General features: G+C 36.7%; 1 protein-coding gene and 2 long non-coding RNA genes across 3 annotated transcripts; 2 read left to right on the top strand and 1 right to left on the bottom strand.

Moving 5' to 3' along the window:
- Nucleotides 1-21,055: 21,055 nt before the first annotated feature.
- Nucleotides 21,056-25,912, top strand: LOC143862961 (uncharacterized). The gene is made up of 5 exons (XR_013240592.1): nt 21,056-21,203; nt 21,391-21,480; nt 22,331-22,374; nt 23,812-23,939; nt 25,594-25,912. It is a non-coding gene; the product is annotated as an uncharacterized LOC143862961 (long non-coding RNA).
- Nucleotides 25,913-30,702: 4,790 nt separating this feature from the next.
- On the bottom strand, nt 30,703-31,601 carry LOC143869878 (receptor kinase-like protein Xa21). The gene is made up of 2 exons (XM_077376436.1): nt 31,292-31,601; nt 30,703-31,205 (listed from the first exon to the last, which is right to left on the bottom strand). The coding sequence occupies exons 1-2, from the start codon at nt 31,599-31,601 to the stop codon at nt 30,703-30,705; spliced, it is 813 nt and encodes a 270-aa protein (XP_077232551.1).
- An 11,116-nt stretch (nt 31,602-42,717) lies between these two features.
- LOC143862955 (uncharacterized) lies at nt 42,718-51,549 on the top strand. Its single transcript, XR_013240588.1, has 3 exons — nt 42,718-43,011; nt 50,448-50,870; nt 50,981-51,549. It is a non-coding gene; the product is annotated as an uncharacterized LOC143862955 (long non-coding RNA).
- The last annotated feature ends 19,038 nt before the right edge of the window (nt 51,550-70,587 follow it).

Here is a 70,587-nt window from a genome sequence, read left to right as displayed (position 1 = left end):
TGCTAAAATGTCAAGGGTTGATCGCAATGAAGAAACAATTATGAATACAACCCTCATCTAAAATGACGTAGATTAGCTAGTTATGAAGGAACATAATGATTTTTAAGGTTTCTATTCAAATGACTTCGGGATTACATGCATTCTGAAAAGTTATGATATTCTGAAATGTTTCGCGATTTTTAAAATTAAAGTGAATTTTTAATGATTTTAACAAAATCAGACTAGATTAATACTGTTACAAAACAACATATAGTAAACATGCTCCAAATCATTCCAAATTATCACTATAATATGCTCACAGTAATATCAAACCACAATAGAAATTTCACACATTATCTCAGAAATTTACTATTTTAAATATAATTATTTATGTTCTGTCCGATTCAAAAATAAATCATAAAAAATATTAAAACATGCACAACAAATCCGAACAAATCATAATATGATTTTTTCTGGGCCAATTTATCTTACTACAAAATTTCAGCTTCCGCGGAGTTCATTTAATGGTATCTCCTTCATACATGTGAAAACAAGTAATTTTCATTAAAGAATTCTAGTAAATATAATAAATAAACTCAAAATCTTTTGAAAATTTTTGTATGATATTTAAATATTAAAAGACAACTAAAAATAAAATTTTGTCCAATTTTGAAGTGTTTTGATACATGAACGAATTTTTATTCGTCAAATTTTCTTTTTCTAGGTCTTTTTTGGACGAATTTTAGAGTCATCAAAATAAATAAATTCTATTGGAACTTTTGGACGAATATTATCCCAATTGAAACTCAGAAAATATAACTTTGCGAAAAATCCTTGGTTTTGAAACACTTGCTTTGTAAATCGACTTAAAAACTACTTGAAACCCTAATCGGTTGATCGAATTTTAAGGCCATCAATATAACTGAATTCTATTGGAACTTTCAGATTTATAGTGTTTTTTAAATTCAATTGAAACTTAGAAAATATAACTTTGCGAAAAATTCTTAGATTTGAAACACTTGCCTTGTAAATCGATTCAAATACTGCTTAAAACCCTAATTGGTTAAACATCCAATTTTCCACATGTAACATGGTTCTTCTTCCACCAAAATCAGTAATAAAGTAAATTGACCCATCAAAAATCATATTAGATCATGCAAGACAACCTCTCATGAAATTCTCTATAAAAACCCATGAAGAAAACAAAGAAAAGACACCTCTAACATGTTACTAGTTCTAGATTACATAGAATATGATACTAACCGTTGATCGCTTTCCTTGTCTCTAAGGTCTGTAAATCCAAGATATACGCTTTGTCACACCTTGTATACGCAAAAAAGATCGCCCAATATAATCCGGTTTTGACATTTGTTGAAGAAGAGACGAAGAAATCCAAGTGTGCTTTGAAAAAAAACAAGTAATAGAAGATGATCAAGAACACCACAATGGGGGAAGGAATTTTCTAGAGGGGGAAGGTGGGATGTTTTCCCAAGAGAAGAAAAGCCTTTAGTGGGTTTGCTTTTATAGGTACAAGGCTAGGTTTGAGTGAATTTGGAAGCTTCCAATGTGAGCTCTCTCCTTTTGATTTGTTTTCAATTTTTGCTTTGACTTTCTCATTCTTTGATTTTTATATTGAACTTATTTCTAAACCTTGTTTCTTGCAAGCTAAGCAATGCTAAATTACACAATGGAGATCCTTCAAGATCAATCTAGAAGCCTATTTAGATGCTGATTCAGGAAAAGTTGTAAACTAGAAAGTTGTAGAACTTTTCTAGACGTTTGAAACAAATATAATTGCAAATTTTTTGGACGAGAATGTAAAGAGTTATGGTCATTTTACTAACGTGACCTTACTAGCCCTTTCTAATTATAGCTCTTCATTTCTTTATTATTTTTTCAAAACAAATATGATGTCACCAACCACCTCATCCCATGTTGGACGTTTTTGCATGTGGCCTCCCCATGTGGGCTTTAGCCCGATGAGCCTTATGACATGTATTTTGGATTTTTTTCAATGAAAATTCAATAAAATCCTTTAAATTTAAAATTTTTATTGATGAACCCAACCAATATGGCATTTATGGTGCACCCTCGACATATGGTTGAACCATCTCTTTTAGAAGAAATAATTTTTTGGACCAAAATGCCCCTGTTTGATCATTACGCACCCAAAGGAGACTAAAATGACCTTAAATTGGATTGCCCCCAGAGGGAAAAGTTAAAAATAGAAAGTCTTCATGGTCAAACCTAAAAAATAGAAAGTTTTTAAGTTTGCTTCTTTTGGTGGATGATATCAAACAGAATCACTTGGAATCCCCTGAAAATGCCCAAAATGCCCTCGACACACAATTTTCAAATCAAGCGAAACCCCTGAGAAATTCCAAATTTAGCAGGTTTTCCAAAATTCACAAAATGACTCGTAACTCCTTAGACACTCTAGAGATCAAATGAAACACATTGGAAATGACCAAATTACTCCCGAGGGGCAAAAATAGGCAAAAATGAGGGAACCCTGAGAAACCCAAAAATAACAGTTTTTCCTACTTGATTGGAAACTTGATTATTCATCTTCCGGAGGCCAATGGAACCCCCTAGAGACTTTCAGGATTGTGAATCAACTTCAAAACTCCTAAAATGAGGTAAAATTCACCCTAAAATGCAAGAATACCTAATCTAATATGGAAGACCGACTCAAGACTCGATGAAACTATCGAATCTTTTATTTTTTAAAGAATCTTTTATTTTTTAAAGCGTAGCAAAATGGCGGTGTCTACAGATGCCCCTCTTTGGTAGAGATGATGTAGTCATCGAATACCAAAGCAAAAGTGACAGAGCCATTTTGAGTAGCTTTAATCAATAAAAGATTCACTATTGCAATGCAAACATATACTAAATGCTTCCTAATGTAAGACCCTAGACGAAGTCCTAAAATATTAAGAAATTGGATTATCTTGATGAAATTTTCTGTCATAAAGGCACCAAGCTTTTTCTCTAGGGCAGAAGAAATAATCTTTTTGGTTTAGAGGCTCTTGCGCTTTTTCTCTAAAAAAAAGGGAGAAGAATATTTCGATTCAGAGGCACCTTCGCTTTTTCTCTGAAAAGAAAAGGAATATGAATTTATATCCAGAGGCACTTTCGTTTTTTCTCTGAAAGGAAATGAAAGATGAATTTCAATCTAGATGCACTTTTGCTTTTTCTCTGAAAAGAAAGAAATTTTCAATCCAAAGGCACTTTCGTTTTTTCTCTGAAAAGAAAGGAAAAAGAACTTTCAATCTAGAGGCATTTTCACTTTTTTCTCTGAAAAGAAAGGAAATGAATTTTCGATCGAGAGGCACTTTAGCTTTTTCTCTGAAAAGAAAGAAATTTTCAATCCAGAGGCACTTTCATTTTTTCTCTGAAAAGAAAGTAATTTTCAATCCAGAGGCACTTTTGTTTTTTCTCTGAAAAGAAAAGAAAAAGAATTTTCAATGCAAAGGCACTTCGTTTTTAATCTGAAAAGAAAGGAAAAGAAATTTTCGATCCAGAAGCACTTTCACTTTTTCTCTGAAAAGAAAATGGAAAATGAATTTCAATCCAGAGGCACTTTCGCTTTTTTCTGAAAAGAAAAGGAAGATGAATTTAATCTGAACTTGATTTGATGACTTGAAATGAACGTGAATTTGAAAATTTGAAATGGACTTGAGTTTATGATTTGAAATGAACTTGAATTTGGAAATTTGAAATGGACTTGGGTTGATGATTTGAAATGAACTTGAACTTAAAGATTTGAGCATGAACTTGAATTTGATAAATTTGAAAATTGATGAACTTTAGATGTGTGAAATTGAATTCGATGACAAATAGATATTGTGGAAGACCAAAATTCAAACGAATGACGAGACAACGCATATCAGGAACGAAATGCAACGGCTATTGACATTTATCCCTAGAGAAGAAATGATGAAGCATGACTTATGAGAATTGCTAAAAATACTTTCATGAACTTTTAAAAAGACGTGCCTAAAGACCATTGGTCTTCATTACTGGAGATTATTGGTATTCATAATTGAAACCCTGATCTAAATACCTGAACTGATAATCTAGAACAATGGCTCTCTTGGATACTGAAATTGGAAGGTGGGATTTTTTTTCTGGCAGGTATTTTGACAAATGTTTCTCGACAGTAATGGTATGCAATACACTGGAAAGAAATTCTGAATTTTAATGTTTCATCTTGCTGAGGAATCGGTCCAACCATCGTCACGTATGAGACTCTCAAGCCTATGGTGTCTTTCTAGGACATGGTCTTCTTATGAAAATTGTGCCTTCTGACGTTCTGCTTCTAAATTCTTTCTGAAGTGGCTTGCTTAACCCGAATCTTTCATATGACGACTCATGAAGTTCTTCCATCAAGATTTGTAAGGCTCAAGTGCAGTTGCAGATAAGCTGACGCCTTACCTCTTTCACCAAGACAGTTGCGACATTTGGACTCAAAGATAATGACCGACTCTATTTAAAGGGAAAATCTGGTAAAAGACACTATTTGAATAATCGATGATTTCTGAAAGAATAGAAATGGATGGACTAACTAGACCAACTCAAAGTGATGCTTCTGACTTAGTTAACATTTTGTTCAGTAGGTCTGGCCTTTCAAATTGTAATTTTACAATTGATAAACACTGGACTTCTCCTTTTAAAATAGTAATACTCCAAGGATTTGATTAATACTCCTTGGATTGCTTGGTTTCATGCCCCTAGTTTCGAGGATGCAAAGTGTGCCTGCTTGAACTTCTTGAATCCTCGATCTTGATGCTGGATATAGCTTTTTTGGATATTTTCTCCTACCATGACCAAGTCGCCCTTTTCAGGTTTTCAACTTGACGGACCATTTGACCTTAACTATTGCCTGAATCGTTCGTTTGGGTTTTTAACTCAGCAGGCTATTCCCTTAGCTTTTGCCTAAGCTGCCCTTTCGGGTTTTCAACTTAGCAAGGGAATGATCTTAAATTTTGCCTAGACCGCCCTTTCAGGTTTTCAATCTAGAAGATCTTCAAACTCTTTTCTTTTCTTTTTTCTTTCTTTCCTTTTTTGCATTGGGACCTAAATCCTTGATTCTGAACACCGGAAGGACTTTATAGGTAGGATGAGCTTTTTCAAAGAAAACGCTTATGGCTTTGCAAAAATTTCGACCGAACCTGTAAATAGGTTGCCTACGTATCCCAGTGTAGGAATCAGGTCACGCGTAGTTCAGAACAGATACCCCTAGTTTGAAGGTAAACTGATTTTTCTTTTCTTTTCTCTTCTTTTTTTTCTTGATTGACTCTATTTCTTTTTCGATTGACTTCTTTCTTTTGATTGACTATATTTTCTTCTTTTTGGAACTATTGATTTTTTTCTTTACCCAAGTGTAGGGATCAGGTCTCGCGTAGTTCGGAGCTGATGCCCCTAGTATAATAGGTTTTTAAAGAAAATATTATTCATGCTCAAAAGGGTTTGCAAAAAGGGTATTCTTTTTCACACTGGGTCATGAACTTGGGATTTGTTCGGCCAAAGGAGGCCTTCCAATGTTCAGTTTTGGAATTGATCTAGGTTGATAAATTTTCTTTATTATTTTTTTTTCATAGAGTTTGATGGCATTTCCAGGTAAAAGATAATGGGTCTTCTTCTTTCAAGATTCTTATATGCACTTTTGACTTTGATGGAGCGAAACTTGTTCTTTAACATCATCCATTCATGAATCGGTAACTCTTGATATTTGACAATCGCTTTTCAATACTTGCTCTTGAACTCTTATCTTGAATTTGTTGGTTTCATATTATGAATTTGAGAACTAAGGTCATTGACTAGAGATATGAAAGTTGTTTCAAATCTATGCCCCTTGTATAGTATATATCTCACTTTCTTCATTCTCTTTAGCTTTCTGTCTATGTCTTGCCCCTGGTATCGGTTATAGAGCTTCTAGATAGTCCTCGTATCCTCGAAATGAGTTTATTTCGCGCTCTTTTGGATGGTAATGCATTTTCAATTGACATTTACTAGATTAAAATTTACGTGCCAATGTTTATCATTTCAATTTCCTCTTTGAGAGGTTGGGCCCGGCGCTCTTCCTCTTGTTTGAACATATTCTGCCAATCAAGGGGAGTTTCATCGATATCTTTTTTCTCATTTGATGAGGGAGTCTTATTTTTATTTATTAAGATCAGAAGTAATCACTAAAACAATATTGGGAAGCAAATTTCATTTAATAGAAAGACACTACAAATGATGACATATCCTAAACATGCTCAGGATTCACAATTTTTGGACTTGAAAAAAAATGCAGAAAAAGACTCACCCGGAGTAGGGGTTGACTCTATAACCTTGTAAGACTAGACTCAATTTCTGAACTAACATATTGACCGACTCAACACAAAATAGAAAATGACTAAAACTTTAACTTTAAACGCTGCAAAGGTCTGACTTTGGAGGCTCGGCAAAGGCTGGTTCATGACTAGTATTTTCAACCCCCTTCTTCACTGCAACTGGACATGTGCTTCTTTGAACCCTGGGTTGTCTTAAGCATTGGCCGGTGACAGTACTGCATGGGTCGGCATAGGATTATTGACGACGTTCGGCCTTTATTGAAATGCTAATTTTTTCTCATCAATCAGCTTTTGGATCACATACTTCAAGGCTATGAATCGATCAGTGATGTGGCACGGGCCCTGGTGGTACTCGCAGTGCTCATGTGCTCTCCAACTTCGGGGTAAAGGATTGCGAGGTGATCTAATGGGAGGTAAGATGATGCGACCTAAGGCTAAACATTCTTGTAGCATTTTAGAAGGTAAAACAAGTAGATGATCAAAATCCTTCCTTGGTTCCTGCTGGGGTGCGACCATGGGTTGATCATAATCCATGACTATAGGGTTCTGAGGTCTTGGCGGTTGAGGATTGGCACGAGACATTGCCAACCTCTTTGACTTGTGCGGGTCCAGGCTTCTTAAAATCTCAGGTATTAGGATTGCTTCGGTTATACACCCCTTGTGACATTGCTTCTTCAATTTGTGTGCTAGCATTAATGAGGTGCTCGAAGTCAGGAAAGTACTAGAGAGACAAGTGATAATAGAGCTGAGGGGACAGGTTTTTTAGTATCATTTGAACTTGCTTTCTCAGTGGGACGGTCAATCATCTGTGCTGTCAACCCCCTCTATCTTTTCACAAATGTCAAGAAAGACTCCATTGAATCTTGTTTGGGCTTTTCCAAGTCTTTCTTAGTGATCTCTGCCCCGTCATCATACTTGAATTGCTTAACAAAAATGTTCAGCAATGTCTTTCATTGTCCTATAGCGGGTCTTGTCCAATCCCAAAAATCACCTTCTGGCAACCTTAGTTAAAGAGACTGGAAAAAGCTGAGCCAATTGTTCAGGAGATAAGTTCTGAGGTTGGCACATGATAGTGAACATCTGGATATGGGAAGTAGGGCATCCCGTGCCATCACACTTATCAAAGTCTGGCATCTGAAAATTCTTAGGGAGACGAATTTCTGGGAAGAGTGAGATCATTTAAGCTAAATGCCCCTTGCTCTTGAATCTGTATGTTGTCAACCTTCTTAGTTAGCTGCTCTAATTTTTTCAAGACTGACTTGTCAACTGGCATTGAGCCTGGGTTGTAGTTCTCTTCACCATATTGTTCTTCATCAGTAACATCAAATGGGCCTTGAGGAATGGGAATCACCATAAGCTTAGGAGAAAACTCTGGCATGACAGGGTGATGGGTTCTTTGCCCTTTGAAGGTGAAGGAAATGATGAACCAAACTTCTCGGCGAATTGGGCTTTAAGAAACTAATTATCTTCTTTGATTTCTTTCATTTGCTCGAGAAGTGCAGCCATTATAACTTCAAGGTTATTGGTCTGAGGGTTCTCAACGTGTTCCGCCATGGGTGTAGAAGGAGGTGACGGAGAAGCTTCCAAAGGAGGTGGGGGAGGTGACTTCCTTACCAGACGAGAGCTTACTCGAACCCAAGTTCCTTGAAGGTGATAAATGGTGAATACTCCTGACATGGAAACAATGAGCACAAGATAGAAGATTGAGATTCGGCATGTATTTCTTCTCAATGATTAGAGATGATTGTGGCCTTGCAAACAATGGGATGACAGAATGAATCTTGAAATGAGCAAGGTGTGACAATGGCAACATGATGAGTAAAGGGGAATGCCCCTAGTCCAAGGCTACGGAAATGAACACTTGGGTAAAAAGAGAAGATTTGATTAATGCCCCTAGTGCAAAGGAACATAATCCTAGACTAGGAATGCAATGAGCTCAAACTCGGGTGTCATCGAACGGACTTGACTAGAATGGATCTAATGAGTTTTTTGAATGCAGCCTTAGGTATGAGAGATGAATGGACACAGACAATTGAGAGGTAATGACAACCGTGACAATGATCCGAACAAAGGCTGACGAGGATGAGGCTAGATAATGATGATCTGGAGGCTAATGGACCTATGAAATGGACTTTTTAAACCTCAAGATGATGAAGATTAAGCAAGGGACATTTAGAAGATGAAGCCAATGAAAGCTACGGTATCAGATTTAATGGGACCATGAATATGAAGATAAAATCACCGCTCTTGATAGATGGATTATAGATGAAGAATGATATAATCAAGAAGAGATCATACATAAGGGATAATCTAAGAAGATAACCTATGAGATCTTGGAAAAATATGAGATTTATATCCTGATCTCGAAGGGGAAGTTTTTTAATCTTTTATATTTTATGCAATCGTACCTGAAAGCATCAATCCTAAGCCTAATCTAGCGGAGTGGAGAGAAGATCTCGACTCATGACTTGTTTGTGTACCTAAAACTGATTGCAGCCATTGCAACATGGACTACGGCCTAATCTAGACACAAATGGGTAGGATATCCTAATATAGGCTAACACACGTGATGCACGCGTATTTGTACTATATGCATGTATGAGGTAATCTAGGGGTAAGGCCAAGAGTTCCCTTAGCGCGAATCCGTGCTCAACATACTGTACCAGTTTCAAACGTATTAGTACGTGAACAAGAGATCCGTTTACGCACCATAAAGGTACTAGGCTAAGAGTGAAATTCTTCTCTAGCACAGAGGCACCAGGTGATGAAATCACAGTCAACCATGCTAGATAACACTCCGAGTTCTCAAAATAGGACGTGTGTGCATGTGAGATGCAAGAGTTTAGATGCAAGTGATGTAAGTGTAAAATAAGTTTGCGCAATCTATGATGCCTTCAGGTTTTGTTAGATTAAATTTAAGTATGATGTGATGAGAAAATAAAACATACAAACTAATCTATCAAGCATATAAGATATAAGATAGAGTTTTCATGAGCCAATTAAAATTAATTCAAATCAGTTATCCTTTGAAATTTTAATGAAGTTAGGTAGTCCCCGGCAGAGTCGCCAGTCTGCGGGACCCGATCCCGCAAGAGGGGCGCAGCGTGTGACCCGCCTCTCTCTCTTGGTCTCATGTACCCACGCGAATGGCGTGTGCCGTTTTTTTTATTATTATTATTGATTTAATTCATCTTTTCCGTAAACTTGGGATCACTAAAGCAATCTGAATTTCACGCAAAAAAGAATGACGGAGTCACCACCTAGATAAAAAATTTATGACCCATAATTGACCAGAAATCTAGATTCGTTACCTTATTACGAAAATGGAAGGTATGGGGAGTTACCACCACATGCATCATTCTTGCCCGATAATCCGGTCTTCAATTCCAAAAATTAACTCTCTTGAATTTCTTTTAAATGGCTCATTTAACTCTATATTAATGTGCGAACTATATGACATGCATCATAAGATCTAATTTCAATGTATTTCAATGTTTGCAACTTTAAACGTGGAAACCATGTTCTAGAATGCCTAACTAAGGGAAACCTTAAGTTTGGAAAGTCTAAACTATGAAAAACGTCCAACAGTCTCCCGCTTGGCTTGCATGGGTTTTTATATCTTTCTTATCAACAACATTGCATTCCGTTCAATAAGTTGTATTAACAACGGATCATGTAATCATTGGACTTTTAAACTATCCAATGAGTTCTCCATGGTCACAATGGAAGCAAACTTACCAACATGAATAAAACATGGTCGTCCACTTTATGCCATTACCGACATTCTGCTCCTTTAAAATATCCATTCAATGTGCACAATACAAATAATGGAATAGCAGATAACTTTATTTATCAGGATCAGAATCTCAAAAGTGATCACAATACAATGTCTATAAACTGTAGGCAGACTCCCACCAATCAACGTATTCGGCCTTACCCATCAACCTTATGCGCGCTTTAAGGTCACTAACGACCTCAAGTGGTAAGTCTCACGTTATTGGATCTGCTAACATAAGTGATGTACTTAAGTACTCAATTGACATTAATTGATCCCGAATTATCTTCCTCACAACATGTCAACAGATTGACTCCTTGCTTTATTTGTCGTTCTTGAAAAAGTAAAACTGCAACGAAATTATCATAAAACATTCTCAGTATCTTGTTGATTGTCAACAAGGTAACACCCTTAGATAAAATTCTGCAACTACAAGGCATAGCTTAAGGCATTGTATTGTAATACAACAGAAACTCCAAACCCAAGGTGGAAGCAACTAATGGTGTATATCTTACGTTCTTCCACGATTCAAGAATTTCTGCCAAAATACCCTCAAGCAGAATTCTAGGTGTCCGAAAATTACAAAGACAGAATAAGATCAATCAATTTCCTTAGGGTCATTTGATATACTGTATGTAAGCCTTCACTCCCTTACACACTACCTTCTTGGCTTCTTCCCAAAGATCTATTCATAAGACCACATTGGTACCTTCTAAGCTTGCCCACCATATAGGTTATGCTGAAATAGGTGCAAACTCAAGCATATATGAGATTCTCAATTGCAGAACAATAGGGGATTCCCTTTATATGCTCATGTTCGATCATGGGACCTACAAACTTAACTGAATATATCATTACCAACCATAAGAGGAACCACTAGTGGGGCACTTATCCATGTTGATAATTCAAGTACCTTTGTCATTGTAGGATTTCTGAGATATTATCAGTAATCTTTAAGTCTTAAATAGGTGAGCATGGACTAAAATATTCCACCTAGATCTTTTATACCAAGTTTCATTCTAAGACACAGTCAACATGTCACTAGAGTAATTCATCACCTTTGGGCAGAAGAATTACCCAGGCCAAGAGCCTGCGCTTGCTTGGTCTCAATCAACATAGAGAAAATAATACTACTAGAGAGTAATACACCATTAACTCACAAATACTAAAGTGATAGTATCACTCTAACTGTCCCCAAGATGTATTCATTGATTCATGGCATCTTTATTGAACCCAAATCCTATTATTAATGTGTGAACACTTTAAGTACCACTACCGAGACATCTGGTGCGACTCTAAAACAAAAGGAGCCACCAAAGACATGCCTTTCCATAGAGTCTTTCTTTGAAATTAGAGAGAGTCTCTTCGTAGTCTATTCCCCTCCTCGGTGTAGCCTTTTACAATTAGTCTTACTTTATGCATCTCAATATCATCCTTGGAGTCAAACAATGGTTTTAAAGATCCCCTATAGCCAACTGTCTTGACTCCATTTGGCAACTCACTGACTTTCCAAATTTAGCTCATTTCTATTGAGAGCAGCTCTTCATTCATGGCGTCAAGCCACTGAGCCGACTGATCACTCATCATGGCTGGATGGGAAGAGATGGGATCATGGCACTCCCACTAAGGTCGTCATTATTCAAAGCTCGGCATATCTAGTCTCTAAGATACATGTATTATTTCTAGGACAAGAAAACAAAAAACCCTTTAATATCTTACGATAACCACTTAAATGTCAACTACTTATCTTAGGGTCCAACTTTCCCTTGTTAGGTGATTGTATACTTTAACCTCGGCTAATAAATCCTCATATCCACAAATATTTTAACCTCGGCTCCCTACCGATATAAGGGGTCTTAGGTGTAACTTTAATAAGAATCCAAGTTAAGATTTGCACCATCGTTTTTAAGGCATCTACCCATAGGAACTCAAACAAAGATGATTTGCACAACATGCTGATCATCATGTCCATAAAAGTACGGTCTCGCTTTTTCAGCAATACTGTTTTGTTACAGATATAAGGCGGACTATAATTTTCGACCTTCATTTAAAGAGATAAACATCAACAACTGAAAAATTAAACTCTAAGGGTTAGAGATCAATAATCTCTTTCACTAACCTTTAGAGTCAGAAAAGGTCTATTGATCTTATCATAAATGATCTTTAGTGGACCGATACTCTATGTGACACCCTTAGACCCTTGTCTTTATATGTTTCCCTTTAATGTGCTTCATACAAACACTGGAATCAGTAAGATTAAATGAATTTAGAACTTTCCTTTCAACCAATCTATCAAACAGATATACGGCTCAATGTTGAGCTACTGATTGGATAAGCTCTTATTCACTTGGTTTGCTTCTTTCAAACATTACAGACTATCTTATTCTCATGTAAGCCGATTCAAGTATGATAATAAGAAGAAACCAATCCAATCTTTATGGATTGCCTTTGAAAAAGAACCAATTACATACTAAATGGGAATGAAAAATTAGAAAAAACCCACCATGCTTCCGAACTTTGATTCATAGGTAAAAGAACCAGGTTTCCTGAAATAAAGTTTCTAAAGTTAACGCAACTCATATTCAAAAGTTAACAAAAAACAATGACGGCCTAAATTTGTACTTTATTCTCATTCCCTAATGTATTGATCCAATTTTCCTCTACTTAAAACCTACTAATAAGAATCCTCACATGAAGCTTCAATATGGATAGTAAAATCCGAATCTATCCATGAATTTGTTTATAGGAGAGAAAAATAGGGTCCCATCACATTTTTCAGCAATCACTAACTTAAGGTATTGTTACTTGATGTTTCATCCCTCCACCACAAGGGCGACACTAAATACCAAGTCTTAATCTCTAACCAATTGACCCTGTCGGGTCACTATATCTGTCGGACTCAATATGTTGCCTTTGAAATTACCTTAGAGTGAGCATTGTCAAGGGTGTAAATTTCAAGAGTTAAAAAATATGTTCATAAAGACCTCTTTGGTCAACTCACTTTACGATTATCTAATCTTATATTAAGGGTACTCACAAGTTTCTTGAACGACCATATGAAAAGTCCAACGGCTACATTCACAACCTCCTTTGCATTCTGAGTTAGGACAAGTATCTCAGATTGCACACAAAATGAAGTTCTTAGACTAACACTATTAGTGCACTCCCACTATTCACAAGTTTCCTCCATTTGTGAATTTGGTGGGTATCTTCCAGTAAGTATAGTCTATCCATGTAGCCTAAAGCTTGTATAGTCTATCCGTTCTATCGCTCGAGTTTTATCATACGAATATACTTTAATACAATTAGGTATCCAAATCAGACACCTTTAGGGTTCAATGTCATGGACTTAAATTTCCTAACAAGCTCACTTTCAATACCTATTATTCAGAGTTTGATCAAATTATCTAACTTTGTTAGATTCTTATCCTCAAGTGACCTTGCCGAAACACCCGACGTGTCCTCATGGACCTTCCGTTGGTCCGAACCATGACACACGGTGTGTTCTCGTCACGAGACAAGTGAAAATAAACAACCTAGCACTCGGAGTTCTATCATCGTTGGGCAGAATAGAATTCAAATCCCGATTATTCATTTTCAACATCCTCATAGCACCAAAACAACAATTTAAGGAGATTACATAATTAAAGTTGGCCATAAAAGACAGATCCAACAAAGTATTTATCTTAGAAAATACATCTCAATCACAGCATAGAGGCTACAATTATAAAATTTTGCAATCACATACACAAAATTACATAAGAGCAATGACCTTCCGTTGGGCCGATCAAAGCCCTAACGCAATTTCCAAGATTGCAAACTCTCGTAGTATGCAACATATTAAGCCAATTTGTGCCTCATGACCAATAGAGATTCTTTGGAAACTTTGTTGCGTAAATCCAAATAATCCTTTATATATAGGCACAAAAAATCGATGGCATGTATAAATCGTAGTTGAGTGCACATGGGAAACTAAATAAATACAAGTGCATCAATAGTGCTTATCCATGACCAACCAATAATGCAACTCACAAGATATTAATCCCTTAGTGTGTGTTCACATATATTAGGCTCTTAATTTGTACTTCAAGGTTAGTAGAAATCCTTTGGAAACTTTGTTGCATGAATCCAAAGGTCTTTCGCAAAACATGCACAAATATTTCTTAAGTTATTTAACTAAGTCCAAACATAAAAGTACACATAAGATATAGTCGGATGTATAAAAAAAAGCCTAATAGCACATCTTCAGATTAAATTCGTGTCTAACAATAAAATTAAGATGCACCCAAATAATGGTATTTCCTCATAACATCAAGATCAAGGAATCAAAATGGTTAAGAGATCAACTAAGGGCATACACAACATTCATAATGTGTATTTGTGTGCATAAAAAGAAAATAAACCAGACATGCATATCACAAAAAGATATTTTGTGCCAACTAATGCATCTAAGTAAGACCAAACAAGCATCAGTTGTGAGAGAAACTGAAAATTGCAATTCTAAAGGGTCCAAAACCTACTCACAAAGGGAGACCCACAAGCACATTTACACATGACTAATAAGATCCAATCCTCATATGGCTTCGAAACCTTTGCCAATGGATCCGGAACGCCGGAAAACATTAGGAAACAATCCTATCTTGTAAAATTTTTCCCAAAAATGGCTTCAAAAATCTTGTACTAGGGGAACCCAAATATACCAAAAAGTTTAGATTTCGTAGAAAATGAAGGGCTATGGCCCTAAAATTTTTACCGAAGATAGATGAGACCTAGAGGGTACCGGACCCGATCTCAGTTCGCCATGAATCGGACAGAAAATGGTCAAATCGGCTGGTGAAAGGTCCGAACTGGGTGGGCCCAAAACAGGTTTTGTGTATTATTATTTTATTATTATTATTATTATTATTATTATTATATATATATATATATATATATATATATATGTGTGTGTATACTAGTGAGAAACCCGTGCGATGCACGGGGCGAATAAAATGAAAATACAGAGGACACAAAGACAGATGAGGGATGGGTGAAACACCTCCACGAAAAAAGATCTTAAAGAAACAATGAGAAGTTTTCAAGCATAAAACCCATCACAAAATAATGGCAAAAATAGAAGCAACAACATAGTTATGTTCATGGGAAAGTAGCCTTCTTATTTTATACTATAAACTATAGGACATTCAAAATCTATTCTACTGAATTCGTTTGATTCTTGTTTTTTGAAAACTGAAATGTAAATATTGATAGCTGAGGTTTTTTTTTTTTTAAAGTAAAAAAAAAAAAAGCAAAGAAAAACTGCCAACATTGTGTCCCGTCCGATGGGCAAGCTGAAATCATAGAGAACAGCCATAATGGTATGACCCAAAAAAGCTCGATTTAGATAAATGTCGTCAAATTATCAAATATAAATACAGGGCTATGATACTACATATTTATTGTAAGGTTTATTATCCCCTTTTAGTTAACTTCTGATATAAAGGAATTATATTAACCATACCCAATGACATGAGTACTGCTGTATATTTATCGCATGACATGCTAAAAGAGTCAGGCTCCCCAAAGACGCCTCTATTTTCGGCCTCCTCCAACACAACAGGTCATGATACTTCAATGCATTTAATTAATGTTCATGGAAAACAAAACCAAAATTATTTAGGAAACAAATACGTACAGCATACTTGCACATTTTAGTGATACATATGCCAAATGTGTGATTGTTTATGACTCAACATTGATATGCAATCATGCTAAGAATGTAAATCCAGGGAGAAGGATGCTGAAGGAAATCATTGACACTGCAATTTAAAAGGCTTTTTAAGAGTAATCTCACCAATATCCTCAAACATCAATCACATATTTATAACTTCCCCACTGAGATACGGGGATTGTATGATGAAATCCTGCTATAAATGAAACCAGAAATAAAAAAAATGGGGCACAAACCACATGTAACAGAAAAGAATTATCAATTATGTCATTAGAAAAGGAATGTCATTTAGGGATTTGCTAGGGACCATCGCAGAAAGCATTTTGGGGACGGGCTATTGCATTAGAAAGTAGCCACATAGGCTCAGATTTTGTCCCATTCATTTAATTCATCTGAGGTGGCTGCTCCCTCATGCAATAGCATGTGTGCAACATGCCTCATGCGATGGTTCCTAACAAATCCCTATCATTTATAACAATGTAAAATAGTTAGAGATAGAGAGTTGGAATATGCCTAAAAATTTTTAATTTTTCATCCTGAAATTCTTTAATTTGTGATGACATGTAAGAAATATTGAAAACACCAAAAACAAAACTTCAAAGCAATTAACAATCGTAATAAAGAGGGCCTTCACATGAAAATGACTTCATTATAACGAAGAGACAAACAGAGGGGGTGGGAGTATCATGCAGTTAATAAAGATAGGAAGTGAAGACAAAGGGAATTCAGTAATAAAGATAGGAAGAAACAGCAGACCCGTGAACAACGTATAGCTTGTCCCCATAATAAAACCATTTTGTCACTGGTTAGATGCTGAAAGAATCCAACAAAGAAGCAGATCTCATCAACTCAATCCAAGTCCATGCAGGAAAATAATTTTCTAGAAAAGTTTTGAAAGGAAAAATATTTCTAAAATTTCCTTCATTTTTTAGACTTGAAAAAACATAACTTGTACCAACCAAATTCAATTTTTATTTAGATGAACCTCTAATTTATGATGATATACCTCTAAATTAACTATAAACATATAAACTAACGAAAGACAAATTATATTGAGAAAAAAATTTACATGAGAAATGTTTTCCTTACAATTCAAACAGGATCTAAGAGTAATGAGCTATAGGAAAAAAAAGGATAACAGATACAATCTTTCCTCAAGAAAAAGAAGACCAAAATTCTTATAACAAATTTGGTGTACAGACATCCATAAAGTAAAGTGTAACTGCAGAAATATGAAGTATAGACTAAAAATGAATAAGACAATATAAAATAAACTTGAAAAAATTGATAAAATAGTAATGAATCAGTAGATAGGCATTATGCAGTACATAAACTCTGGCCCCCTTTTTTTTTGTAACTGATCATGTTTTCTTTGGTACAACTGTCATTCATAATACCGCGCCATTTTCCAAACTAAAAGAAAAGAAAAATGAAGTATGACTATGTGCAAATGGGACATTGAAACCAAGTTGCCCATCTCACATCCTTCTACAAAAGGGTGTAATGCTGATCTACCCATACCCATTTTTGAAGGAAAAAAAATGAAAAATAACACACAATAAATCAAGGCTACTTATACTGGCACTACCATGTTTTGGTTATTGCATGAACTCGGCTTTGATGAAGGAAAAATAGATCAGTTTGTGCAATTATTAAAATATGGTGGTGTCAGCTTTGATGAAGGAAAAATAGATCAGTTTGTGCAATTATTAAATTATGGTAGTGCCAAACAATGGAACTCCTGAAAAACACAGTTTGTGCAGTTACTAAAACACGGTAATGCTACTATGAGTAGCCCAAATCAAACAGCACCAAGGGCCCGTTTGGATACCCCTTGGATTCGGATTTGGATTTGGAGGTGAAGTTGGATTTCCAAAATCTGTGGATTTGAAATCAAGAATTTAAAATTCACAAATTTATAAATAATGCCGTTTGGATGACCACGTATAGATTTGGATTTCAAATCTAAATTTTTTTTTGTTTGGATGCTCTTTGGATTTGAATTTGAAATCTAACAAAATGAAAAAAAAACCCTAAAATACTTGATATAGGGGCATTTCAGCCATTTTCCATGATCCAGGGGTATTCTAGTCATTTTGATATGGGGGTATTTCGATCATTTTTTATGTCATAAGGATATTTTAGTCATTTTCCATGATTCAGGGTATTTGGTCATTTTCACCCGGTATACGTGTATTCCGGTCATTTTGCATGACCCGGTATTCTAGTCATTTTACCTAGTATGGCGTATTTTTATCATTTTTATCTCATGAGGGTATTTTTAGTCATTTTAGTCATTTTCCATGAGCCATAGGTCAATTTTACTTGATATATGGGTATTTCAATAATTTTCCATGATCTTGGGGTATTTCAGTCATTTTACCCTATATGAGGTTATTTTGATCATTTTTATGTCATAAGGGTATTTTAGTCATTTTGCACGACTCGGGGGTATTTTGTCATTTTTACCCAGTATAGAGGTATTTCTAGTCATTTTACCAGATATGGCGTATTTTTATCATTTTTATCTCATGATGGTATTTTTAGTCATTTTGTATGAGCCATAGGTCATTTTTTACTTGATATAGGGGTATTTTAGTAATTTTCCATGATATTGGGGTATTCTAGTCATTTTACCCTGTATGAGGTTATTTTGATCATTTTTATGTCATAAGGGTATTTTAGTCATTTTGCACGACTCGGGGTGTTTTGTCATTTTTACCTGGTAAGGGGTATTTCGGTCATTTTGCCTGACTTGGGGCTTTTCTAGTCATTTTACCTAATACGATGTTTTTTGATCAGTTTTAATGTCATGAGGGTACTTAAGTCATTTAACACTTTTTTGGTATATTTTGGTCATTTTAACCCCTTACGGGTCAGATTTAGATTTATAGATAACATCTCGCAGAAAGGATTTATAAATCCAAAAAATTACACTAACATGGGAATTTGTAAATCTTTGTGGATTTCACTCAAATCCAATTCCAGATGTCATAAAGGCTCGCCAAACGCCGAATTTGGATTTAAAAATCCAAATTCACGTCCAAATCAAAATCCAAGGGGTATCCAAATGGGCCCTAAATGTTAAACAAAATTAAAAAGTAAATAAATGGGGAAAAGTAAATATTTTGACCCCAAAATTGAAGGATAAAATACTGAGCACAAATGCACAATGTAACTGTGGCATACGTTTTTCCAAGAAGAGGTCGAAGAGCCCTCTTCTTAAGAAAAGACCTGGAAATAAAAATTAAAAACCAATCTGATGTAGAGAAGAAGGAAATGAAAAATCTGCAACTCTTCCCTACAAAACCGATAGAATCTCTTTGCCCCATGAATCTGGAGAAAGATCTGGGAATTCTCTGGAAAATTTTGACAGTTCTTTTTTTTTCTCCAAAAATGTTTTTCTTGCAATCCAAACAGGGGGCAGCCGAATGAATTTACCTCAACATGTAGATCTGCTGAACTTCATCAACACCTGGAATGCTCAACAGTCACAAAGCAAACAACAACCTGGCGTGCATCAAATAAAATCATACTCATATATGAGAAGAAGAACGGAAATAGATGAAAGCAATAGAAGAAAACCCATCTCAGTTTGGGTTGATGGGGAGTTTTGTTTCAAGTGATTACAGTAAATCATTCCTTGATATGCCTGGACATCCGTAACATCTCGTTCAAGCATTCCATCAAACACCTCGTGTGCAATGGATGAGAACCCGTTAGACGTAGAATAAATTACCCAAAAAATCAGAGAAATAGAAGCGGAAAATGAAGAAAAATACAAAAATTCCCAGGATACCTATGAAGAAGAGAAAGAAGAGGGAAAATAAGTAAGCCAAAAAAAACCTCCCGTTTTTTCAGTTCATACCTTTGAACCATTGAACCTTGATGGGCGGAGATGGAGGGCCTTTGCAAAGGGCTCATAACTTCCTTTCCCCAAAATGTCCAGATTCTTGATCTGAGGAGAAGAGGTCGGCCTAAAAAATGCAAGAAACGAGATTTTTTCTTTGGTCCCAAGACGAATGGAATGAAATTCACAGAAGCATAGAAAGACGGGATGTACTTCCAAAGGATGAACAAACAACTGCAAATATGAATTGTCATGAACAAAAGGAGCAAATATGAATTGTTATATGAAAAACAGAAAAAGGAGCATATATGAATTGTCATATGAAAAAAAGAAAGAGAGATCTCAACGGATAAGAAATTGGGGTTATCTTGGTAATCGCTTTCCTCCACAAACCAGCCAGTAGGAAATGAAAAATTTGCAACTCTCCCCTAGACAGCCTAGAGAATCGCTTTCCTCCACAAACCCATCTCAAATGCAGAATCAAAATGTGCATAACCCAAAGAGAAGGCTGAGTTTGTGCAATGGTGGGAAATGCCTCGGCTTTGTTGAAGGAATACAGAACGGGGTTTCCTGAAGCTTCGGTTGTACACGGAATGGCGAGAAATCAGGAAACAGATGAGGTGGGGACCGAGTATCACGACAAAAGGGTATGGCCAAAAATCTCATGAGAATTTCGCGAGATTTCTTGTTGAAAATCCAACCATGATGCGGCGATATTTTTTAGGGTGGGATGGGTTTTTCGTGGTGCGATTATCTCCGTCTCACGAGCTATTGACGCGAATTTTTAGACTTTCGGATTTGACTCCTTTCTCTGATTGTTTTCATCACTTTTATTTGTTTTCATCACTTTTACATATTTTCTCTGCACTTTTCTGATTTTATCCCGGATTTTTTTTGGAATTTATAAAGGACAGTGATAAATCGACTCCCAAATATCTTAAATCGACTCTCTATGTGTCTTTCTCTCTCTTCTGGACTAGCGAGAGAGAAGAGAGACAAACACATGGGGGTCGATTTAAGATACATGGGAGTCGTGAACAATAAAACCCCCCTTCCTCTTTATAATAGAAGATATGTATATATATATATATATATATATATACACTACTATAAGCTGGGAGGAAAAGAAGTGAATTTTTTGATTTTTTTGAAAATTATATCAGAATTACACATCACCCCCAAACACATAAATACCTCTTATGCCCTAAAATTCCAACACATCTGAGTGAAAATACCTCCTATGCCCTTAAATTTTCAAGTTTGAAAACTATGTGGATGTGGATTTGCCTTGACTGTTTTTAATCCATCCTTATCCCCATCTCCACGTCTCTCTATGCAGAAGAGATTTTCCCTTTTTCATCCATCGTTATCCCCATCTGCATATCTCTCTATACGGAAGAGATATTTTCCTCTCTCTCTCTCTCTCTCTCTCTCTCTCTCTCTCTCTCTCTCTCTCTGTCTTCTCTCTTCAGTTCAACTAGCAAGAACATCAGCCATAGAAGACTTTTTTTTAATTATTAATTTTTTCCCCTCAATCAAGAAGAGCCAGTCAGTTCCTTTCTTCTTCTCGATCTCCCTCTATCCCTTTGTTTCTCTCTGTCTACAGCTTACCATTTCATTTAATAATTTATTTTGGTATTTGGGTTTTGCATTTAATCAGCGTATTTAGTTTGGGTTTTGTATATAGGGTTTTGGGTTTTTGAAATAATATTTACTCCCTCATTTTTTATTGAAGGTGGAGTGAAAAAGACGAGAGAGAGGACCACAGGAGGAAGACGACTTGGCTTTTGTGGATTTTTTTTTCGAGATGGTTTTCCAATTTCAGGTTAGGCTTTTGTGTGGATTTCTTTTACACATCAAAATAAGAGAAATAAAATAAATTGAGGGATACGGATGTTATTCCTTTTTTCAATCTGAGAAGAACAAGAGATTGATTCTGTCTTAAACATTCTTTATTGGTTGCATTGTGATAGATGTGTGGCATCTAAAAACGGAGAGGAATGTATCCAGCCTTTTCTCTCAACCAAATATCTACGGATTTTGTTCTTCTTCTACTACTTTTACCTTTCTAGAAATTAATTTACAAATTATTTATTTTATTTGTTTGGTTAAATTTAGCCTATGTTAGGGATTGCTGGAGAACTAATTTAATTGGGCTGCAATTGTGAATGAGTAGCTTGGAAGTCTCATCACATGACCTTCTATGTTTCTCTGAGATGTTGCTCATCACTCTTACAACTGATAATCTAAATCAGCCATAAACATATGATTCATTATTTCATTACTGTATTGTAGAAAAAAAAATTAGATACAATAAGAACTAAATTAACTATTATATTATATAAGGAAATGAAAAATGTCTTCAGTGTTCCTTGCTTTGTTTTTCTCTCATTTAAAAAATATTAATTTGGGTCTATTAATTTAACAGATATGTGTATTTGGATCTTTTCGATTCTTACTCACTCTTTTTTTTTAATGATTGACATTTCTATTATGTAACTCCATATATTCCTAATTTCTTCTCTCTGCCCCTCATAAACCACTCTCATTTTCATTCTTGCTCTTCTTATTTTGTTTTTTAATATATTTGTATTTATCCATATGGGAGTTCTGCAATTCTTTGGCGTTTCTCTGTTCACTTTGTAGCGATGCTTATATGGGTTTTTATTCTGCAGGTGCGAAATTTAGGTCATTTCGTATCCACAAGAGGGGAAAACAAGTAATGATTATGCTCTTAATTTTTTCTTCAAACTGATACTTTTAGGTCTTTATTTAAAAGGAACATATCATGATTTTTTCTTCAAATTTATGTTGATACTTTTTCTTCTTTGATGTAGTTTTTTCTTTCTTTATTGGTTCTTTCCCCTTTATTTCCGCAGTAGAAATTGTTGATCAACGGAATTCGTCTCTCCAAACTGAAGAATTTTAGATCTTTTAAAATTCCCAGAAAATATATAATTATTCCTCTATTTAGGGTTGCTGGACATGAAGTAAGTTTGTAATTTTATCTCATCTTTTTTGTATTCTTTTGCCTACGTTTTTGCATTTCCGAGGGAATTTTTTTGGGGTCTTTTTATTCTTTTCACAATGTATATGCTATAAGCTTTTTGAGAAGGTGGGGTTCATTCGTTATTGCTGGAACTAGATTCAATTACACGATTAGGGTTTTTTCCACTTTCTCTTATTCAGGTGCTTTGTTACAGTGGAGGTAGTATCTATCATATTTCCATATACAGATTTCGCTATTGATATTGTTTGTTCACAAACATTAAGATGTTCATGATACTGAGCATTAGGTTCATCGTTACTGTGGAAGTAGTCTCTTCTATTCATTCTTCTGTGGGAGTTATTATTTATGCTTTCTTTGTTACAGCTCTGATTTTGGTTCTGTTTGGGAAGTTTTTGGTGAAACTCACATATTAAATTTTAGTACTTAGAAGTCCCTTGGTTAAACACCATTGAATTCTCAACATATGTTTCAGATGACCATCATATATAAGCCTAACTGAATCCATCATCTATAAGTTTTTCACATTCCTTTTTCGAAGTTTCCCTATCAGATGACCATCATTTGTAAGCCTGACTGAATCCATATTACGTTAGGCAACAAAGTACCCCATCATATATAAGCCACAGATGATAGAGAATTAGCATCTCAATTTCTTTTCCTTTGGTTATAGCATCCCTTAATCTTATGAATGATTTGTCCAGAGATTTGAGGTGCCCTTTTTAGTAGATATATTATACTCTGTTATCCAGCTTAATCCCAAGATCTTATCCATTTCTTTTTTATTATTATTTTTTGCAATGTCAATATCCTCAACCAATACCAAAATTTCCAATGGTTCCCTTTAGGAACCTTATTCTCCAATTAAAAATTAAATGATTAGGCAATAAAACATTCGTAGTAATGGAAACAACATGATTTATGCAGTATGTAAATGTCATTGATATCATCATTTCCTTTTTTTTTCTTTTTTTTTGAAATTGATCTTCATTTTTTTTAAATTAATCATCAGTTCCTTATTTCAACAAGAAAATTGTTTAATAATGTCTAGGTGCCATTATCGAAACAGGGGAGTGTTGGTATCATTTTCTGATAATGTCAAAAGGAGCTTCACTTAGGTACTCTAACCCACGTTCTCCTTTTTTTTAGGTAAAAAAAGCATATGCTTGACGAGCACAAAATATGAAGATATTATGGATGGAGTCATCAAACCTATGCGATAATGGCCCTATTTGTTTTGGCTTTTGAGCATTGATTTTCAGTCCAACTCCTGGATGGTATATATTCTGTTATATTTACTAAATCCCCAAATGAGTAATCAATCTGATTAATTTTTCTGTTTAGATATTTTTCATTTTGAATCTTATTAGTGAATTCTATTTAGTACAAGGAATGCAATTTATAAGGTTGGATAATGTAGATCAATTCATAAATTTATTGTAGTGGATGCATTTTTTGAACTATAGTGTTTCCTTTGGATTTTATGCAATCCTGTCTAAGAATATCTTCTTCATAGAGTAACTTGACATTTTTTTTAATGGTTAGAGTAAGCTGACATTGTGTTTGCCTATTATGCTTGGCCTTCCTGTATATGATCACCACCAAAATCTTATTTTGTTTTGATCACTAGGTATGTTCAATGAGGTTGGTTTCTTTTTTCCTTTTCCTTTTCCTATTACTTATTTTTTTCAATTTTTTGGCTGCCACCATACTGTTACGATTACGAAAGGAATCTACAATTTCATTGTCTATAGAACTGCATGTGCCTGTTAACTTCCCACCCTACCTACAAATTAGAAGTACAGTCAGTGTTATTTAATCATTTATACTTCAACACTAACTACAAAACATGTATAAACTTGCACAAAATTCACATTCAAATCGAGTTTGTCCAAAACATATGTACAGAGTTCAGATATGCTAGATTCGTTCACATATTTTTATGAATATAAAGTTATATTTTACTCATTTTCCTATCTTAGAAATTCTTCTCTACCTATTATTTTAGGACTGTTGTAGTGCACTTCAGTTATGTTCTCATGCTTGATCTAAATACAATGGCAAGTAGCTTCTGTACATGTGCATTTGTTATTTTTGAATGCGACCTCTTGCCAATTTGTAGTTATTTATCCTCCATAATAAATTACCATACACTTGTTTATATGTGTGGGGAATTTAACAAGGTAGAACTCGCCCCTAAAAGCTAGCTATTAAAGGGAGGGTGCCCATTCCCTTATAACCCACATGCTTATTTAGCTTTCCATGTTTATGTTTCTTTCTGGCTTTAAAAAAGTTTGTTATTGTTGTTCTCCTACCCACTTTCTCAAAAAAAAATTCTGAATGATAATATATTAACAACCAAATTATAGTAGATCAGTAGTGCCTTTGTAAATGGGATCTTGGTGGCTATAATTTCATTCTTTTCTGTTCGCCTTTGCAAAGGTTACCATTTTATGGTTATTCCCATTTTGGAGATTTATTTCCTGTTTTGGAGCTGGAATTACATAGTGGCAATGATTTGTTGCTTTTGTTTTTGTTTCTTTTCACATCATAGTTATTGCAGTTGGAATCTTATTGCTTTAGTATTCATTAAAGATTATCACCATTTTAATATTTTGCAATAACTGGATTTCGTCTCAAACAGATTTTAGACTGATAATTTTGTTCAAATTTTCACGAACCACGCCCCAGGACCAAAAAATCCCATGACGTGGTGCCGTTCGAAAGTCTTTCATTGCATTGGTTCAGAGTGCTATATTTTTTTTTCTTTCATGAATTCCAATCAGCATACTAAGATTACTTCCATTCGTCTATTCGGTGTTACATTTATACTTAAATCTATGACATTTTCTACACAATTCTTCTCTTCTCATTAACTATGGTTCTTATCCTACTTTTAGAAATTAAAGCTGATTTTCTTTCTGATTGCAGAAACACACAAGGGATACTTTGAGATGTAATGTGAGCCAACAGTTTGCTTCTTAAATTAGGTTCATTGCTTTTTCTCTACTATCCTCTCGTTACACTTTAGAGGTGTGCCACTCTTAGGACGAAAGGTTTGGGAAGTTGAGTGAAATGTCCCTACCATCTTACTACTGCCAAGAATAGTTTCCTTCTTTATTACATGTTATATGGGTACTCACTGCTCAGTATTAAATCCTTAACATGTTACCGTTATCACTTCGAGCCCCTTTTAACTATTAAATTCCCCATTTCCTCCATGTTACCTCTCTCTCTCTCTCTCTCTCTCTCTCTCTCTCTCTCTCTCTCTCTCTCCATTTTAATAAAAATTGGATCTTTATTTTGTGTTAGCTTCAAGCTTTGGTTTTTTTCTTTCCATGTTCTTTATCTCCATGTTTTCTGATGAATCATTTAGTGTTCATTGTTTTGACGTGCATCGCACGGCGGGTATTTATTAGTATATATATATAGCAGAAGAGAAAATGAGTGATTTTTTTAATTATTTCAAAATTCTAATAGAATTACACATCACTTTTTTTGACTTTTTTAACAAATGTACCCCTTCAACTCACATATTTTCAATCCTACCCTCTCCTTTATGCTTTTTAACAAAGGCACCCATTAAAGCCACCTAATTTCAATCTTACCCTCCTCCTTTATGATTTTTTAATAAAAAATCTATAGGATGATCTTAACCATCCGATTTAAGAGGAACAATATATTATGGAAACCTCTATAGATTGGAGGGCTAGGATCAGCCTATGGAAATGATTTTTGGGGCACAACCTATTGATGTTGTGTTCCATCACATGGACGGTTTGGATTAACCTATGACGTGGTCCGTACAATTCTTTGTCGGCCTGTGCATCGCATGGGATTTTTTGCTAATGTATATATCCTAGCCCTCTATATATATATATATATATACTAGGTTCTTCACTAGTAAAAAAACCCCATGCTATGCACGGGCAAACAAAGAACTGTACGGACCACATCATAAGTTGATCCAAACCGTCCATGTGATGGAACACAACATCAATAGGTTGTGCCCAAAAATCATTTTCATAGGCTGATCCTAGCCTTCCAATCTATAGAGGTTTCCATAATATGTTGTTCCTCTTAAATCGGATGGTTAAGATCACCCTATAGATTTTTTATTAAAAAAACCATAAAGGAGGGGGGTAAGATTGAAATTATGTGGCTTTAATGGGTGCCTTTGTTAAAAAGCATAAAGGAGGGGTAGGATTGAAAATATGTGGGTTGAATGGGTGCATTTGTTTAAAAAAAGTCAAAAAAAGTGATGTGTAATACTCATAGAATTTTCAAAATTTTCAAAAAATTCTCTTCTTTTCTCTTCTGCTATATATATATACTAGTAAAAAACCCGTGCAATGCACGGGCCGACAAAGAACGGTACGGACCACGTCATAGGTTGATCCAAGCCGTCCATGTGATGGAACACAACATACATAGGTTGTGCCCCAAAAATCATTTCCATAGGCCGATCCTAGCCCTCCAATCTATAGATGTTTCCATAATTCCTCTTATCTTAAATCGGATAGTCACGATCACCCTATAGTTTTTTAATTAAAAAACCATAAAGGAGGGGGGTAAGATCGAAATTATACAGCTTTAATGGGTGCCTTTGTTAAAAGCATAAAGGAGGGAGCGGGTAGGAAACGGACCACGTCATAGGTTGATCCAAACCGTCCATGTGATGGAACACAACATAAATAGGTTGTGCCCCAAAAATCATTTCCATAGGCTGATCCTAGCCCTCCAATCTATAGATGTTTCCATAATTCCTCTTAAATCGGATGGTTAAGATCACCCTATAGATTTCTTATTAAAAAAGGTACGGACCACGTCATAGGTTGATCCAAACCGTCCATGTGATGGAACACAACATAAATAGGTTGTGCCCCAAAAATCATTTCCATAGGCCGATCCTAGCCCTCCAATCTATAGATGTTTCCATAATTTCTCTTATCTTAAATCGGATGGTCAAGATCACCCTATAGTTTTTTAATTAAACAACCATAAAGGAGGCGGGTAAGATCGAAATTATACGGCTTTAATGGGTGCCTTTGTTAAAAGCATAAAGGGGGGGTAGGATTGAAATTATATGATTCAATGGGTGCCTTTGTTAAAAGCATAAAGGAGGGGGGGGGGGGGGGTAGGATCGAAATTATATGAGTTGAATGGGGGCATTTGTTCAAAAAAGTCAAAAAATGTGACGTGTAATTCTCACGTGATTTTCAAAAAAATCGAAAAAACTCTCCTCTTTTCATCCCAGCTTATTATAGTAGATACACACACACACACACACACACACACACACACACACATATATATATATATATATATATAGAGAGAGAGAGAGAGAGAGAGAATAGAGTTGCTAAGGTGTCACCTCATATAGCTTATATGAGGTGTCGCTCACAAAACATAAGGGGCCCACATTTTTGGGGCGATCCAAACCACTCATTTGAAAGGCCCTTAGATGGATATGGTGCCTACAAAAAATCAGGTCCATAGGATCATCCTAACCCTTCCATTTATGGAGGTTAAAAATGGGCAGATTTATGGAGGTTTATACCCATCCATTTCAACCTCCACAAATGGAAGGGTTAGGATGATCCTATGAAGTTGATTTTTCGGGCACACCCTATCTATGTGAGGGCCTATCAAATGACTGCTTTGGATCATCCAAACAAAGTGGGCCCCTTATATTTTCAAGTGCCACCTCATATAAGCTATATGAGGTGACACCTTAGGAACTCTATTCTCATATATATATATATATATATATATATATATATATATATATATATATATATATATATATATATATATATATGAGGAATGAAAACCGGTGTTCCTCGAAGCTTTTCCGAGCACTGGGATGACCTATAAACTCCCCTTGATGCTTCTCTTACTTTCCCACCAACCGGTCTATGGGAAACCTCTCAAAACTTGAATTCTCTCTCTCTCTCTTTATGAGTTTACAAGTTAATGATGGTAGCGAAATCCCAAGTGGGAAACCAAGAGGGGAGTGAATTGGTTTCCTTTTAAAAATTTTGCTCTTTTTAAAGCCCTTTTAGGATTCACCCTTGATCTAATATTGTGCTAATCAAGTTGTAGTTGAGTTGTGTGGATTTGAGATATTGAAGCACTTTAAGGTTTTAGTTACTAGATTACACAACATGATTTCCTAGTTAGTTAATATAATATAGCAAAGATGATTATCATCTAACTAGAGATGAAGAGGCATTCCTACAGAAGAGATAGAAGGGATAGAGAAATTACCACACATGAAGCACATATGATTTTATAGTGGTTCGGTCTTTAACTAGACCTACTCCACTCTTCCACGTTTGTCTCTTTGGGCACTTCACTAAGGTGGAATTTCACTATAGCCAAATTCCTAGGCCGTACAAGACCTTCTCCGCCTTCGAGGGAATAAACCCTCTTTGCAAACCGCCTCCTAGGAGATAAACCCTCTTTGCAAACCACCTCCAAGGGAATAACTCCTCTTTGCAATTCCGGATTCACCTTTGTTAATGGTCGGAATCGTAGACCCTTGATTACAATGAAGAAGAAGAATGAAGAACGCTCAAAGCCTCTTGATAGGCGTATTTTACAATGATGAAAGCTCACAATCTCTCCAAAAGATTACAATGTAGAAGCCCTATGGAGATCTTCTTCAAAATGAAATATGCAAGTTCAAAGCTCTTTGAAGAAATTAGTGGATTTGAAAGTTTTGGCTCAAAGAAGATTTTCAATCTTTCCAAAAGTCTTTGAATCCATGATAAAAAAATATTTATATCCCACAATGATTCATGACCGTTTGGGCAAGAAAAGAACAAAAATGGATAAAAAATTAACCAGCCGTTATGCTCCAATGACTACTTTCTCGCACAGTGCCGGTCGACCACGGTTGGGCGGTCGCCCACGGGAGGGATGCTGGAATTTTAAAAAATGAAATTTTTAGTGGGCATGTCGATCGGACTGTGGAGGTCGACTGCGGCTGCGAAAAACTGGTTTTTCTCCCCATTTTGTAAAATTCATATCTCACTCGTTTCTTGTCGGATTTTGACGCTCTTATACTCGATTAGAATGAAAACGATGAGATCTATCTGTTAAAAATATTTTTAAAAATATTTGAAAATATTTTGGACCCATTAGAATGAAAACGATGAGAACTATCTGTTAAAAAAAGTTCTATCTGTTAAAAAACGATAAGTAAAGCCGCAACAGAATTATCATAAAACATTCTCTATAACTTCTCTGGCTTCCCATCCTTTTCTTCCAACGCCTTAGCCAAGCCCTGTTGAACTAGGATGTTCTTCACCCTCATTTGCCATAGGGTGAAACTACCCTTTCCGTCAAATCTGTCGATCTTAAACTGAGTAAAACTTGATTTTACTGCCCTCTCAGATTACTTAGCACTTCTCGGTGTAGCGCTCCACCTCGAATAAGAATCTTCTTGGACAATCTTTCCACTCCAAAAACAATCGCTCTAACAGCGATCCAACCACAACACCCATGATCACTCCACTTAGCCTCGACGATAGCTCCAACCATAGCTCTGACACCACTTGTTGAGAAAATTTGCCGAGCAAATCCGATCAAATCGTGTACAAATTAAACGGAAAGTAAAATAAACGCAAGAAAGCCACAAGATGAACACCAAGATTTACGTGGTTCGGCCAAGCCTACTCCACGGGCGAGAAACACGATCTTCCACTATGAGAAAAACAATATACAAGGATTACAATGGATCAAACCCAAACCCAAAACATACAACCCTTTCCTTGCTTCTTAAACCAAGACTGTACAAGAGTAACCCAAGAGAAACCCACAAGAGAAAATCCTAAGAGAAAAACCCTAGAAGAAACTCCAAGAGGAACTCTAGAAAAAGCTCAAAGAAGAACCAATTTTCTCCTCCCTTCTCCCTCTCCCTCTATTTCTGTCTCTCTCTTCTCTCTTTTTCTCTTTTTCTCTTTCCCTCTCTTGTTTTGCCACACAAAGAGAAATCACCCTCTTTACTTTTTATACATAGGTTTTCTAAAAAACCTAAAAAAGACACTTTTCAAATTGCCTTTGCCTTCCCACCAAAGTAACTTTCCCGGATGAGAAATAATGCAACTTTCCAACAATGACGACATTACCCATCTCCATTCGATCTCTTGGCGATTCTGCACAACAAGAGACATTGATTCTAAACATTGAGACTACACACTCATGAATTCTATTTCTCATATTGCTGTGTTTTTTGTTGTTGTTGCTATTGTTGAAAACTTGGACTTCTTCTGACAACAATTGTGGATCTTTAATCTCCATCACTCGATTTGGTAGAGCCATCTTAGCGAATTGGTAGAGACTTAGGCCATCCGTAAACCTATTATCGGTAGGACTTTTTAACGTGAACATCTCCAGCAACAAGATTCCATAATTATACACATCTCCATGTGTAGATGCCTTTCCACCCATACCATACTCTTTCCATTTAAACATGAATGCAAAAATCAAAGCTTCAATGTTGTTAGAAATAAAATATGAGAAGTTGCCAATTAAAGCTTCATCATGTAATCAAGCTAATGAAAATTTCAGAAATCTTATAAGATAGTAATAAAGAATAATAAATATTGATAAAGTCATTTACCTTGAGCAACATATCTTATAGATACCTTTATCAACAGCGAGTTACTTTGATTGTTAGAGCAATTATCTTCAAAAATAAATCTTGCTAACCCAAAATCACCCACATGGGCATTCATGTCATCATTAAGGAGAACATTGCTCGGTTTTAAATCACAATGAACAAGTGGTATTTGCCCATGGTGATGAAGATAATCCAATGCAGAGGCCACATTAATGGCTATATTCAGCCTTTGAATAAGGGTCAAGTTCAACAATGGATGTTGTCCATCTCTATTTCGATGCAACAACTTCTCTAAACTCCCATTAGGCATGTACTAAAAAACCAAAGCTTTAAAATCACTTCCTTGGTAATCAATACTTGAGCAAGAAGTTAAGATCTTAATGAGATTCTGATGCCGAATATTTCTTAAGGCTTCACATTCAGCGTTGAAGCTCTTAGTAGCCCCGTGTTGTTGTAGGTTGAGTACTTTCACTGCAACAATCCTTTCATTGTGATCTAAAAATCCTTTATAAACAGAACCATAACTTCCAGCACCAATAAAATTTTCTAAAGAAAACCCATTAGTTGCTCTAAGAAGCTCTGCATAAGAAACATTTAAACATCGATCCTGAAATTCCACTAAGCAACCCAAGAGGGGGGGTGAATTGGGTGTCTTTTAAAATTTTAAGGACTTCGAAAAAGTATCTTGCTCTAGTTTTAATTTGATTAAAAATAAGAATTAGTTTTAGAGTTAAGAGTTGAAGCACTTACCACAAGAAAGGAAGAGAAGAGACAATAAAGCTTGACACAAGATTTTTATAGTGGTTAAGTCATAAACCCAAAACCTACTCCACTCTTCCCAAGTTGATCTCTTGAGGTATCCACTAAAAATCTTCTTCCAAGGAACTTAATTACGTCGTTCCTTTCACCAAATACAATCCGAGTACAACGCTCCAAGGAACTTAATTACGGCGTCCCTTTCGCCAAAATACAATTAACAAGATGAAGATGTAGTAGAACACTTGGCCTTTTTGTAGGCTTGATACAATGTAAAGCTCACAAGATTCTCTCAAAAATGATTATAAATAAAGCCTAATCCAATCTCAAAAGGTTTTGCTCAAGATCAAGGCACAAAGAGAATTGGAGAGAGATTTGACCCAAAATTGATAAAAAAAAGTTTGATTTAGGGTTCCTTAGAGTTGGAACATCATAATCCTTAATTTTGAAGTCCATTTGATGTGTATATATTGGTATCCATCTCAATATGACCGTTTGGGGGCATTTTGGTCATTTCTGGGTTAAAAAGAAACTAGTAGTTATAGCCATAACAGCTATATTTTTATATTCTAGCACACTTCACAGAGCTCCGTGGGGTTCCACGGAGTTTCGTGCACGAAGCTCCTTGGAAACCTACAGAGCTCCGTAGCTGGATTCCAGATTTCAGGCTCCAACTTGTAAAATTCATATCTCCTTCATTTCTTATTGAATTTCGATGTTCTTATATTCGATTTGAATGGAAATGATGAGATCTTTTTGTTAAAAATATTTAAAAAATATTTGAAAATATTTTGGACCAATTATGATAGAATTTAGCTGCTGATCCAAGTTTGCCCCTTGGAACTGGTTTTTATACTAAGTAATGGAATGCCATATGTGTCCCAACATGTGGGTACACCACCATGGTCATTCACTTATCCATTTAAGTCTTTTTTAAGGTTGTGAGTCTCTTTGAAAAATATTTTTGGGGGGTTTTAAGATGTGCCTTGATCAAGAGAAAGTCCAAGAGAGAGAGAGGAATACATTTTACCATTTTGAACACTCTCTTGAATGAACTCTTGAGCCAATCTTCATTTGATCTTCAATGTGATTCTTGCCTTGCTTGTGGGATCTTCACTTGAGCTCCTTGCTTTGACATCTTCCAAGGATGATGCCACCAATGTGTTTAAGCTCCTTTGCATGTTGATCATTAAGCTTTGGCCTTCAATGATCTTCCTTTGCTTGTTCGAATGCTTGAGATGCTTGATGTTGAGCTTCTCCTTGGTTTTTCCTCCAAGGCATGATTGATCCAAGTATGCCCCTGCTCCTTGAACTTATGTTTGGTCATCTTCAAGCATAGGCCATGTATGGTAGTGTGCTAGCATATGTCAGCCTGTGAAATACATGTCTATAGCACAACACTCAAGGCAACTCATCAGTCAATAAAGGGCTAATCAATTTAGGTTTGTTGATCATCAAAACATGGTGATTAGTTGAACCCATGGGAACCCTTGGGCTTACAATCTCCACCTTTTTTTATGATGACAAACCAAATTGATTAGATAGGTGGGAGGAACCTCTTAAGAGGATTAGATATACATGATAAACATTACTACTCACCCTCAACATATGCACAAGTTAGATTTAACAAAATATACTATAAAATGCATATCGATTATGGACATCTAATCAATTGCACAAATTCTTTCCCTTTTGGCAATAACAAAAGGGGCAGACTAGTCAGTTTAAGCACAATTTATGACATAAGAGATATTCAATATGCACTCCCCCTATCTACTTATCATGGATATATGATGATTAAGTTAAAATATGCATGATAAGAGTATAAGAACATAAGAAATTGGATGAACAAAGATAAAGCAATCCTATGTTGAGAAAACAAATATGTATACATTTCAGCATAGTTTTAGGATATAGATGAATATATCAAATGTTAAGTAACCCTATGAGCTATTTAATCATCATATATATGGCAAGTTAAATCTCACTGTATAATTATCATGAGAGAGATAATGCAATTTTAAAGTATAGCATGATAAGCCTCCAATGTTTTTGAGTATGTAGAGAATGATATCCAGTTTAAGCACAATCAAAGGGTGTTTAATAGTATGAACATTCTAAATACAATCCTATGAAGCCTATGATCATACAATATTTGATAGTTAAGCTTCCCCCTAAATTTTATTACTCGTGAACATAGATCAATCATGGCATGGTATAACAAGTAAAAAGATTGAGAAGATATGACATCGAAGGTTCTATCATTAAACTATCATGAATATAGGGTAATCAACTTGAGTACACATGATAGGAACAAACAAAACATAGAGATATAGATTGGCATTCGTAAGGTACTCTCATGTTTAGTTTAGTGTAGATTCGGCACAAGAGAAGAGTCTCACTGAAATAACTTTATGTCCCATAAAACGAGTGATGATATAACATTTCAAACTCTACTACTAATACTTATCATAATAAATTAAGCAAGCAAAGACAAGCATAGTTAATGATAAGCAATTTTTTTTTAAGATTTGAAATTTTGAGCATGAATAGTGGGAAAATGTTGGGATGGATAGTGTAAATATCTTACAATGATCCATATAAACATAAGGACAAGACTATTTAGCTCTCCCCCTAAGTATTTATCATTGGCCTTATATAAAACAAGGAAGATAAGGCATGAAAGAGCAGAATGGACTAAAGATATGACAATGAGTGCTCACCCAATGAATCTTATCATGAAAATTTGTCCAAATAGCTTTAAAAACACATGATAAGAGAGTTAGTTCATAGGAAATGAAATAATCAACTAAGGTAGGGTCCTATCAAGGAGATTTCTAGAGAATTTTTAAAAATAAAACTCTAGAACAGAATACTTTTCATTGGCAGAGATAACATATGAGCTCATCAAAGATAAGTCTGAAGCCAAAGAGGATATGACAGTAAGGCGAAGGCTATGGGCTTTTGCTCTTAAAAAAGTGATAGATGATCTCAAATTACGAACACAAGACAAGCCCGAACAAAACACATATGGAGCAACAAGGGTCCAAATGAGGGTACTTATCATATGTGAGAGGATGCACATATGGAATCATATGATAAGTCGTAGATGTGATAGATATGACTTTGAAGCTCCCCCTTTGAGAGTGATTCATACAGTATATGAATCCAAAGGGCTGTCCAAACATAGTCTCCACGGATTTTCAAGTGAATAGTTGAAGAACAACACTTGGGCTACAAATGCATGATTGCTAAGGATCATAATATCAAATCAAGTCATGGGATAACTTATATATATATAAGTATATACATATACATTAAGTTAAAGCACATAAGACTGACTATGGTTCAGATGTTGGCATATAGCCAATAGTTAGATGTTTTCATTAAGGTGATAGTAATGTTCCTTCAGAAGAAAGCATAAGCACTGATTGCATGTCTTTTAACTTTAAGTTTTAACATCTTTACCAAGCATCTAATACCAATCAAGGGGTGATAAGTACATATAGAGTGCTATATAATACAATCAATAAACAAACACACCAAGGATAGCTAATATAATAATTCAAATCACCTATCATAGGATTAGCAACTCTATCATAAGGTAAATTCAACTAGTCCTTTTAAATTTCCTATAGACACAACTAGTTTTCATCTTAATAGAGGGAATATTTAAATACTTCAAGATTTGAGCTTAGTTTTATTACCCTCTCATAGATTTTATAAATCAGCTAGTCTTATTCATTATATCATCATTATATAAGTGTGATAAAACTAATCTTCTTTTTATCTTTTTGTGGTGTTTTGATGAATTTTAAGTTTAAAGGATTACATCAACAAAACACATCTTAGGTTATATATCTCACTTTTAAGCATATTTTATAGGACATTTTCAATTTAAATCAAATGATCTCATAAGATTCAAGTTTCAGTGTTTTAAAGAATTTATGATTTCAACTAACTCAAACTTATATGATATGTATGGTGATCTATCTTGAGAGTATCTTAATATGATATACATAGATAACATGCACATAATAGGCAGAATATATATCAGTTCAAATCAAATGCCTTTAATTAAAGGGTTTCAATTATTATTACTATTAATGTTCCCTCTTTAACTTGAAGTTCACTTTTACTTGGGTTTTTCAAGTATGACAATATTTGTAAACTTAACATAGGTCATATGGATACAATAGATGTTCAAATATGAAATACATTCCATAGTGACAATATGTTGGATTCCAATATGCACACTTATGTAAGATTAACATGATTTTTCATTTTCTAGTGCACATAAGTTTGTTGTTAAGGGTTTTAGGTGATTAAACACTCTTACCATTTTCCTTTCTTTAATAAAATTTCACTATTTGGATATTTCAAGTTCATCTTAGAATTCTTCAAAACAAGTGATATCCACTTATAGTTTTCATGTCAAATATACATAATCATATAAAGTTTATAGACATGACTAGTTAAATGAGAGGAAAAGATAAATCATATAGATTTCTCATACCGAACCAATATCAATTTCCCTTAGTTTTGAGGAATTATCTCAAAAGACAAGGATTTTCAAGAGACTTTCACTAATGAGACACACATTGGGCTAATTAACTCATTTTATGAATTTCTTATAATATATACCATGGATTTAGAAATTCATTAAACTTTGCATTTTGATCTATATTAATTCATCTAGGTTTTCTAAGAAAGATTATTTTAACTTTTAATTTTTAATATTTTTATCAAGATTAACTTATTTTGGCTCCAAAATCATTAAGCTCTTTTAAAATTTTAAATATAACTTAATAGGAGCTTAACTTCTACATTTCTCATCTTTGTTTTAGTTTTGCTAGATAATATATGATAAGCTAGGTTAACACTTTAAGATCTAGCAAATACTAGATTTAACCTATTTGGATTCTAGACTTAGAAACCTATCTTCAACTAACTAGGCAAATCCTATGACTTAATGAGGCTACTAAGTGTATGAATGAGATTCAAGTGATATACCAAACACTTAGACTATAGTACATGATCATACCATTCAAGAGAATTTAATCTACTATGCTCAATGACATGAGTTAATAGAGATCAATCAATCATAATGAATCATGTCACAAATGATATAAATACAACATCACAGATACATAACCATTAACCAAGATAAGCATACTTGTATCTATAATTTATTTTCAAGTGATTTAAACATTGAAGCACATCACTGATACAAAATAAATATGCAAGAGTGAATACCTGCATCAAATTCTCTTAATTCCAAAAATATAATCATTAAGTGCATTTACTAGATAATGGATAATCAATAAGAGTATCTAGTGCATAATTCTCATTGATAAAATATTTAAGCACAACTCCTAAAACTACTACGTATATGAAATGGCTCAGGTAGGGGGTTTTGGAACCCAAACCAACTAGTGTTCAGCTAGGTTTGTGTTATACAATAAATCTTTTCTTATCCATATAAGTTTAACATTTTTTCACAAACTTATATCTACACTTGAATTTATAATGCCCAAATCTACCACAATAGTTACATGAAATGGAAGAATAAGTAGAAGGACTACTATACTCATTACAAGAAGATTGATGACAACATTTATGATTTACTTCTTGTAAATTTTGGTTTTTCAAAACTAATTTTTCATTTTTAGACTTCATGTTATTCATTTCTTCTTTCAAAGTTTTAATTTCATGAGTTGAATCAATTCTTAGTTTTTCATTCTCTTCTTCCAAGGATTTATAGTTTTTAATAAAGACCAAGTTGTCTTTCTTCAATTTTTTATTTTCTTCAATCAAACTCTTTTCTTTAATCAATAAATCATTAAACTCTTCTTGCAAGTTTTCAACCTCTTAAGAAATAGAATCAAGTGACTTGTTAAGATTTTTATTTCTCAAAACTTGTTTTTGTAAAGTATGATAAACCTTTTCATATTCTTCATGAAGTTCCTCAAAAGAAACTTCACTTTCCTCATTTGAAGATTCATTATCTTTTTCTTCCAATGTCATTAAACAAATATTTTTGTTGTATGAGTTTTCAATTGAGTTCCAAATTTCATTGGCATTTTTACATGATGATATTTTATCATAAATATAAGGTGGTAAAGAACAACACAAGATAATCATGGCTTTAGAATTTAAGTAAAGTAATTTCTTATCATGCTCATTCCATCTTTTAGTTTTGGAGGGTAAAGAAAATCCAGTTTCAATTATTTTCCAAAGCTCAAAATCTAGAGCCTTAAGATAGATTTTCATACGGGTCATCCAAGACCTATAATCGGATCACTCAAAAGGTGAAAAACTAGAAATAGAGTTACTTTCCTCAAATCCCATTTTTCTTAGGTTGCCTAAAGATGCGATCTTTTAACTCTAAACCGGTCAGGGATGCAAATCTAGAGCTTACTGTCCAGAGATCCCCTCATGAAGCAACTTATGGACCTAAATGGTTGTGCCGTAGATCTGAGCATATCCTTGCTTAGGTAGATACTTACAAGCTTAAAAAGTTGCTAATGGAGCGCAAGTGTTCAAATCATTCACCATTGCCATCATAGTGTCTTGTCATGCCTATCGCATAGGTTTCACCTAGGGCCTCTGACAAATTCATATGGGGAGAGCAAAATGGTTTCTTATTCATGTTTATATAGACCATTGTGATGTGCTCACATGGTTTACTGCTCTCCATACTTGTGCTAAACTTGTAAAATCTTAGATAAAAAAAATGGCTTATCATGCACTTTCTTTGTTTTCTATTCTGATAAGCATCATAAGAGCTTGAACGTCATAGTCTTTAGTTGGAATTGGAATTGGAATCTAATGTCCAAATTTGGGTTTTAGGCTCTATCCTATATCAGAGAAATACGGATACGGCTTTAGATTTGGGTAGCTTAGGGTGTAGCTTTAAGATTTACGGTACTGACCTGTCGCGGTGAGCTTTGCTTGATTGGTGAGAGGCGAAGCCGATGCACGGCGGCATATCAAGAATTTTTTGTTTTTATTTTGAGCTTAGTGTTTTTTTTTTGCTGTCTTAGCGGCGTAGAATTCGTTCGCGCTTGCTTGACGCAAATTCCAACGTGCCGATCATGAATGAGCTTTGGCGAGGATGATTGGCTGCTTTAACGGATCTGTCACGAGACTTTGGCCAGTATGACTGCGTAGCCCAAAATTATTGATGTAGAGCGGGACTTGGCCAAAGTAAAATGGGCTTAGCGTAGTGTACGTGGTTGAATTGTTTTCATGAAATAAGGACGTGGGAAAGGATAAAAGGTAACTTCTAAAATAAAAGAGGATAAAAGCACGAGTGTCATGTCATGTTAAGAAGTGAGAAATTGAAAGAAAATAGTGGACATCTCTGTCCCAAGACACTTACCTAACTACAGGGATAAGTGAGGGGCAATCCGGTCTTTTGACTAGGATTAGGATAGTATAAAAGACAAGCCATAGTTGAATGGAAGGGAACTTTTTTTTTGCTGAAAACAAAAGGAGGGTTTGTTTTGGGGTTGGTGCAAGAGAGATTTCTCTTTGTTTTTCTCTTGGAAGAGCACCCAGGGCTGTTGTATGCAGTTTCTCCTCTCCCAAACTCTATCTCTGCCTTGTAGCTTGCAAGGATTTTATCTTTAAATTTCCAGCTGAGCATCCCCTTGCCCGGCCAATTTTCATTTGAAAATCATCAAAGAAAGAAGCACATCACGAGAAGTACTATTCGAGAAAGCTTAGATTGAGCTGCTGGAAAGATTGGAATCTGTTGCAGCTTTGCCGAATATCCTTGCAAATTCATTTTACGAGTAAGTTCATTCCTCTGAATAGAATTCTACTTATAGATCATTTTGTTTTTTCTTGTATGAGCCGAACCAAATCCCGAGGGAAGTGTGATGCTACAGTTGCATGTAATTCTGATTTGCGAGTGGTTGGTGAACACTCTTGGTGGAATTTTAAATCAATAGGTCTGATTGTATGCTTGCCTTGTTTAATCGGCATAGCCTTTGTGCATAACGTGATTCAGCTCACTTGGATTTAAAGGACCATATTGTATTGGAAATTTTCCAATTAACAGATTTGTCTTCATACTGGAAATCATTGTACTATGATTCATGCATGCCTTGTGTTCGATTAAATGTTCGTGAAAGGGTCATGGAGTTTTGAATGCTTATCTTCTGTCAGCTCTGCGTCAATTATCCTTTGCAAAATCTGAATATTAGGCTTGAGGGTAGATGATTAGTAACAATTTTAACATACTTCAACTACAAGTGGTATTAATTAAGCAAGATGTTATCTAAATTCAATAAGTGACTAACTATTCTAAATAGGGCTGCAACTCGGGTCGGGCGGGTCGGGTTTTGGAGAACCCAACCCTACCCGAGAAATATCTCGGGTCGGGTTTTTTTCCGGAAAACCCACGATTCCCAAACCGGCCCTACCCATGATAAATCTCGGGTCGGTTCGGGTCGGGTCGGGTTTTTTCACGTTGATGCAAATTTTTAAGGAAAATTCTTGTTTGGCAAGGCAACTCAACTCATAGAAGCAGAAATTACACTCACATTACACTTGAATCAAACAATGATGTAATTACACTCACATCACACTTGAATCAAACAATGCTGTAATCAAACAATGTTGTAATTACAATCAAACAATGCTGAATCAAACACTTGAATCAACTCAACTCATAGAAGCAGAAATTACACTCCCATACAGTAACAGTGGGTGCGTGGGTTTTCACTTTTAACTTTGGGATAATTACATTTACACCCCCTCTAGTTTTTGACACATCCACTTCCACCCCTATAGTTTAAAACGTGACAAATACACCCCTGTAGTTTCAATTTGTTTAAGGTTTGCCCCCTCAGCTGAAGGTTCGTCCATAGATTGAAGGGTTAGGATGATCCGACGGAGCTGATTTTTTGGGCACACCATATCTATGTCAGGACCCATCAAATGAACGCTTTGGATCATCCAAACAATGTGGGCCCCTACCCGAATCCAAACACTACCAAAAAATCATCCAAATAATGTGGGCCCACATTGTTTGGATGATCCAAAGCGTTCATTTGATGGGTCCTGACATAGATAGGGTGTGCCCAAAAAATCAGCTCCATCGGATCATCCTAACCCTTCAATCTATGGACGAACCTTCAGCTGAGGGGCCTACCTTAAACAAATTGAAACTACAAGGGTGTATTTGTCATGTTTTAAACTATAGGGGTGGAAGTGGATGTGTCAGAAACTAGAGGGGGTGTAAATGTAATTATCCCTTTAACTTTTAACTAACAATAGAAAAAAATGTACATACTATAACTTATGTAACTCGGGTCGGGTCGGGTCGGGCCCCTTCAAACCCGGTTCGACCCGAGATTCATGCGGGTTTTTGAATGCTGAACCCGGCTCGACCCGAAACCCATGAAACCTGAACCCGACCCAGGCTATTTTCGGGTCGGGTCGATGCGGGTCGGGTAAAACCCGGCTCGAGTTGCAGCCCTAATTCTAAAGTAATAAATAAACAGTACAGAGTAGAGATTATTTTTGTGAAAATTGTCTTAAGCAAATAAAGTCTTAGAATCTAATAATATATGAACCTAGTGATGCAGAGCAACAAGGGGACTGAAATTTGTCAAAATTAAATGTAACGACAGGGTGTAGCGGAGAGCACAACGTTCATTCAAGTTCTAAATCCTAATGGTCCAATGGGATCAGAGTTGAAATATAATTCTTAGTACAATCTTTGATGCAATCGAGATATTGACCTTGTGGTAACAGTTCTAAGTGATCTATGAAAATGGGCGAAGCATATAATTCAAGACAATATAGATTGAATGCTGATGGACATATAACCTGATAAATGTTCTAGAATTATTGATAAATCTCAGACAAATCTATGATCAAAGATGCAGGTCAAATGAGGTAATTCAAATATAGAGAGTCATTAATAATGAAGACCCAAGTCTAATGTTTGTAATCAAGAAAGCGAGCGGAAAAACTGCACTTGGCACCAGAACAACTATACCTTTAAATTTGAAAGCAATGAATAACCAGATAGAACAGATAGAAATTTGAGTGCATACAAGTCTGGAAAACTTTATAAGTTGTGCTAAATCTATCGAAGGAACAAGGGTGTATTGTGCTTTAAAAGGGCTCTCAACAACAAAGAATGATTACAAATATATTTCTTTTCTTTTAGAGATATGAAGCATGTTTACAGATTCCTGAGAGAAATGGTTAAGTATGCAAATTTGATCAACAAATTAAGATACAGAGTATGGTTGGAGCCTTAGGGCTGATTCAAGCAGTCTTTATTAATGCTTAATTTATAAGAAAACTGGGTTTTGCACAGAACTGAAGAGATTAGTTGATATGCATGTAGAACTTGGAGCATAAAATAAATCAGAATCACACACACTATTTAAACTTAAAGCAAGGTTTAGGCCTTCCCTGTTTGAGAGAGGGTTGCCGAGCTATGCACGAGTGCCCCGGCGGAGGAGAAGAAGAGATTAAGGTGTAGGATTTCGTTGGCCTTTGGAGATGAAGAGGTGTTGTATGTTAGCGTTTTTTGGTGTGGCCCCACATTGGTGGGACCCGCTTTAAGTTAAAAATGTTGGGCTTTTCTATTCCAAGATGTGTTCTATTCACAAAGGGAGTCGTAGTCCCAAGTGTTTTGAAACTCTAAAACACTAAGGTGTTTGAAGTGTGGAGGGACACAAATTCGTTTGTGTCAAAATCTATAAATATGGGTTGCGTTTGATGGGAAAAACACTCATGCCTATAGCTAAAGCTCCATCATGAAGAGGTCCCTAATCTGAGAGGGAATTGTGCCTGCGATTCCATCAATCAATTGAGCGTCTTCTACAGATTAGAAGAACACTCTTCCATTGTCAGAGGCGCAGTGGTGATCGTGTTCGTGGTTCGACAAAGCTCGAGGGTTTGGTGATCTTGGATTCTAATCGCCAAGGCCGAAGGTATGTTCGCATTAATTTAGAATTAAATAGTCTAACAGTTAGTATCAGAGCGGCCCTTTGGGTGTGGCGATTGATCGAGAACGATCAATAGTTTTTCTGTTTGAAATTCTAATTGGTTATTTTCTCAACTTACTTCACCGCAAAATCGGAACTCGGTTGATTAAATTTTGGAAAGTATTTGGTGATAAATTGATTAGAATGTTCAGAAGAATGATTCTATAATAAATCAATGATTTCCAGTCAAAAGGCGGTGAAAACGCCATTAAAATCTGGAAACTGTGTTTTCTGCAACTTTTGGAGGGCAGCCCGGAAATCCGGTCGCCACCGGTGGCGTGGCCGGCCGATCGGTGAACAGCAGGCATGGGTGAATAGCCGGTTAATCTACGGTCCCAACGCCGCCAACGACGAGCGATCGGAGGTCAGGATCTCCGTCGGCTGGCATTCAAAGTTGGGACAGAAACAAAGTCTCATAAAAAAATTGCAGAAAAAATAAGAATCGGGGAAGAAGGCAAGTGCGTTACCCGCTGATTGTAATCTGCGTCTCTGTGACACGCAACATGTGCGTCTTGGTGGATTCCGAACACCTTATTTCCTTAATATTTTATTGTCATGGCATACATCATGCACATGTGATGGCATACACATGTCTTCATCTAAATATTTTATTGTCATGGCATACATCATGTACATGTGATGGTAAACACAGGTGATGGCATACATCACCATGACACCATGCCTTCTCCCGTAACCGTGACGCACTCTGCCTTATGCTTGAGGTTTATTTGAACCCTTAACTTTGGGCACTAATTTCGGCCCTTATATCTGAGATTCGGGAAAACTGTTGAACTGTACCCTACCTTTTCTCGACATTCCGGACACAATGGTACTGGTTTCGGAACAATCTGAGACCTGTAGGTTACTTTTCTGCGAATCTCCGCTTTTCTTGGGCACTGGATATTCTAACTTTTCTTGTGTTTAGGATTATAAACATAAAGGGACCGTTTGGATACTCGGATTTTAGAATCCAGGTTTTTAGTTTGAAAACAGTTTAAAAGACTGTATGAATCAAGTTGCTGGATGCTGTCCTCGCCGCGTTTCTTGGATTTTAAGCAAGAAAATCAGGTTTTAAAAATCTCTCCTACAACCTATGATTTCTAAAACCTGGAAATATGGGAGGATCTGCTACTCTCTTGATAATGGAAAGAAGGGAGAGAAGTCAAACATGAGTAAAAAACGACGGCTGGCCCTCTTCTTCTCTTGTCTCTAACCCTCTTTTACACTCTTTTCAAACTAAAAACATGGATTCTAAAACGGCCCATAAAAGTTCTGAACTTTACCCTAAAGTTTTTTGGCGTTTCGGACGTAATGGTATAGTTTTCAAAACAATCCGAGCTCAGTAGGTTATTGTTCTCTTTATTCCCACTCTAAAAGGGCTTCAGATTTTGTCCCTTGGGTTTGAGAAACATTCCCAAATATTGAAAGAATGTTACCAGCACCCTAAGGTACTATGTTTATAAGTTTCAGACCGATTGGCTTAATGGATTTCAGTTTTGAAGATGTTTAAGCTGTTTATTGTCAATTTTGCCTACAGCCTAAAGGCTCTTGAAAACTGATTTAGATTTTCCATTAAGGTAATCTGATCAATTCAAAACTTTTACAATAAAGTCAATAGTCCAAAATTATACAATCTGAATTTAAAGAGTTTTTTGCTTAAGTTTCAATTAATAAGCATATTTTTTTAAATTCAATTGTGGTTGTTGTATGCAATTCTTTCAGTTGTATTTGATGTTTGCAATTACGTAAATCATACCCCATAAAGTAAATTGTTGTAGTATGACATAAAGACCTGTCATACACCGAAGATACCATTATAAAGAGGTACTCGATTAGTTTGGGAGGGGCCAAAGCATCCTATGGCTATGAGGATACCTGTGACAAGTGGTGCATTAACAATACCCATGGACACATAAAGTGCAACTTTTCAGTTGCTTTACTCTTATGGTACCTGAAATTACAATGAGTTTATAATGCATAGTCGCTTGGCGGAATTCATTGGAATCGTGAGATCAATGAAATTAGATGAAAGCTCTTGATCGGTACGATTACTAAGGGTAAATCTAATGTGTGTTGTAGCCTCGGCCCAAAGGAGTGCTATAGCGATACGATGCATTTACAATCGGAAATGTCAATATGGGTTGGCATTTTGGTATTATGGCTTAATTGGAATTTAGCACGTAGTAAGCATGTGTTTGTCTTTTATATTTTGTAGCTAGTGAGTCAATAGTTTGTATTCTGAATCTGTTAGAATCTTTTCCATACTGGGAATAATTTTCTGAATGGAAGGATACAGTTATGCTCATTTTAGGCTGGATGGACATTAATCTTGCTTTCAGAGTGTATGAACCACGCACTCCTACATATGAGAGTACGCAAGATGAAAATGACCTCCATAAAGAGTGGGAGAGATCGAACAGCTTAAGCTTGTTGCTCATTCAGAGCCACATTGCTCAAAGCATCAGTACAACTCTCCTTAGGACTACCAAAATCTGCTCAAAGCATCAGCATCAGTACATCTCTCCCTAAGACAAAAATTCTTTGTAGTTTATAGAAGAATTTTTGTCGTACTGTATCTCTTGTTACTACTTGCCACAACCTAGTGCAGATTTTGTCAGTCACCAATGCCCGTGTTGTCACCATCAAGGACCGTGTTAGTTCTATACTCGATCACACCCATTGACTCACGTTCGGAACACGGAACCTCCTACAAAGAAGAACCCTCCCCTCCACGCAAATGGATGAAATCCATTCTCCAGAGGCCTCGAACAACCCTCTTGTGCTAAGTTCTTATTCTGTTGATCTCAAGCTGACTTGAGCGTCAAAGGATTCATCCGGAGTTCCAACTCCGAGTGGTCCGTAACTGTTTGTCTGTGAGTGCAGGTCACAGGTTGAGCTAACCTTCCTACCGTCATCACCGAATGAAGGGCGAGGCCGACAACATCATAGCCATCCATTTGCTAAACCGGATTTGAGCACCAACAAAACTCAATGCCAAATGAGGTTTAATAAATGTAATTAATTGAAAAAATCAATGGAGGGTATTGTGCATAGAATTGCTTTATTATATATCAATTGATAATGACTAAATTGGTAACTACACTATTAGTGAAGTGATGGCCAATTCACCCATCAAATTGGAAAACTACCAAGCCTGACCGTGAGTTCAGGGTTTTAGGAAGAGTCTATAAAAGCCAAAGAGATCCCACTCTCTAGCACCTAAGCATTATCAGTTCTTAGAATTTTGAATTTTGAAGAGAATACCATCAATCTCAAAGTTGAGTTGGGAGTGGATTGACTTGGTCGACAATTCAATATGTCAGGATCCGTCATCGCATTGTCCACATAGCATCGTTCTGGTAGTTTTTGAAACTTAAACAATATACCACTAATATACTTAGAATTTTAATTTTGAGATGTGTTTTAGTTTTGATACGTATTTTTATAGGGATAAAAAAAAAAAAATTTGATTATTTCTTATTGGTTTCGATGGAGATTTTAAAATCATCATTGAAGGTAGTTCTAATATTAGGGGATTTTCTAGGGACCATCGCAAAAGGCATTTCGCAGAACGGTTATTGCATGAGAGAGCAGCCACATGCTCAGATTTTATCTCATACATTTAATTCTTCTTAGGTGGCTTCTCTCTCATGCAACAGCCGTTCCACGAAATGCCTTTTGCTTTGGTCCCTAGCAAATTCCCTAATATAATCTATGGTATTAGATAAGGTAGCTCTAAGCTCAAAGAAATATATCTAGTAATTCATATAATAACATTAAACTGGATATGAGAGAATGAAAGAAAATGATTCATGTAGACGAACCCAACTAGTGTCAGGAATAGACTTAGTCAATTTGAACCGGTAGATTCTTTCACCCTATTCGTGAAAATTTTCTAAAGGATTCATTAGCCAACCCCAACTAGTTTTGGACAAAGACTTAGTTGAGTTGAGTTTAATAATATTAAAAATGATAAAAAAAAATGTTAGTCAGGCTATTCCCTTATAGGATCCGATCGTAGTCACTCCCATTGCATTGTCCGAGCAATTGGAACCGTTGATCTAGTGTGCTAATTTGAGGTAGCTATATCGTTCTAGTCCCATGCTTAACGGGCATTCCATCCGTTAGATCCAATATTGGTATGAAAATCATCGTTTTAGATTCTCTTGGCAGAACACTACCATGATGCCTTATTGATCAAATGGGCTTGGACCATCTTATCCCAATGTTGCCTATCGGAATGGCGGACTGTGTTTTATTGCCCAACCGAGTAGATAATGTTATTTGCTCGACCAGGCAAAAACACTCTTCTCATATATATTAGGTTTCTGATATATATATATATATATATATATATATATATATATATATATATATATATATATATGAGTTAAGTGAAGCTACACATACGTGTAGCTAACTTAGCTACACCGACGGCTTAAAATACAGTGGGCCCACATTATTTGGGTGATCCAAACCATTCATTTGATAGGACCTTACATTGATAGGGTGTGCCCAAAAAATCAGCTCCATTGGATGATCTCAACCCTTGAAACTGTGGAGGCAAAAATGGACAGATTTGTGAAGGTTTTTACACGTCCATTTTTGCCTCCACAAATCGTAGGGTTGGGATGATCCTATGGAGCTGATTTTTTGGGCACACCCTATCTATGTGAGGGCCCATCAAATGAATGGTTTGCATCACCCAAACAATGTGGGGCCCACTGTATTTTAAGCCGTCGGTGTAGCTAAGTTAGCTGCACGTATGTGTAGCTACACTTTTTTCTCTCTCTCTCTCTCTCTCTCTCTATATATATATATATATATATATATATATATATATATATATATATATGAGAAAACGGTTCCTACACATGTGTATAGAGTTCTCTACACACTAGCTTAAAATACAGTGGGGGCCCACATTGTTTGGGTGATCCAAGCCATCCATTTTAAAGGCCCTCACATAGATAGGGTGTCTATAAAAAATCAGATCTATAGGATCATCCCAACCCTACGATTTATGCAGGTAAAATAGATGTCTTTAAACCTTCACAAATTAGTCCATTTTTTGCCTCTACAGTTCGAATAGTTAGGATGATCCTATGGATCTGATTTTTTATGGACACCCTATCTATGTGAGGGCCTTAAAAATGAATGGTTTGGATCACCCAAATAATGTGGCCCCCACTGTATTTTAAGCTAGTGTGTAGATAACTTATCTACACATATGTGTAGGAACCGTTTTCTATATATATATATATATATATATATATATATATATATATATATAGAGGAAACTGTTGGTGAGCTTAAGCTCACCAAACTTATGGTGAGCTAGCTTGCCCAATCACATGGGTCCCACATTTTGGGGAGTGATCCAAACCATTCATTTGCAAGGCCTTATCATAGATAGGGGGTGTACCAAAAATCAGCTCCATAGGATCATCCTAACCCCTCCATTTGTGGAGGACAAAAATGGGGCAAATTTGTGTCTGTCCATTTTTGTCCTCCACAAATGGAGGGGTTAGGATGATCCTATGGAGCTGATTTTTGGTACACCCCCCCATCTATGTAAGGGACTTTCAAATGAATGGTTTGGATCATCCTAACAAAGTGGGCCCCCCATGTGATTGGGCAAGCTAGCTCACCATAAGTTTGGTGAGCTTAAGCTCACCAACAGTTTCCTCATATATATATATATATATATATATATATATATATATATATATATATAGAGGAATAAGATTGTATGCTCGACCGTACCTAAAGTTAGGTACGGTAGAGTGCCAAATCACATGGGTCCCACATTTTTGGTGAGCATCTAAACCATTCATTTGCAAAGCCCCATCATAGATAGGGTGCATACCAAAAATCAGCTCCATAGGATCATCCTAACCCATCCATTTGTGGAGGCCAAAATGGACAGACAGTGTTTGTCCACAAATCTGCCCATTTTGGCCTCCAGTTTTGGAGGGGTTAGGATGATTCAATGGTGCTGATTTTTGGTATGCACCCTATCTATGATGGGACCTTGCAAATGAATGGTTTAGATGCCCACCAAAAATGGGGGACCCATGTGATTTGGCACTCTACCGTACCTAACTTTAGGTACGGTCGAGCGTACAATCATTTTCCTCATATATATATATATATATATATATATATATATATATATATATATATATGAGGAAATGATTTGTAAGTAGCTACTCAGATAAGCTTATCTGAGCAGAGCTCACAAATATAGGGGGGCACATTTTTTGGATGATCCAAAGCATTCATTTGATAGGCCCTCATATAGATAGGGTGTGCCCAAAAAATCAGCTCCATGGGATCATCCTAACCCTTCAAACTGTGGAGGCAAAATATGGAAAAATTTGTGAAGGTTTATACACATCCATTTTTAGCTCCACATATCGTAGGGTTGGGATGATCCTATGGAGCTGATTTTTTGGGCACGCCCTATCTATATGAGGGCCTATCAAATGAATGATGTGGATCATCCAAACATTGTGGCCGCCCTTATGTTTGTGAGCTCTGCTCAGATACGCTTATCTGAGCAACTGCTCACAAACCATTTATATGAGGAATGATAGATACAAGGGAGCCCTTGCATAAAGAGCCAAAAAGGGCTCTTCATTGGATCCACGTGATCAAATGTAACTGATTTTCAACCAATTTTAAACTGTAACTGAAAATGACGTGGATCCAATGAAGAGCCCTTTTTTTGCTCTTTATGCAAGGGCTCCCTTGTATCTTTCATTGCTCATATATATATATATATATATATATATATATATATATATATATATATATATATATATATAGAGAGAGAGAGAGAGAGAGAGAGAGAGAGAGAGAGAGGAAAAGGATTGTACGTGTGCCCAATCACATGTGAGCCCACTTTGCTAGGATGATCCAAGCATTCATTTGAAAGGCCCTTACATAGATGGGGTCTGTACCAAAAATCAGTTCCATAGAATCATCCTAACCCATCCATTTGTGGAGAGCAAAAATGGACAGACCACAAATCTGCCCATTTTTGCACTCCACTTTTGGAGGGGTTAGGATGATTCAATGGAGCTGATTTTTGATACACGCCCTATCTATATAGGGCCTTGCAAATGAATGCTTTGGATTACCACAAAAAATGTGGGACCCATGTGATTGGGGCACTCGAGCGTACCATCAGCTTGGAACGATCAAGCGTACAATCTTTTTCCTCATATATATATATATATATATATATATATATATATATATATATATATATATATATATATATATATATATATAGGAAAGTGTTCCAGAGCTAGAAGATATATGGTCGAAAAAATATTTCTGATCTAGGTAATGACTATCTTCTTTTTCTGCCCCAGAAATAAAATGAGGTCATTTTCACTGGAGAAGAAGAAGAAAGCGACTGTGAATATAGTAGAGGAGAAAGCCCCCCCCCGTTCAGATGTTTTTGAGGATGAAAAGATTCAGCCCGAAAATATCCTCAGCCTGAAAGAAGATAAACACAAACACAACCAACCACATCACAGAGTAGAAAAGAGAAAATCACCAGAGAATGAGATAAATGGTAATTTTTTTGTTGTCGAATTCTTTTCTTTGTTTTGTTAGGGAAAATCTTCTCTTTTTAATGGCCAGGAAAATCGAGATGAAGTTGCCAGAGCGAATCTGAGAAGCAAACAGAGTGATTCCTTACAAGGTGAAAACTGTTGCCACGAATTAATGTTTCAACAAAATGTTGAATATCAGATGCTCACGTCTAGTTCGACTTTGGATCTTGAAAACTGGTGATCTTTTGTTAATCTAAATCCATGCCACACTTAAATCATTTTTGTTTGATCTTGCGTTGAAATTATCACCACCGCTGAATTATGTGTTGCTGTTACGTCTTTTGCAGAAAGTGTATGACGAATTCAATGGTGATGAGGTGGAGCAGACGAAACAGGAGAATACAATAAGGAAATTTTTGTGTTGTGGAAAAATCCTTTTAAAATGGGTAAACTAAATGCTGGAAAAAAAGGGGAAGGGTGAAAATTATTAAAAAAATGTGAAAGTTTGCTGAAATTATGAATCAAAGGCAAAGTTTTCAAAATCATGAGAAAACGGTGTCAGGTATGGTCAGGAGGTGTTTTAGACAAGAATACCCTTCTATATCTTTTCCCTCCACCTTCTAGGAATGGATCCCAATGCACTTCACCAACCATTTTCACCTTTTTATCTTCTTCCCCAAGCCATTGCCATTGCCACTACCCTTCTCTTTCTTTTCCCTCCACCTTTTATCTTCTTCCCCAAGTCAACCCTTTCCACACGGTAAAACTCCACTGCCATTGCCATTGCGATTGCCATTAGAAAAAAAAACACCAGTGGTAGGTCCATTGTCATCCATTTGCTTAAGTTTTACATGTTCTTTGCATGTTTTCTGTTTACAGTGATATGGTTTATTTTCATCATCTTTACAATGCTCTCTTTCTTTGCTTACATGTTTGGTTTTACCTCTCTCTCTCTCTCTCTCTCTCTCTCTCTCTCTCTCTCTCTCTCTCTCGGAATACCAGAATGGAACTCCTATCTATACAAACAGAACCACTAATTAAAAGGGCTCGAAACCAGTTTTAAAACCTCGGAACCACTACTTATACCACGGCACCACTGCTTATTCCTCGAAACCAATCAATAGTGGTTCCTAGAGTTAGGGGTGTAAATGGATCGAATTCGGAGCGGATATGGCTATATCCGAATTCGATTACAGTATACACTATCCGAATTCGGATTCGGATTCGGATTCGACGGATATTTAATATCTATTACCGAATTCGTATCCGTCGGATATTGTTCGAATTCGGATATTATCCGTATCCGTTTATCCGGTAAATTAGAAAATTTTATTGCAGCACTTAATCTTTTTTCTCCTACTTACTCGGATGAATTTTCCAAACCCTAAAACTAGACCTCTACATTCTCTTCACAAAATTAACTCTCAAACCCTAAAATATATGAGATCATCTTCTTCCTTTTAAAACAAAGGCAGAGAGAGAGAGAGAGAGAGAGAGAGAGGGAGGCGATGAGGATGGATGATAGTGTTGGTAGTGGTCTTTGGGTTTTTCCTTCTTTTTTTTGTATATGATGGAATGGGTTTGGGTTATTTTGATGGAATGGGTTTAGGCTATTTTTGTTTTTATTTTATTTTTTCTAAAAAGAATATTCACTTTTCTTATAGAAACAAAAGATAGTGTGTCATTACTAAAAATAAATATTAATGATATTATTAATAATAAATAAAAAGGATTTACTTCTCGGATTCGGATGTTAAACGGATCGGATATACCATTTACCAGATTCGCATCCGCTAAGAGCCGGATATCTCATAAACGGATTCGGATAATATCCGCTTGAAACGGATTCGGATAATATTCGCTTTAAACGGATTCGGATGCGGACGGTAATCGAATTTCCGAATATCCATTTACACCCCTACCTAGAGTATACATAGTTGTTCTGAGTGTGTAAATACACTCATGACCCTACCTAATCAATAAGAGGCACTATTTAAACACTCAGAACATCTATTTATACGGTTGGAACCATTATTTAGAACTCTGAACCACTAAATTATGGTTCCAAGGGTGAAATAGTGGTTCATACATTCTAATAGTATTCCAATGGTTCTAAACGTTATAAAAAATCAGATGCACTATTTAAACACTCAGAACATCCATGTATACACTTGGAACCTTTATTTAGACATCGGAACCAAGCTTTAGTGGTTCCGATAGATTAAATAGTGGTTCCTACATTTTAATACTATTTCAATTGTTCTAGAAGTGATCATGAGTGTATCAATAGTGGTTTAAACACTCATAATCACTATTTATACACTTGGAACATCAATTGATACGTCAGACCACTAAATAGTGGTTCCGAGAGTGTAATAGTGGTTTTAACATTCTAAAGAGGTTCTAACATTCAAAATGGTGGTTTATAGTTTATAAGAAACGGTTTAGAAGGTTTAATAGTGGTTCTTATCCCTATAAGATTTGCGAAAATGGTGGAAAGAATGGCTTCGTTTATCTTATACATTGATGGCTACTTGAAGAATGAAATATGATTCTGTAGACACCCCATTTTGACTAAGCCCTAAACCTTCCCGGCTCGTGCCAAATCCATCCGAATCTCAGCATTAGGGTCCCAAACTTCACCCTAGGCTGGATTCGGGTCTCTTTTAACCCCCTGCAAAATTTCATCATGATCTGAGCGCGTTTGCCCAGCAAACGGGCTGAATTGGTGTGTGTAGTGTAATGGGGGGTGGCCCACTAGGTTTTCATTTTGCCCTAAAAAAACCTTGTATTTTAGGGAAAATTCAAGTTATTCAAAGACCCTAATTACCCATGAATACATTTTTGGAAAACTTAAGACCCCAGAAAAATCCCTGCAAAATTCCAGAAAGATCCGACGAAAAAATTTGAAAAAGACAAGTGGAGTTAGTGCAGTTATCAAGCGTGGGGAGGGTGCATTAGCCAGCTGGAGTCGCGCATGTGTGCGCTTATCAAATGGGAGTGCCGATATCAACTGCCCAAATTTCTATAAATATCACGTTTTTCCCTCATTTAAAAAAAAAAAAGAAAAAAATCCGTTCGAGAGAAAGAGAGAGAGAGAGAGAGAGAGAGAGAGAAATTCCCAAAATCCCCAAACCCTTTTTCTTTTTCTTTTTTTCCGATCGATTCCTTCTTCTCCGATCAAGCTCCCACCGGCGAGATCCACCGGAGCTCTGGCAGAATTTGCAACTTCTGAACATTTTCTCCATCTCGGCTTCAAGTAGGTTTTGATTTCTCGTTCGGAACCCTAGCTTATTAGTTTTTTTCTTCTTCTTTTCGATCGGAAATTTCTTTTCTCCGGCACCTCCTTCTCCGGCAGATCTCCATTAGACAGCAGATTTGAGCTTTGATGAATTTCTTCTTCTCCGGCTACACTTCCTTGATTGAATTCCATCTCATCTACCATTAGATCTGATCTGTCTCTCAAATCTGTAGATCTGTTCATACAAAACCTCAAATCTGTAAAGAAAATATAGATCTCTGTTTTTCCGATCATCTCCGACCAAATTCCGGCGATATTTTCGTTGATTTTTCCTAAATATCCCGCCGGAATCCGGCAGATCTCCATGAGATCCGGTCATCTCCTTCTTCTCCGGTTAGCAGCATCTTTTCCTTCAGATCTTCAGGTAGAGAGAGAGAGAGAGTGAGTTGCAGAGAAAGAAAAATCCGTATTTTTCTTTTCTCCGGCAAGAATCCGATCGGATTCCGGCGGCTTCCATCTTCTCTGGCATCTTCTTCAATCGATCCTCCTCCGGTCTATCTTCGGCACGGCTCCGATCCTCCCTTTTCTTCTCCGACACTGCTCCGATCATTTCTTCATCTTCTCCGGCATCTTCTTCGGCCGATCCTCCTTTCCCTTCGCCGGTCATCTTCTCCGGCAGTTTCCTTTTTCTCAGATCCCTCCGGTAATCTTTCCGGTCATTCCTTCACATCTTCAATATTTTCTCCGATCTCTGCTTTCCGACGAATCTGCCGGAATTTGTTCGATTCTGATCTCATTTTGTTGAAAGAATTTTAGAGAAAAATAGAAAATTAGAAAGGGAATTTAGATCTCGAAACCCTAGTTTTGTTCTTGATTCCTCCGGTCTTCTTCTCCGGCTAATCATCTCAGGCGAGCTCATCTTCTCCGTTCAAGCTCAATTCGAAGAAAGAGAAGATTTGTTTGAATTGAAACCTTTCAAGTTCACTGGAATTTGAGAAATTAGACAAAATTACTGGCAAATAAATTGAAGATCTGATAATTTTAGTACAAAGGGAAAGGTATTGAACAACTTTATTCAAGTCAGAAGCTGATCCTCCACTAACAAGGTATGAATCATTTTTATTTCAATGACAGATATTATTTTCATGTGTATCGTTAGCCATTATAAGGAACTTTATGATTATATACTAATTTGCTCTGCTTGCTATGTGATAAGAATTTCACACAGACAAAATTCATTTTTATTCATTCTTGTGAATAAGTTTAACTTGCTGTTGTCCATTGTAAAATTTGTACAATTGGAACTTAATATTGCTCTTACATATTTGCCCATGCCTAAATTCAAAGAAGAGAAGTTCAACTGTAAACGAGGTCTTCAATTCTTTACATCGAGAGTTAACCAGCTGTAGAAAGAATTCTCTTTTAAATTTAAACTTCCGTTGAGAGATTGATTATTCAAGTATTAAGCTTCTTTTGGTATTTCGGTTGAACTGCATGATTGTTTAGGATGTTTCATAACAGTTTCACTTAGAGTGTGTTGTGGATATTTTTCAAAATTCTCAGACCCATACCTCTTCCCGTTTTGGTCTGAGAATGGGAGTCCTAACTATTTGTATTTCATAGTCTTATGCTTAAAGAAATTTTGTTATGAATCATTTTGCAACTTATCCTTGTTGTGACATATAAGGATAATCATAGCTTTGAGCATAGATCAAATGATTTCGTACAATGAATAAATACAGTGATATGCTAGATCAGTACTATCAGGCTGATAATTTCCCTTAATTTTGGGTCTGTTCTTTCCATTTCATTGATTGCATGGAGTGCTCATATCAGTTCCTCTTTAAAGAAGTTCATTTGGAAGAGAGTATAACTCATTTAGCCTTGGAAAATCTTAGGACGGTCACACAAGTTCAATTTCCCTTCTCAGTATAAACATTGCATGTATTAATAGTTACACAAGTTGATGCCCTGTTATTTATTAAAATTTGTACAAATTGAAAATATCATTTAATGTGTTTCTATAATCTATTAGAAATTTGATACTTCTCTTTGAGTTAGGGTTTGAAGACGGTAATGAATAGATTGTTCAGGTGAGATTATCTCAAAGCTTATTATACTCATTTTTTTTTATTATTTTATTTTTATTTATTTAAATAAATTGTTAATAGGAAGAAGGAGATTAGATGACTACTCTATTCGATATCATCGACATGAGTACTGTCTGATCTCAAGGCGGGATTAGAAATATTATCATGTGTATTTGATATCAGATGATTACTTTGGCATCATCTGATTTCATTGAAGTCCCCGTATTGGGGTTTGTGGTTGGTTTAGAAGTGTTTGATGTTGTTTTTTTTTTTTTTTTTACTTTATTAGGCTATCCAGCGGCTGGTCTGGACTAATTAATGTTGTTTATCATTTCATGATTACTATAGATTGTGTATTTTATTATTGAAAATTCTTCTTTGCTTAGCACTTGATTTTTTTTTTAGAATAGAAATAGAATTTGCGATTATCTAGAATCCCCTTTCAACACCAGGGCGATGAAGGCGATAGCCCAAGCCCATCTTAAAGGGAAGAATTACTAAGTCTCAGTAATACCCTCTCTCTTCTCTTTCTTTCTATAGAGACTTTCTTAGCCTTTTTCTTGTAGGGCGATGAAGGCGCTAGCCTAAGCCCATCATTAGGGGACTCGCTCAGTCCAAGTAGCACTCTCTTCTTTGCTTAAAAGACTTGTCCAAGTCTTTATGGTGTGTATCCCCTAGAAATTAGAAATCCATTCATTGCAAGGGCAATGAAAGAGTTCTCTAGAGCCCTCTCAGGGAGACAGGCTATGTCTCAGACAGAGAAAGTTGTATCCTTTAGAGACAAGTTTTGTCTCATTAGTGAGTCCATCCTTAGGAGACATGCCATGTCTCGTCAGCACCTCTCTTGGAATTCATCTTTGTGTTTAGGAGTCTCACCCAATCTCATTCTCTTGCTAAACCTCCTCTTTGTGCATCATTTGGTTTTGGGAGAACATCCTACTCGGCTTGGCAACATACCCCTTACCCTTATGGGTATTGGGTTGCACATTTGTTGCACCCTAGGGCTAGGTAGCTGTCCGGCCCGGCTGGGTGTTTTACCTTTGCCAAATATGCACAAGGTCTCTTTTTCCTTGTTAACATTTTTTTCTATCCTACCTATGTGTCTAATAGACTTACCCAGTCTCATTCTTTTACTAAACCTCCTCTTTGTGCATCATTTGGTTTTGGGAGAACATCCTACTCGGCTTGGCAACATACCCCTTACCCTTATGGGTATTGGGTTGCACATTTGTTGCACCCTAGGGCTAGGTAGCTGTCCGGCCCGGCTGGGTGTTTTACCTTTGCTAAATATGCGCAAGGTCTCTTTTTCTTTATTACTTGTGAGCTTTATCTTAGTTTGATAGTCTACTAGCATAGGAATCCGTCCTTAGTCTAGAGAGTCAGTCCTCTTGTTCAGGAATCAAATTCTATCATCATAGGGGTTAGGATTTTATCCAACCTCTCATCGTATCATGTGTTTTTTCTATCCGCTCCTGCAAGGTATAGGATGCTGTCCAACCCTTGCAGAGCTGTGTTTCTCTTCTTTTCCCCGCAAAGCATAGGATGCTGTCCAACCTTTGCGGGATGTCGGGAGTCTGTCCTCCCCTTATGATGATAGGATTTGTCCCCCTTGAGTATAAAACAACCAAAATATCAAAAACATCTGGAAAACTAAAAATCTCAAAAATCTTAAGTCTTTTAGAGTAGTTAGGGAATTCTGTTTCCGAACTACGTTGGCTTGATCCTCTTCCACGAGGTACGTAGTGCAGCCTGGGATCCACATCCCAGGTCCAGCCAAACTTTTAAAAATAAACATTTCGAACCTTCAAAAAAATACAAAACTTCTTCAAAACCTTTTCAAAAAGATCTTCCCATAGAGTTAGGAGTCCGTCCTAGTTTGTTTGGGGTGTTTTAGAGTTAGGAGTCTGTCCTGATTTGTATTGATATGGTGTGTCCTGTCGTGTGAGTGTCCCTAGAGTTAGGAGGCCTCAAGTCGATCGATTAGACATTTAGTCGAACCGATGGCTAGACTAGGAAGCATATAGTTAGCCCTTGGTTTTCCTTAGGTTGCACAGCCTAGTTACACATAGGATGTAGGACCCACCTGCATTAGCTTAAGGCTAATCAACTTACATTAGTTAGGGCATATAGAGAGTCCTGAAAATTACAATTCACTTGAATTTAAGCAATCATACAAAAAAGCTTTAAAAATCAGTTGAGTCTAATGGATCGAGTCTAGGATAGCGGTTCTAGATGTTTAGGCATAGTAGTTTGGAATAGGGCATCGAACTACGTTGACTCCGATTCTTTCCGAGGCCGGGATACGTAGAGCAGCTGGGATGGATGGCCATCTTGGTCCGAGTCAGGTCGCATTAGAGTTAGGACTCGTTTTGTCCAGTCAGGTATAGAGCTGATTTGTATTGTATGTTTTTGCTGTGTTTTCTTACTTTATTGCGCAGACCTCATACTTTTTTGGTGTGTCATGCATGTGTTTGTTCATCAGAACTTAGACACCCATTAGGCATGTCACTTATAACCTAGCTATGCTTAGGTGACACATTTTTCATTTATTTTGTGTATGTGTTTAATTTTCATCTCTGAGACATGCATGATTAGGTAGACGTCTTCTCGGAGATATTGATTCCCATTTCATATGACTTTCACCCAAAACTCTTCAAAATCAATAATAAATGGCATAAGAGACCAGGTGTTTGCACTTGGGCGGATGAGGTGCTCTTTAGACCTTCCGAATTCGTAACCAGGCACGAACCCTCTTTTATAATCTCTGGTTATCCGTTGCAACAGAGCATAGTATGGGATCCTTGGCCCACTTCCTTGGATGGCGACTCTTCTTTGTTTAAGGTACGCCTCGAATCTGGGCTAGTCCCCGAATCGAGAGGTATCTCACCTTTTATATCGCCACTCATACTGTGAGAGGCATTTCTTCTTTCGAGAGTTCCTTGGTAGAGCTCTCCATTCACGTGGATGATCCTGAGACTGTTAGCGCGTGGGGGCACACGTCCCCGCCGCCTCTCTCGGATCGGGGTCCACAGATTCCAATATATTGGCGGGATGAAGATGTGTTTAATTGTGAATTGCCATATAAAATTTTCAGAATTTCAGTCTCTAATTCACCCAAAAATGGGGACCACAGGAACCGACGTCTCATTATATATAAAATGTAGATATGTTATGGATCCGTATCAAATCTTGTTATATGACATTCGAAATGATGATGACCTATGTATAGTGATGATGCTTTTTGAGAATAGCCTCTTTAATTTTATGAGCTTGTACATAACTAAAGAGTCCAGAGTTGGAGGAATTATTTCTGCATCGGACCTTGTAGCCACTATTTGGCCGGTGGTGTACATGTGTTGGACAGGGATAATATATTTGTGTGGTGGTACCACTATTTTAGACTTTGGAACCACTATAAGTCTTGTGTTGGAACCACAATTTTTATATTGGAAGCACCAGTTTAGACCTTGGAACCACTATTTTTGACCTCGAAACCACTATTTTGTCATTAGAACCACTCTTTTGATATTGGAATCACTAATTTAAACCTAAGACCCACTATTTAATGAGATGCAAATTTTGACTTTCGGATGTCCAAAGATGTTTTTCGGACTTCCAATAGGATTCCAGTAGTTTTGTTAAAAACTCCTACACATTCGGGAGTCTGAAGGAAACCATCAGACGTCCGAACGTCCCCTTCGGACGTCCGATAGGATTCCAATAGTTTTGTTACAAACTCCTTCACATACGGGACATGCTTTTCGGCGAGAGGGACGTGCTTTCCGGCGAGGGACGTTACTTTCCGGAATGAGGGACGTGCTTTCCGGAGCGAGGGAAGAAGAAGATAAAAAGGTGAAAAGGGTTGGCAATGGAGTTTTACCGTGTGGAAATGAGAATGGCTTCGGGAAGAAAAAGATAAAAAGGTGGAGGGAAAAGAAAGAGAAGGGCAATGGCAATGGCAGTGGAGTTTTACCGTGTGGAAATGACAATGGCTTGGGGAAGAAGAGGATAAAAAGGTGGAGGGAAAAGAAAGAGAAGAGCAATGCCAATGGCAGTGGAGTTTTACTGTGTGGAAATGACAGTGGCTTGGGGAAGAAGAAGATAAAAAGGTGAAAAGGGTTGGTGAAGTGCATTGGGATCCTTTCCTAAAAGGTGGAGGGAAAAGAAAGAGAAGGGTATTCTTGTCCTAAAACACCTCCTGACCGTACCTGACACTCCTTTCTCATGATTTTGAAAACTTTGCCTATAATTCATAATTTCAGCAAATTTTCACATTTTTATAATAATTTTCCCTATTTTTAGTTTTGCTATGTTACATGTTATATAATGAAAATATTCCTTATGTTTAGCTGTAAGTAAAAATATATGACGGGTATTTTCATGCTATAGCAAAATATATTTGGATCTAGGATATACCATCAGATTTTTTTGGCAGTGTTTGTTTCCCAGGCTAGTAATTTTGTTGTGTCTATGTCCCAGATGAGATACTCCAGTGGACTTACATCGCATGTCTATTTCCAAAGGTTCCGTCATATTTTCATATCGTGGCCCGTTGTGTATACAAATATGGTTTGGTGTATATTTATTCTTTATTTTATAGTTTAATGTCTAAATTTTCTACAACATTCCACCTTTTTTATTGGAGAACGCCTGAAATTAAGAGTGTCGTATTGGCCAAGTTAATGCTAAAGTAGTCACATAGAGAAAAGAAAAGATCGAAACATAAAAGCCTGGACAACCAAATTTACAAAACCTTGCCATCAACCCTAGAAAACGTGATTTTCTTATCAAAAATACAATTTTCGCCCAAAATGGAAAACCAGCCATGTTCCCTCCCATTCCACCACCCAAATCTTCCATAGATTGCCAAATCATTTCAAAGAAAATAAAACCACAACCTAGATACCATATCCCCATAAGAAAATCTGATTTTCCTCCTTTAAAACCTTCCCCAAATACCCAAATCTATGTCAAATCCCTAACTTCTACCCAAATCTTCCAATCACCTTACCAAATGCCTTTTAAACAACCTGTTTTATACTGATTTCGTTCCAAAATTTGGCTCAAAATCCAATCAAATCAGATTTCAAAAGCCCTAATTGATACCTGTCAGCCCAAGGGTTCCCATGGGTTCAATCATTCACATTTACCTTCTTGTTTTGATGCTAGCAAACCTAAATTGATTAGTCTTTATGGGCTAATGTATTGTCTTTGAGTGTTGTGCCTTAGAGAGGAACTTGACAAGTCATATCGCCATTACACATCTCAACACAACACATGGCTTGAGGATCATAATGCACAAAGGAACCAAGAAGAGCTTGCACATCATTCCTGAAAGATGTTCAAGTCAAAGAGCTCAAGTCAAAGATCCCACAAGTTGCCTAGCAAGTACAAAAAGAAGCTTGGAGTTGAACTAGCACGGATGACCTTCTCATGGACCATTGAAGATATTCAAAAAATGGAGGAAGTCACAAGAGCCAAAGCAAGTCGAAGAGTTCACTCGCAAGTCAGAGATGTCCAAGAAAGTACGGAGGAGCCAAGCAATCCAAGAAGACTCAAGGGTATACACTTTAGATTGCATTTGGAGTCCTCTTGTTATTTGTATTTGCACTTTCAAAAAGGGTTTTCAAAATGTTTTGATTTGTGTATTTTCATTCAACAAGAGGACCTCCATAGGCTTTATCTTTGCTATCTTTTGAAGAGAATTTGAGAGCTATCATTTTTGTAATCCGCCTATTAAGAGACTTAGAGAGTTTTTCATTTTTGTTCTTCATTTGTATTGAAGATCTTCGATTCGGCCCGGTAAGAAAGGAGAATCGACTTTGTGAAGAGGGTTTTCGCTTCGGCCTTTGAAGGAGAAGCTTGAGTGTAAGAGGGTCTCCGATTCGGCCCAATAAGAAAGGTGAATCTGGAGCAAGAGGGTTTGTTCCCTTGGAGGCGGAGGAGTGCTTGTAACGCTTGGAGATTCAGCGTGTAGAATCTCAATTTTAGTGGAGTACCTAAGGAGCTGAACTTGGAAGAGTGGAGTAGGTCTTGTTGATAGACCGAACCACTATAAATCTTGGTGTCTCATCTTCTCTTGCTTGCCCTCTTCTTGCATGTGGTGATTGGCAAATTCTAACCCTAACTTATGTTTATGTTTTATTGAACAAGGGCTAGAAAATATAAATGATAAGTAATATCTAAACCCTAATTGTATTATCTTGCTACTTTAAAAAGGGTTAGATCTAAATCACTTCAATTGATTTAAATTGGCAAATTATTTTTAATACCACACCTAATTAAAGCCAAAAATTTTAATTGACCAATTCACCCCCCTCTTGGGTTGCCACACTTGTATCTCAATACCCTAAAAATAGCATTTTTCTCCCGTTTTCACCTATAAATAGACCCCTCTACAACCCTCTAAACCACGAAAAAATCAAGAGCAAAAGCTCCCTACAAGTTATCAAGCAATCAGGCTCTCTCTCTATTCTACAATTTTCTTCCCTTAAGCTTTTCAATTTTTTTTTCTTTTATTTCACTATTTTCCATCATTTACACCCGGGTAGCGGCTTGGACCTCATTCCAAGAGTCTTCAAACATCCCCCAAGCAATGCATACAATGTTAGACTATTTAATTCTAAATTAATGCGGAACATACCTCCGTCCATGGTGATTAGAATCCAAGATCACCAAACCCTCGAGCTTTGTCGAACCACGAACACGATCACCACTGCGCCTCTGACAATGGAAGAGTGTTCTTCTAATCTGTAGAAAACCTTAGGGCTCGATTGATGGAATCGCAGGCACAATTTTCCTCTCAGATTAGGGACCCTCTTCATGATGGAGCTTTAGCTATACGTATGAGTGTTGTTCCCATCAAACGCAACCTATATTTATAGATTTTGACGCAAACGAATTTGTGTCCTTCCACACTTCAAATACCTTAGTGTTTTAGAGTTTCAAAACACTTGGAATTTATCCCTAAGACTCCCTTTGTTAATAGAACACATCTTGGAATAGAAAAGCCAGTATTTTTAACTTAAAGTGGGTCCCACCAATGTGGGCCACACCAAAAAATGCTAACATTCTCCCACTTGGTCCACATTGGTATATATTCACAAAGTAACTTAGAGTCTTAAGATATTAATCTTGAAAAGTTGATGGCCATTGTTTTGGAAAAACATTAATCCCAAATATCTTTAACTCTATATTTATTGTACACCCTTATAGTATGTCTCAAATGTACGAATCATAGCGGCATACACCTCCAACTGAAAATGTTACCTTCTATGTATCACATATACCGATTCACACTAATGTACATTTTATGTGTGATTTAAAACTTTATTGAATAAGCCCGCAAATGCTTATTCGGGTCCAACTTTATCTGCCCTCATGGACAGTCCGTCTTATAAAACCTTGATTTATATACTCATTATAAGATAGAATATATGTAAAAACATATAAATAGAATCATCAACTTTATGTTGCAACCAAAAGTGACATCAATGTAATTAAGCACCAGATACTATAAGACCCATATGATCCACATGTTCCGCATACAACTTAGGCGGAAGTCCTTAGTCATGGGATCCACTATCAACTGTAAAGAAGAATGTGCTTAATAGCCACTCGATGATTCAAAAAATTCTATTTAACGTTAAGGAACTCCATGTTAGATAAGAATTTCGTAACAGAATTATTACAGTAAATCACTAACGGCTTAGAGATGGAAACTAGAATCCTAAGCCCTGTGATTGAATTTCGCAACTGTAATGCCTGCATAGTTACCTTATAGCATGCAATAAACTTTGCCTCCATAATGGAAAAAGCTATCTATTTTGCTTTATGCTTTTCCATGAAATGGTGCCTCCTTCAAGTAGGAAGATATACCCCAATATCAACTTTCTAGTATTAAGACACCTAGCAAAGTCTAAAACTGAATATCTGATCACCACTAAGTGATCTGATCATATGTATGTAAGCATGTAATCCTTCGTACAATGAAGGTACCGTAAAACCTTATTTGCAGCTTTCTAATAATCAATTACAGAATTATTCTCATATCTCCCTAACATCCGTACAGCGTATCCAATGTCCGGTCTAACATAGACCTGTACACACATCAACTGTCAACCGCTGAAGCATAGGGAATATTCTTCATATGTTGTCTTTCCAAATCATTTTAAGGGATTGTTTCTCACTGAGTTTATAACCTTTAAGGATAGGTGCCATACTGGGTGAATAGTTATGCATCCTAAACCTTTCTAAAACTTTGTTAATGTAAGCCTTCTAAGATAGTCCAAAGATACCTTGAGATCTATTTCTATGAATCCTAATGCCAATGACATATGAGGCTTCACCCATATCCTTCATATCAAAGTTTTAAGTTAGGAACTGTTTCACCCTCCCTCTTGGGTTGCCCTTTGGGATTTGAATTTGTATCAGAGCTAAAGACTCTTACTAGAGATTTATTTTTTATTGAAATCTAAAAGAGAAAAGATCCATGGCAACCTCATCTTCCACCCAATATCATGAAGATCAATTCGCATCTAGGCCACCATACTTCAATGGTGCCAACTATGGTTGTTGGAAGGCCCGGATGAAGATTTACCTAAAAGGTCAAGAGTTTGGCATTTAGAGGGTCATCGAAAAGGGGTATACCAAACCAACCACCGATAGTGAAACTTGGAAAGACACCGAAAAGGCCAAATTCACCTTAAATTATAAGGCAATGAGTTCCCTCATTTGCACTCTATCTCCGGATGAGTTTAGTAGGGTTTCTACCCTTAAGACCGCAAAAGAGATTTGGGATACACTCGAAGTAAACCATGAGGGAACTACTCAAGTGAAAAAGACCAAAATTAATTTGCTTCTTAGTGATCTAGAATTATTTAAAATGAAACCCGGTGAGTCCGTCACCGAAATATATACTAGATTCACTAACAATATGAATGAGTTAGAAGGTTTAGGTAAAGTCTTTTCAAATGAAGAAATGGTCAAAAAAATTCTTCGATCACTTCCGAAGACGTGGGATCCCACAACAACTGCCATTGAAGAAGCAAAAAATGTGGAAACTATGAGATTGAAGGAGCTAGTTGGATCTGTTATTACGTTTGAGTTGAAGATGAAGAAAAGGGAGACAGCAAAGTAAGAAATTCTAAAAGAAGATCCAAAGAAGAAAAGCATAGCCTTCATGGCTCAAGATAATGAAAGCAGGAGTCAAAATGAGAAGGAAAACCTCAAGGCTATGAGGGAAGATATCTCTCTCCTCACAAGAAAGTTTCAAAAATTCACAAGAAACAACAAAAGAGACTTCCAAAAGGAGAAGTGTGGTAGAAGAGAGAAGGAAGACGAAAAGGAAGATAATGATGAGCTTAGATGCTTTAGATGTCACAAGCTCGGACACGTGAGATCTGATTGCCCCCTCAAGAAGCTCGACGAGAAGTTCAACAAGAGAAGAGGAAAAGACAAGAAGAAGAGTTTCAGTGCAACATATGACAGGCTTAGTTGCTTGTCCGGAAGTGAGGAAAGTGATGGTGAAGTGTCCCACATATGCCTCATGGGAATTCAAGAGAATCATGCATCTAAAGAGGTAACTTCTCTATCTACTCTTAACATTGAAAATGATGATGAAGATATTTCTTTTACTTATGATGAATTGTATGATGCTTCTGAGAAATTTCTAGAAGCACATCTTCTTGAAGTATCCAAACACATCGAACTTACAAAAGAAATAGAGAAATTTAATCTTGAACTTAAAAAATCTAAGAAGGAATGCAATTCTCTCACTTGTATATTAAATGAAAACAAAGTCTTGTTAGATAAAGTCAAAAATCATGAAGTTTTGAACCAAGACTTTCTAAAAGAAAATCAAGAAATATATTTGAACATTGAAAGATTATATTTGGAAAACAAAGAATTGAAGTGGAAAAATGAAAAACTATCCTTGAAGTTTAAGTGTGGGAAAGCTAAACTAGATGAAATACTTGATATGAAAGTTTCTTATGACAAGCGTAGTCTTGGTTACCAAACCAATCAAAAGAAACCCTCATACAAAAATGACATCCACAAACCACACACTTCATTTGTAAAAGCTAGCACATCACATTCTCATTCAAATTATAATGCTAGCTCTAGAATTATTCCCACTAACTACTATAGCGGTAAACTTGGACATATAAAATATAATTGCAAAGTTAGAAAATCAAGTACTTATATATGGGTAGCAAAAAGGAAACTGTGGACCCCGATCCCGAGGACGGTGAGCGAGGGACACGAGATCCCCCGTCAATCCTCTAAGATCTCCACAATGTGAAGGAAAGCTCTACCAAGGAACTCTCGAAATAATGCCCCTCACAGCATGAGTGGCGATATGCAGGATACCTCTTGATCCGGAGACGGGAGCCTCGAAACCAAGACATACCTAAAATAACTCAGAGTCGCCATCTAAGGGAGTCGGCCCTGGAATCCCATAAAATACCCTGTCGCAATGGATAACCAGAGATGCATAGGTCCGTGCCTGGTGACAAATGAAGAAGATCTGAATAGCACCCCCAATTCGCCCAAGTGCAAGCATTTGGTCTCTTATGCCATTTTCAATAGCTTTGAAGAGTTTTGGGCGAAAATCATGTGAAATGGGAATGAGTATCCCCGAGAAAACGTCTATCTAAGCATGCATGACCCGGGGATGGGGAAAAGAAAATAAACATCCAAATCACAACTCATCGCATCTAATCCTAACTCATCACATCTAGGAAAACAGTAATATCCACATGCACAGCTACAGCTAAGTAAGTAATATAGCAGATATGATAAGCAGGATGAATAAGCATGTGAAACTGTGCAAGAGACGAGCTAAAAGATGCAAGGAAAGAAAGGAATCAGAAAATCGACAGTATGCGAGAACTAAAAATACCAGGGTAAAGAAAATGAAACACATGATAGGCTCAGAGGGCGATTCAAAAGGAATCAAGCCCAACGATCCTAATTTGCTGAAGATCGGACAAGTCTTGCGATCGTCATGAACTATCATTGGGCTCAGGGAGGATAATCCCTGTGAAGGAGGCCACGCTACGTCGTCGCCCGTCCTAAAACCCGATAAAACGTCCGAAAACCGATGAAAACCGAAAAATCACGATCAAAATCGAAAATGGAATAAAAAGGGGGCTCCGAGTGACCTGGTAATCACCATCCTTGCCCATTTTCTAGTTTTTTTGTTTGGAAATGTTTGAAAATGTTTGAAAATATTTATTAAAAAGGTTTGACTGAACTTGGGTGGACCCAAGCTACCTACGTACCCTGTGGAAAGGGATCAAGCCAACGTAGTTCGAAAAAGCTTTTTCGAAAATTATTTTTGATGTTTTTGACGTTTTTATATTTTTGTTGTTTTATCCCTTTGATTGAAAGGAGGTTTTGGCTCAGGAGGTCTCTGTCCGTCGTCGCCTAAACCCGAGGAGAATGACGAAGTGTTCCCAAAATCGATGGGATCCCGAAATGCAAAGAGTATCCCAAGGAACATGTGGAAAGTGAACCCGCAGAAGAAGACAAGGTTGAAACCTTGAACCCTATAAGAAGCAAAGGCCCCACAAAAGGGGAATCCCTAAACCCCATGAGAAATCCTAGTATGAGGGCAAGAAGGGTAAAAAGGGTTGGCTCATGAAACATTCCGTCATTGCCAAAATCCAATGAGGATAGATTCTGAAAAATTGAAGAAGATATCAAACGGTGAGAACAAATCTGAACCCCAATAAAGATCCTAGAGACAAATGGAGGCTTTAGAAACCAAAGACAAAACTCGAGTATTGGCCCAAAACCTGAGTAGGACTTTGTACTTACAAAAGTGTCACAAATTAGGAATCACATATACGGACATGGGCATTATCTTGCTTTGATAACCCTACAGAGTCAAATTTGATCCAAGTTCTAAATTTACCATCTTAGTTCGCCTTATAAGAACCTAAAGAAGGTTGAAGTGAAGAAGACAGGAAAGGATGCAAGCCTAAAATTGTGAAGGAAGATCAAAGGAAATCATGAACTGAAGTAGCAATGGAAGAAATTTGAGATCATATTCATATGAACAACCACCTAAAGGAAATCAGTTAAGGGAAAAAAATACTGAGGGACCAAACTAAGACAAGTGTAAAATGAAACAAAACTTCATGGGGCGAGCTTTAGGAAATCTATTGGATAAACACGGGAGACATGAATGCTAGTAAAGAAAGATCCAACCACATAGGTGAATGACATCAGTATAGCCATGCTTTGTTAGATGAATGACCTAAACTTTCTTCTCAGTTTTTGAATAATTATAAAAGTGCGATTGTAGCTCCTAGAAAGCTCTTAGAAGCCAATTAGGGAGAAGTGGCAAACTGGGGTTATGTGATCTCAAAGAAATGATTACCCTGATATCATATTCAGAAAAAGGCCTAGAGAAAAAGAAGCAAACAATAGGAAATCATCTCGGAGGCAAGGAGCTTCACCATCTCATACTACACCTGTTTGTGAGTTGCTTGGATTGCACTTTATAATTCAGCTCAAGCAGAAGTTATCTTAATCCAAACAGATTGATGATACATGAGAGGGTAGTAAAATTTATCGTCTATGATACCACTGCCAAAGAATAAGAAAATGAAACATCAAGGCAATGGTGATCATATTCTTGCAAAATTTTCATAAGAACTCATTGCTCATCCAAATTACATCATGACTGAGAGTTCATCCTCTAAATGAAAAGAAGCATATCTTCTGATTCTCCTGTTTCTTTTTCTTTTTACACAATAGAAATGACATGCCAACTGAAATGAGATGTGTGTGTAAAATAAAGACCAAAACCTATTAAACTGTCATTTCAGCACTTTTCGAAACGAAAGATTAAAATGAAATAAGGGTTGAAATCAAGGCCTTGAACCTATTTTATTTATGAAATAACCATGGATTGTCACAAATACCAATCATTATAGAGAAGCAAAAGAATCCGAGAAGGAACCCAAATCTCAGGAAAAATATCTACAACTAAATCAATTTTGACAGCAGAAATTTCCCTCATTGGCATGCAGATGCAAATACACTATCCTCATCAACACCCTCAAAGTATGACACAAGAGCATCCATGAAGAAAGTCGAGTCATATTACCCTTTCATCTAACCACAAGCATAGTATTAAGGCCCATATGAAAATCAAACTTTAAAACAGAAGCTTGTCTTCATTTTGTAAAAATCAGATGGGATTTTGAAGAACAAAACAGAGCCAAGCAAGCTGACACACATACAAGAAAAACATTCAAACTTTCGGCCCTAGGAATTTTTGCCATGAAAACTTAGATACAAAGAAATTCAGATTGAAAGCAATGAAAATGAATTGCAAGTCCATCATCATCATGACAAGCAAAATCCCCATTCAAATTACGAATTGAATAAAGAGAGAGAGAGAGAGAGAGAGAGAGAGAGAGAGAGAGAGGGAGAGGGAGATTACCGACAAATGGAAGGATAGTGATGTTGGCCGGAGCTCCGGCAATTCCGGCAGGAGAAGACGAAAGAGTGATGGTGAGGGTGGAGTTGAAAATGGGTTTTGGTCAAGAAAATGAAATGGGTTTGATAAAGATGGTGGTTGTGAAGAGAAATGAAGTGGGTTTCTATGGAGGAGGGTTTGTAGAAAATGATGAAAATGAAATGGGTTTCAATAGGGGCTTAGGATAACAGGGGTTTGAAGGAGATGATGATGATGATTGGGAAAGAGGGTTTGAATGAGAAAATTTCAGAGGGATGGAGATGGCGATTGGAATAGGTTTGCCGGATTCCATGGTGGTGGTGATCGGAGAAGAGGAGATGGTAGGGTGATGGGACACAAATACGGCGTCGCTCTCAGATATCGCCACGTGTCGTCCATGCACAAGTAAAGCCTAACCATCATGAAGAAAGGCGTTGGAAAACGGCAAAGACCACACAATCATGACAGGTGTCGCCCTCTCACCGTCCATGCCTCATCATCACAAGTTATGGAAGGAAATATCCGGCAAAGCCACGCGCGCCGGCGGAGCAGGGGGACGGCCCAATCCTGCAAAGGAAGGTTTTCTCTCCATAATGATGAAAAGGCCCGCGCACCTCCCTTTAAAAGGGAGGGAAAGGAAGAAGAGAAAGGACCCACGTTTTTAGAAAGACTTCCCCCATTCTCAGCTCTCGCAGAACAACCGAAGAAAGAGGCGAGACAACAACAGAGGAGATTAGGAACTCAATCCTATTCTCCCAGCTAGTCCCCTCTGACCCACTCATTCACACACCCAGAAAAGAGCCCGCGTTTTGGTCTTGGTAACCCTGATCAAACCCCTTCCTCTTCTCGCTGTCCTTTATATTGATTGGTTGAAGGATCTGACTTGGGTGTCGAAGTGGTCGTCCGGGACCCACCCCGGACCCCCTGACCTCCTTTGTTTGTGATTGCAGACCCCGCGGAGGCCCTCTACCGACAGCGCGATCACAGACCCGGATTCAGACGCCATCATATTGGCGCCATCCGTGGGACTCGTCGAGTACTGAACACCTTATGGCGATGAGAAACCACACCCAACAACAAGAAATAGCGGTAATGACCAGGAGCCAGGCTCAACGCGCACAAACCAACACCTCAAGCTCCCGGGAGCCC

Source organism: Tasmannia lanceolata, unplaced genomic scaffold (genome assembly GCF_043159265.1).
Source record: "Tasmannia lanceolata isolate RefF3 unplaced genomic scaffold, GAP_Taslan_0.1 ptg000003l, whole genome shotgun sequence".
NCBI classification, from domain to species: Eukaryota; Viridiplantae; Streptophyta; class Magnoliopsida; order Canellales; family Winteraceae; genus Tasmannia; species Tasmannia lanceolata.
The sequence above is the reverse complement of the archived record's forward strand: the minus strand, read 5'-3'. Positions and strand labels throughout refer to the sequence as shown.

Bases quoted from the DNA above. Each gene is read 5' to 3' on its own strand.
- LOC143869878 (XM_077376436.1), bottom strand. From the start codon at position 31,601: ATGCCTAATGGGAGTTTAGAGAAGTTGTTGCATCGAAATAGAGATGGA. The intron at 31,206-31,291 runs GTAAATGACTTT...TACATGATGAAG, and splicing joins TATAAGATATGTTGCTCAAG to CTTTAATTGGCAACTTCTCA.